Source organism: Dendropsophus ebraccatus, chromosome 9 (assembly GCF_027789765.1).
Source record: "Dendropsophus ebraccatus isolate aDenEbr1 chromosome 9, aDenEbr1.pat, whole genome shotgun sequence".
Classification (NCBI taxonomy): domain Eukaryota; kingdom Metazoa; phylum Chordata; class Amphibia; order Anura; family Hylidae; genus Dendropsophus; species Dendropsophus ebraccatus.
Genome location: NC_091462.1, coordinates 10,739,589 through 10,811,677, shown reverse-complemented (window position 1 = coordinate 10,811,677; position 72,089 = coordinate 10,739,589). Strand labels below are relative to the sequence as shown.

Here is a 72,089-nt window from a genome sequence, read left to right as displayed (position 1 = left end):
ACATGGGTCCCTACACTAAGTCCACACCGTGCCAGTCAGTGGCCACCAACCCCGCAGGCGTGCACAGCCAGGGAATGGGGGCCATGGGACGGCGCTGCGACCCCCATGCCACAGGACCAGACCCAAAAACACCACACCAGAACCCGGCCAGCACCGCCGGCGGAGAAGGTCGCCCCCAAGCAGCACAAGTCTGGATAAGATATTACACTCACCATAGCTGCAGCAAACAGAATGGGAAAAAACAGGAGGGATTGCAGGGCCGTTCCATGGCCTCCCTTCCCTGCATGTGCACGCTTTGCGGGGTTGGCGGTCGCTGACCGACACGGTGTGGAGTTAGCGTAGGGACCCGTGTGGACCAGAGGACCTGCGCGGTGGTACACGGGGCAATATGGCTTGATCAATTCATATACAGACACTCTGGTGTTGATTTTTAATATAGGCCTAGCGGCATTAGTATCAGCCATAGATGGGATGTGCAGCCGTTCCATTCTCTCCAGTTCGTGTTTCACAGTTCTCCCTCTCTGAACAGCTAGCACTCCTTTATAAGACCCACATGACCAAAATTAGCAGGATATGCCTGTGTTCACATGTCTGGACCCTATGTCTTCCCCATTCTGTGAGAGCAGCAATGGTAAGTGTAATACCATATCCATACTTGTGTCGTTTGGGGGCAGCCTTTCCTCGCCGGTGGTGCTGGCTGGGTTTTGGTGGGGCTTTTTGGGTCTGGTCCTGTGACATTGGGGTTGCAGGGCCGTTCCATGGCCTCCCTTCCCTGCATGTGCACGCTTTGCGGGGTTGGCGGTCGCTGACCGACACGGTGTGGAGTTAGCGTAGGGACCCGTGTGGACCAGAGGACCTGCGTGGTGGTACACGGGGCAATATGGCTTGATCAAATCATATACAGACACTCTGGTGTTGATTTTTAATATAGGCCTAGCGGCATTAGTATCAGCCATAGATGGGATGTGCAGCCGTTCCACTCTCTCCAGTTCGCATAACTACTATAATACTGCTCCTATATACAGGAATATAACTACTATAATACTGCTCCTATACACAGGAATATAACTACTATAATACTGCTCCTATATACAGGAATATAACTACTATAATACTGCTCCTATATACAGGAATATAACTACTATAATACTGCTCCTATATACAAGAATATAACTACTATAATACTGCTCCTATATACAAGAATATAACTACTATAATACTGCTCCTATATACAAGAATATAACTACTATAATACTGCTCCTATATACAAGAATATAACTACTATAATACTGCTCCTATATACAAGAATATAACTACTATAATACTGCTCCTATATACAGGAATATAACTACTATAATACTGCTCCTATATACAGGAATATAACTACTATAATACGGTTCAGGGAAGAAAAAGAGTGCTGCACCTCACACCTATGGCTGATACTAGTACCTCTCGGCTGCATAAAAAACATCAGAATTCTGTATGTGAATTGATCAAGCCACACTGCCCCATGTACCGCGTGCAGGTATTTGATACACATGGGTCCCTACACTAAGTCCACACTGTGCCAGTCAGTGACCACCACCCCCGCAGGCGTGCACAGTCAGGGAAGGGAGCCATGGAACGGCCCTGCAACCCCCATGCCACAGGACCAGACCCAAAAATGCCACACTGAAACCCAGCCAGCACCACCGGCGGAGGAAGCTGCCCCCAAACAGCACAAGTCTGGATAAGGTATTGCACTCGCCATAGCTATCAACGATAGAATGGGACAGACAGGAGGGATTAAAACCATGAGCACTCAGGTGTCTCCTGCTAATTGCGGTCATGTGGGTCTCACCAGGAGGAGTGCAAAACACGGAGAAAAGAGAGAAACAAAATACGGTTCAGGGAAGAAGAAGAGTGCTACACCTCACACCTATGGCTGATACTAGTGCCCCTAGGCTAAATAAAAACATCAGAATTCTGTTTGTGAATTGATCAAGCCACACTGCCCCATGTACCGCGTGCAGGTATCTGATACACATTGGTGTGGCATTTTTGGGTCTGGTCCTGTGGCATGGGGTTGCAGGGCCGTTCCATGGCCTCCCTTCCCTGACTGTGCACGCCTGCGGGGGTGGTGGTTGCTGACTGGCACAGTGTGGACTTAGTGTAGGGACCCATGTGTATCAGACACCTTCACGCGGTACATGGGGCAGTGTGGCTTGATCAATTCACATACAGAATTCTGATGTTTTTTATGCAGCCGAGAGGTACTAGTATCAGCCATAGGTGTGAGGTGCAGCACTCTGTTTCTTCCCTGAACCGTATAACTACTATAATACTGCTCCTATATACAGGAATATAACTACTATAATACTGCTCCTATATACAGGAATATAACTACTATAATACTGCTCATATATACAAGAATATAACTACTATAATACTGCCCACTATATACAAGAATATAACTACTATAATACTGCTCCTATATACAAGAATATAACTACTATTATGAACGAGGTACATGGGGCAGTGTGGCTTGATCAATTCACTTACAGAATTCTGATGTTTTTTATGCAGCCGAGAGGCACTAGTATCAGCCATAGATGTGAGGTGCAGCACTATTTTTCTTCCCTGAACCATAACTACTATAATACTGCCCCCTGTGTAGAAATATTTTCTGTTCTCTTGCTATGATGTGCCGGTATAATTGTTATGTGTTATATATATTTGCAGTCTTCAGTCTGTAGTGAAGTGTTTGCAGTTACAGTAAGTATAGTCATCAGTAGTTCGGGTGTATGGGGGCGCAGTCATGCCCTCCTTGGTGTGGCGGTAATGTGTAATATGTTATTATCTCCTGGTAGTTGATGCATTGTGTCTCGCCGCTGTAGACTGCTGATGGTTATAATTACCGAATATAAAATTACCATTCAGAACCGGAACCTCTCTTCTCCATGTAAACACCATTGTTCTGCTTGGCCTGTGCCCCCATTCTATGTAATCGCAGAGCCCCCCTGACTGTGGGTCACTGACCTATAGTATAATATTACAATATGGTGTATACTCAGCTCCAGTATAATGTATCTCCGCTTATAGTGGCCGTATAGTAATAGATAGCGCCACTACACAGGCTCTGCAGACCATACAAGTGATTACAGTGCAGTTACATTCAGTAACTACAGGGGGCGTATTTTCTGATGTTGTTTACTTAAAGGAGAAGTCTGGCAAAATGTTTATTTAAGTATTGTTTTGCCCCTCAAAAGTCATACAAATCCCCAATAAACACTTATTACAGGAAATGCCAATAAAGTGCTTTTTTTCCCCTGCACTTACTACTGCATCAAGGCTTTACTTCCTGGATAACATGGTGATGTCACTTCCTGGATAACATGGTGATGTCACTTCCTGGATAACATGGTGATGTCACTTCCTGGATAAACATGGTGATGTCACTTCCTGGATAAAATGGTGATGTCACAACACGACTCCCAGAGCTGTGCGGGCTGTGGCTGCTGGAGAGGATGATGGCAGGGGAATGCTCAGTTTCCCTCCAGTGCTCTGTGTCCCTCAGTGTCCCCCTGCCATCATCCTCTCCAGCAGCCACAGCCCGCACAGCTCTGGGAGTCTTGTTGTGACATCACCATTTTATCCCGGAAGTGACATCACCATGTTATCCAGGAAGTGACATCACCATGTTTATCCAGGAAGTGACATCACCATGTTAGCCAGGAAGTGACATCACGATGTTATCCAGGAAGTGACATCACGATGTTATCCAGGAAGTGACATCGCCATGTTGTCCAGGAAGTGACATCGCCATGTTATCCAGGAAGTGACATCACCATGCTATCCAGGAAGTGACATCACCATGTTGTCCAGGAAGTGACATCACCATGTTATCCAGGAAGTGACATCACCATGTTATCCAAGAAGTGAAGCCTTGATGCAGTAGTAAGTGCACAGCAAAAAAGCACTTTATAAGCATTTCCTATAATAAGTGTATACTGGGGATTTGTATAATTTTTTGGGGGCAATACAATAATTATATTTTAGCCAGACTTTTCCTTTAAAAAAAAGAACATGACTGCTTTCTTCCAGAAGCAGCAACACCCCTGTCTTTAGTTTGATTGGGGGTTTGCAGCTTCATAGAAGTGAATAAACTTGTAATACCACACACAACCTATATACAGGGGTGGCGCTGATTTTGCAGGAAAGTAGCTGTGCCTGGTTAATCCCTTTAACTACATTTGATGGATCTTCATTGCATGTTTTGTTTTAAAGAGGTATGTGAAGATGGTGCCAGCTGGTAAACTACATCTCCCAGCATGCCATGCGCCACCTTTATCTAAGTGTAAAGTCTATGGCCCTCCATTCTCGCAGTGGATTTTCCGTGCAGAATATAGTACTGTAACCTTAGAAAACCTCCATCCTGTGCTGCTGTGAAACCTTCCCCTACAGCTGCCTCCTGCTGCTGACTGTGTGAGTATCTGAGTGCAGATTAAAGTGATAGTGAGCAGTGCAGGCGACGGGGCCAGATTGTGCTGGGCAATGCAGGGACAAGATCAGGTTACTAATGAAGAAATCATACTTACCAGTCCATGCTCCCCCCAGTGGTGTCCCTGGGTGGAGACCCCAGCCGAGTTACGGCCCTCTCAGCCAATCACTGGCTGCTGCGGGACAGCTGAGTTCACACTTAAAGGGGTACTCAAGCAAAAAAAAAATCTTTCAAATCAACTGATCCCAGCAAGTGCCAGAGATTTGTAATTTTACTTCTATACTTATCAGCTGCTGTAAGTTGTGTATTCTTTCCAGTCTGACACAGTGCTCTCTGCTGCCACCTCTGTCCATGATTTGTTACTGCTCTGGACAGTTCCTGACATGGACAGAGATGTCAGCAGAGAGCACTGTGTCAGACTGGAAAGAATACACCACTTCCTGCAAGACATACAGCAGCTGATAAGTTCTGGAAGACTGGAGATTTTTAAACAGAAATAATTTACAAATCTGTATACCTTTCTGATGCCAGTTGATTTAAAATAAAACTATTTTTTGCTGGAGTACCCCTTTAAAGTTTCCTCTTGGTGTTCCTCTTTTATGCCTCTAGCTAGAAATTTCCTTTAAATCCATTACCTCTTGTGGTAATGGATTGGATCCCCCTCTATAACAGTAATGGCTAACCTTGTCTCTTCAGCTGTTGCAAAACTACAATTCCCATCATGCTTGAACAACCAAAGATATGGCTTTGGCTGTCCAGGCATGATGGGAGTTGTAGTTTTGCAACAGCTGGAGAGCCAAGGTTAGCCATCACTGCTGTATAATATGCCGATCATTCAGAAGAGCTGAAAGGGTTACACTTAGGGGGGCATTTATTATAAGGTACAAAGTGCTCTGCTCGCTCCAGAGAGACAGGTAGAGGGCGCCACCTCTGTGTGCGACACATTTATTATTTTCTGTGTGGAAAAAAGAGAGTGAAATCTAAGCCAGCTCTGAGCGCTTCTACATCAACCCTGCCTTTCCACCACTGGGGGGATTTTTAAGAACCGCTCCGGAGATGCCCCTCACCCCTTCTCACTATTACGTTTTTTTCTTTTGTACATCAGTTTGTGTCTATCAAATACTGTAGTTCTTGAATTACTTAAAGGGGTACTCCAGGAAAAACATATTTTCTCTCAAATTTTTGGTGTTAGAAAGTTATACAGATTTGTAATTTACTTCAGTTAAAATCTCCAGTCTTCTGGTACTTATCAGCTGCTGTATGTCCTGCAGGAAGTGGTGTATTCTTTTCAGTCAGACACTCTCTGCTGCCACCTCTGTCCATGTCAGGAACTGTCCAAAGCAGCAGCAAAACCCCATAGGAAACCTCTCCTACTCTGGGCAGTTCCTGAAATGGACAGAGGTGGCAGCAGAGAGCACTGTGTCAGACTGGAGAGAATACACCACTTCCTGCAGGACATACAGCCACTGAAAAGTACTGGAAGACTATAATTTGTAAGTAATCTAAAAATCTATATAACTTTCTGGTAACAGTTGATTTGAAACAAATTATTTTTCACCAGAGTTCCCCTTTAAGTCATTGGACTTTATGTACATAAGACTACATAACAACTTCTAATAGCAATCTCCTGTGATTTTCTCTCAGCAGAGGTTTCGTCACAGTGTGGTGATCACGTTTTTCATCCATAATCAGAAAAAGGAGGGCACACTAGAAGGTAAGTGTGTGCGAGTGCAAGTACAACCCAGAGAAGAGACAAGGATTATATAAAAGAGAACAAGCCTGGGCAGAAGCAGGGAGCATGCACGTCTCTCATACCTTAAAATAAAAAAAAAATCTTTATTAAAGACTAACACCAAAAAAAAAAAATAAAAAATCTGTTCAAAAAAAGAGGGGCACCCCTGATAAGGCCCCCCATAGGTCGGGATTTAAACCCTAGCATTGAGCATGCAATAACAATAATACATCCTATAATGTGCAGCATGCCAGGATAAAGTGCAGGAGATGGAGAAGAATAATCCTGCAGCCGCCCCCTGACCCTTTCCCCACTGCCTGTGTCCCCTCAGTGACTTCCTCAGGGGTGTCCATTTTTTTGTATATGATGACATTTTTGATCTTTCCGCCAGCAGTGTCTCCTCTCCACCAGCAGATGGAGCCATAGTGCACAGAGCTGCATTACACACAGTGGAGGGTCCGCACTGTGCTATTATCTGCCTGGAAAATTGTTACTGTAACACTGGCTCTCTGCTTAGCAGGTTAAGCAGGTACGACCACCGCTACAGCGACTGAGTATAGAGACCTAGCAATAAAGCGGGTTCTCGGGAAGGACCATAGAGGTTTATCAGAGAGCTGGCATCTGATGCCTGTATAGTATAACGGGAGAAAACATATTAGAGGGAGCGACTATTCTCCACACTCACTAACAGGAGTTCACAGTAGGGATTTTGTGTCGGTATTGTTCCCCCCCCCCCCCCTTTTTTTTTTTTTTTTAAAAAAGCAGAGATAGTTCCTATTCATTTCTGACTGCATGATATCATGCAGTGATGTCATACCTGTCCCTGTGATGTCATGCTATGATGTCATACCTGCCCCTGTGATGTCACAACTGTTCAACTGTTATGTGCTGTTCTATTCATCATCATCATGTGATGCCATTCTATGCTGCCACCTACTTATTCACCTGTCATGTGATGTCACTGTATGATGTCACACCTATTTACCTGCTATCATGTGATCCCATACCCGTTCAGATATGATCATATATTATGTTAGGATGTTAGGCCGCCTATTCCCAAATTCTCGTGTAATGTGCTGTAATGTCATATCTGTTAAACTCTCTTGTGATGTCACACCCGTTTACCTACCATCCTATGATGTCATAGCTTTCATCATATAATGTCATAGTATGTCACATCTGATCATCTGTAACCATGTGATGTGCTATGATGTCATGGTCACACATCCATATACTTATCACAGATCCCTCGATCAGTTTTTTCTCTGGAGAATTGTCTGCTATGATGTCACATCTGTTGAGCTGTCATGTGATGTCATGCTATGATGTCACATCTGTTCCGCTGTCATGTGATGTCATGCTACGAGGTCCCGCCCTTTTACCTAGGATTGCATGATGTCATACCTGTTCAGCCATCTTCATATAATGTCATGGTGTGTCACATCTGTTGATCTGTAACCATGTTATGTGCTATGATGTCACCTCTATTCACCCATCATGTGATATCACCCTATGATGTCACAACTGTGCACACCTGCCAATGCGTCATACACTTCACCCACACAAGGTGCACATCCATGAGGCTGTCATTCTGCCCCAGCCTCATCCGTGTAGCATAGAGCAGCCTTATTCCTGCCCCATGTGGCTGTAGATGATGTCAGGAGGCTGCAGGGATGTGGCAGTGCAGAGGTTAATCCCACAGCTTGGCTCCTGTGCTGTTAGCTGATTGTATACTGTGTGTGTATATAGCGCCGGATACAGTTGGGGTATTGTCAGCGATAACAGCTCTGATTTATTCCTGAGCTCCGAAGTGTAATAGTCAGGACTTCACCTGCCAACGTGTCTGCCAGGAGGTCAGAGGCCTCTCCCCGAACCACAGCGAGCCGGGAAACAGTCACTGTGAACATTACATACAGATCCTGTATTAAACTCCAGAGCAGCACTCACTATTCTGCTGGTGGGGTCACTGTGTACATACATTACATTACTGATCCTGAGTTCCATCCTGTATTACACTCCAGAACTGCACTCACTATTCCGCTGGTGGGGTCACTGTGTACATACATTACATTACTGATCCTGAGTTACATCCTGTATTATGCCTCCAGAGCTGCACTCACTATTCTGCTGGTGGGGTCACTGTGTATATACATTACTGATCCTGTACTGATCCTGAGTTACATCCTGTATTATATTCCAGAGCTGCACTCACTATTCTGCTGGTGGGGTCACTGTGTACATACATTACTGATCCTGAGATACATCCTGTATTATACCCCAGAGCTGCACTCACTATTCTGCTGGTGGGGTCACTGTGTACATACATTACATTACTGATCCTGAGTTACATCCTGTATTATACTCCGGAGCTGCACTCACTATTCTGCTGGTGGGGTCACTGTGTACATACATTACTGATCCTGAGTTACATCCTGTATTATACTCCAGAGCTGCACTCACTATTCTGCTGGTGCAGTCACTGTGTACATACATTACATTACTGATCCTGTACTGATCCTGAGTTCCATCCTGTATTATACTCCAGAGCTGCACTCACTCTTCAGTAGAGATGTTTCCCAGCATTCCCTGCTTGATGGGGGGGGGGGCAGCAGGGGACCCTCCTATGTGATAATGGGGTTGTATAAGAGCAGAGGGCAGCTCCAGGAGGGGACCCCCAGTTGGATCTTTGTTCTTGTACCCCATCACCTCTTTATGCGCCCTCAGGCATCTTTGTAGCAGTAAATAATCCTCAGACGAGTTTGTGATCCTGAAGCCTTTGATCCTCCTGTAATTTGCAGGATCCAGTATTGCTGGGCTATTGTCTGGCATCACGTGTGCAGCTGACGGCGGTGGCTGATGACAGTCACCACCAAGGACAATCAGCTTCTCCTAGTAATGGAAGGTTACAATGGCCATAAGTGCAGGTGTAAATGACGGTGCGTTCCTGTATCACCGGAGGAACCGGGAGAAGCAGAGGAGCAGTCACTGACTGATACCAGGCTGAGAGCCGCTATTATAGCTATAAAGGTGGTTTCTATGAGGCTGATGCTGCGGGCATCCTGCATACTATAAACGGGGGGTTTACTCAGCCATATCTGATAATGTATCCACTGCAGGTACTAGCTTACTAACAGGTGGAAAACACCTCACCGCCATAGATCTCACAGTACAGGGATAATACACAGAGTGATGTCACAGTACAGGGATAATACACAGTGATGTCACAGTACAGGGATAATACACAGTGATGTCACAGTACAGGGATAATACACACAGTGATGTCACAGTACAGGGATAATACACACAGTGATGTCACAGTACAGGGATAATACACACAGTGATGTCACAGTACAGGGATAATACACAGTGATGTCAGTGCAGGAGGGATAATACACACAGTGATGTCACAGTACAGGGATAATACACAGAGTGATGTCACAGTACAGGGATAATACACAGTGATGTCAGTGCAGGAGGGATAATACACACAGTGATGTCACAGTACAGTGATACTATACACAGTGATGTCACAGTACAGGGATAATACACACAGTGATGTCACAGTACAGGGATAATACACACAGTGATGTCACAGTACAGGGATAATACATACAGTGATGTCACAGTACAGGGATAATACACACAGTGATGTCACAGTACAGGGATAATACACACAGTGATGTCACAGTACAGGGGGGATAATACACACAGTGATGTCACAGTACAGGGATAATACACTCAGTGATGTCACAGTACAGGGGGGATAATACACACAGTGATGTCACAGTACAGGGATAATACACTCAGTGATGTCACAGTACAGGGGGGATAATACACACAGTGATGTCACAGTACAGAGATAATACACACAGTGATGTCACAGTACAGGGATAATACACACAGTGATGTCACAGTACAGGGATAATACACACAGTGATGTCACAGTACAGGGGGGATAATACACACAGTGATGTCACAGTACAGGGATAATACACTCAGTGATGTCACAGTACAGGAGGGATAATACACACAGTGATGTCACAGTACAGAGATAATACACACAGTGATGTCACAGTACAGGGATAATACACACAGTGATGTCACAGTACAGGGATAATACACACAGTGATGTCACAGTACAGGGATAATACACACAGTGATGTCACAGTACAGGGATAATACACACAGTGATGTCACAGTACAGGGATAATACACACAGTGATGTCACAGTACAGGGATAATACACACAGTGATGTCACAGTACAGGGATAATACACACAGTGATGTCACAGTACAGGGATAATACACACAGTGATGTCACAGTACAGGGATAATACACAGTGATGTCACAGTACAGGGATAATACACACAGTGATGTCACAGTACAGGGATAATACACAGAGTGATGTCACAGTACAGGGATAATACACACAGTGATGTCACAGTACAGGGATAATACACAGTGATGTCACAGTACAGGGATAATACACACAGTGATGTCACAGTACAGGGATAATACACACAGTGATGTCACAGTACAGGGATAATACACAGTGATGTCACAGTACAGGGATAATACACAGAGTGATGTCACAGTACAGGGATAATACACAGTGATGTCACAGTACAGGGATAATACACAGTGATGTCACAGTACAGGGATAATACACACAGTGATGTCACAGTACAGGGATAATACACACAGTGATGTCACAGTACAGGGATAATACACACAGTGATGTCACAGTACAGGGATAATACACACAGTGATGTCACAGTACAGGGGGGATAATACACACAGTGATGTCACAGTACAGGAGGGATAATACACAGTGATGTCACAGTACAGGGATAATACACAGTGATGTCACAGTACAGGGATAATACACACAGTGATGTCACAGTACAGGGATAATACACACAGTGATGTCACAGTACAGGGATAATACACAGTGATGTTACAGTACAGGGATAATACACACAGTGATGTCACAGTACAGGGATAATACACACAGTGATGTCACAGTACAGGGATAATACACACAGTGATGTCACAGTACAGGGATAATACACACAGTGATGTCACAGTACAGGGATAATACGCAGTGATGTCACAGTACAGGGATAATACGCAGTGATGTCACAGTACAGGGATAATACACAGTGATGTCACAGTACAGGGATAATACACAGTGATGTCACAGTACAGGGATAATACACAGTGATGTCACAGTACAGGGATAATACACAGTGATGTCACAGTACAGGGATAATACACAGTGATGTCACAGTACAGGGATAATACACAGAGTGATGTCACAGTACAGGGATAATACACAGAGTGATGTCACAGTACAGGGATAATACACACAGTGATGTCACAGTACAGGGATAATACACAGTGATGTCACAGTACAGGGATAATACACACAGTGATGTCACAGTACAGGGATAATACACACAGTGATGTCACAGTACAGGGATAATACACAGTGATGTCACAGTACAGGGATAATACACAGTGATGTCACAGTACAGGGATAATACGCAGTGATGTCACAGTACAGGGATAATACACAGTGATGTCACAGTACAGGGATAATACACACAGTGATGTCACAGTACAGGGATAATACACAGTGATGTCACAGTACAGGGATAATACACAGTGATGTCACAGTACAGGGATAATACACACAGTGATGTCACAGTACAGGGATAATACGCAGTGATGTCACAGTACAGGGATAATACGCAGTGATGTCACAGTACAGGGATAATACACACAGTGATGTCACAGTACAGGGATAATACACAGTGATGTCACAGTACAGGGATAATACACAGTGATGTCACAGTACAGGGATAATACACAGTGATGTCACAGTGTACTGTGCCATGGCATGAGATGTCTGCCTGCCCCGGTGTGCTGTATAGCACATACACCTGTTTTCCTGGGATTTCTGCTGTGCTGCTCCCATATCCCTTCTATCCAGATGAAGATGACCCCCCCCCCCCCCCCCCCCCCCCCAATAATCATTATTATTGTTTGTGGAAAGTCCCTGTGCCGGTCGCTGTGATCATCCGCCACTGTCAGCGGGAAAATCATCTGTTACCCCGCCAGCCTGTAATAACATGCCAGGCCCCAGAGCACTACAATTACAGACCGCACCGCCTCTTCCCTACTACTCCTTATTCATCTCCATCCTATAAACTTGCTGCCCCTCTAAGAAGTAGGTGGTCACCAGCGAGACCCCATAGTGATAGTACACAGGGTACATGGCGGAGGATGCTGCTCACTCTGATCAGTGACAGGGAACATGGCTATTTACATCCAGAAAACCTGCACAGACCTGATACGTCTCACTGCTGAGCGTTTCATTCAGTCGTATCCAGTGTAGACAATGCTCTGTGAGCTAAAAGCCTCAGAACCCCCCCATCCTGATAGACTGCAGCAATACATCTGCTGTAACATTTAATAATCTGGAGTCCACAGTGTTAAAGGGGCACTCTGCTAAATTTAGTTTTTTAATCATCTGTTGTCAGAAGTTATATAGATTTTTAATTACTTTGTTTTAAAAATCTCCAGTTTTCTGGTACTTATCAGCTGCTGTATGTTCTGCAGGAAGTGGTCTATGCTCTCCAGTCTGGCGCAGTCTGACACATTTGCTGCTGCTCTGGACAGTTCCTGACATGAACAGAGGTGGCAGCAGAGAGCACTGTGTCAGACTAGAAAGAGTACACCACTTCCTGCAGGATATACAGCAGCTGATAAGTACTGGAAGACTGGAAATTTTTAAATAGAAGTAAATTATAAATCTGTTTAACTTTCTGACACCAGCTGATTTGAAAGAATTTTTTTTTTTTGCCGGAATACCCCTTTAATGACAATTATTTATTTCAACTTAGCTGAGTCTGCTCTATATGCAGTGGGTCCTGGCTGTATCTTATAGCTGACACCTACAGAAAGTCTGATCCTAGCTGTGTAACCCTCTATAGTAGGGAGTACTGCATATAAAGAGTTAACATATACGTGCTGCACCTTCCAGGTGACACAAATGCCTTGAGTTACCTTAGTAGCTGACGGCCTCTGTGTCTGCCATGGTAGATCTGCCTGTACTGCCCGCCAAACAGAGCTCCAAATACACCGATCCATGCAACTACATAAGCAATGTCATGGCTGCAGATAAAAGTCCTCTAAGGAAACTTAAAAAATGTGTACAAAAAAAATAATAATAAAAAAATAATATATATATATATATATATATATATATATATAAATAAAACATTTTTAAAAGTATAAAGAAAGACCATGCCAAAAAGATACTAAAAATTCTATAAATTAGGCGCCGCTGTGATGGTAGTGACCTGCAGAATGAAGAGAACGGATGGAAGATATTCCAACCAGTGGTGTCCAACCTGCGGCCCTCCAACTGCTGCAGAACTACAACTCCCATCATGCCTGGCAGACAGTAGGAGGACACCCCTGGTCTGAATGTATCCACCTGTACAGACCGCTGGGGATTTAGTGGTAGGATGTCCTGCGCTGTGTGTGTACGGGCCCGTAAGGACTAAGGTGTTTATTTAAGGAGGAGGTGAGCTCATCGACAAGTTCTAACAGCTGGATGATTCCTTATATTAGGATCCGGCAGCAGGTACAGGAGGAGGATCTGACCTGGGACCTGTCCAAGATATACAACAAAACATGTTACATTACACTTAATAGGCATGTCTGACATAATACCGCCTGGGTAGGATTACTGTGTGTGCATAAAGCCTGACGTAGACTGACCGCCATATACTGTCCCATAGGCTCAGAGTGCAGCCCTGACCCAATGGCTTCAGCTCAGCTCCATTGTCTGTGTGTTAGGTCCTCCGCCATCCCCGTCCTGCTTCCCCAATGCTTTACACTGCAGCTCTTATGCTCAGCTCCATTGTCTGTGTGTTAGGTCCTCCGCCATCCCCGTCCTGCTTCCCCAATGCTTTACACTGCAGCTCTGATGCTCAGCTCCATTGTCTGTTGGGCTCATCAGGTTATCTGCCATCCCTGTCCTGTCTTTTAAAGGGGTACTCCGGTGAGTTTTGTTATACAGATTAGTAATTTTCTTGTTTAGTTTAGTAATCTCCAGTCTTCTAGTACTTACCGGCTGCTGTATGTCCTGCAGGAAGTGGTGTATTCTTTCCAGTCTGACACAGTGCTCTTTGCTGCCACCTCTGTCCATGTCAGGAACTGTCCAGAGCAGTAGCAAATCCCCATAGAAAACCTCTCCTGCTCTGGACAGTTCCTGACATGTACAGAGGTGGCAGCAGAGAGCACTGTGTCAGACTGGAAAGAATACACCACTTCCTGCAGGACATACAGCAGCTGATAAGTACTGGAAGACTGGAGATTTTAAAATACAAGTAAACTACAAATCTATATAACTTTTTGACACCAGTTGATTTGAAAGTATTTTTTGCCAGAGTACCCCCTTACACCATATACTGTCTGTGGAAAATCCTGACCTCCTTTTTGACTGTTTTCAAATTCTGCTTTATTAAGAGTGACTTCGGCTCAGCTCCCTTGTCCATTGGGATGTCAGTTAGTCTGCAGTCATGAGACTTTTGCTTTGTCCGCCATGTGACTGCCACTATCTGGGGGTCGGAGTGCCCCTGTTCTCAGGGCAGGTGATGGTCCCGACCTATCACTCATACATTGTATATCCTGTGGATTTGCCGTAAGTGTTTGGGATGGGAAAATCCCTTTCATACAAAGTGAAGTAATAGTGACCGTGCACTTCAGATCCCTCATTGGGAATTAATCTTTGTCAATGAGTGACGCTCCTTTGGATGTTGGGATGAAAGCTTCGCCTATACGTTGCCCGTAACACCCCAGGGAAGAAGCACAAAGTCTCCCATTGTGTGACTGATCAGAGATGCTTGAGTCAGAGCTCTCAGCAAACACTGACACACATGGCCTGTCCAGGGCCGTGTTCAGACAGGTGGCATTGCACACCACAGGTTTCTCTAACATCCCTGGGATGGGTTCGTCCTCCTCAGTGCAGCGCTGCCAAGACGCCAACAATGGAAGGGAAATCTGATCCGGAGTCTCCTGGCGGTGGTGGCCGGCGCTGTGCGTCCACATTGTACAACGTCTCCACATCACAGCGACACCTCATTGTTTGCCCAGTGGTTCTGTGTAAAGGCGTCTGCTCCCTATTATCTCCCTATTTATCCTGCAACCAAAGCTGACACAGTGAACTGGATACCTTGTGTAGAGAATAAAACCCATAATCTCCCAGTGTTACTGCACCTTTATTTATACTGGAGTTATTAACCGGATGATGGTAATGCCCAGAATGCCGAGGTCAGTAACCGGCAAGATCACAGCACACTCCTCATTACAGCATATATCCAGTGTGTATATATGTTATATATGTCTTACTGATCCTGTTTTATACTCCAGAGCTGCACTCACTATTCTACCGGTGGGGTCACTGTGTACATACATTACATTACTGATCCTGAGTTACATCCTGTATTATACTCCAGAGCTGCACTCACTATTCTGCTGGTGGGGTCACTGTGTATATACAATTTAAGTATATTTAGGATTTAGGTAGATTTAGGTTCTGTGGCCTGCAGAAGTATAAATGCAGCTCTGCAGCTCTCTCTGTGGTAATGAGTAGGTAGTACACAGTGGAGTCCCAATATTGTGATCAGCAGCTGATATCCAGAGGAAGGGCCTTAGTATACGGAACGATTATCGTTCGAAAAAATCGTTAGATTGTTTGGATTTGAACGATAATTGTTTATTGTAATAGCAGACAACGATTAAACGACCAACTTGAAATCGTTAGTTGTTTGCTAGAGTTTGGACCTGTTTTTATTGTTAATCGTTCGCATGGAATAAGACGTCATTCGGTTGTTCGCAGTAGCGGCGAACGCAATAGCGACGATAAGACAACCGCAAGAACGATCATAAGTAACGATAATCCTTCCGTGTAATTGGGCGAACGATTTCAGGTTGTTCGCAATAGTGGTCATTCGAGATCATTTATCGTTACAAAAACCACTTTGTGTAATAGTACCCTAACCACTACATTGAGCAGGGACAGCAGCTAGACAGACTTGTGTTCTTCCAGCAGTGGATGCAGGGTGTTACATGTTTCTCCATCCACAACCAACATCCCTCCTGTCTATGAAGCCGAAAACAAGAAGGCATGTTACTACTCAGAGGAGAAGACATGTTACTACTCAGAGGAGAAGACAACGTTACCAATCACAGGAGAAGACGACGTTACCAATTAGAGGAGAAGACGACGTTACCAATCAGAGGAGAAGACGACGTTACCAATTAGAGGAGAGGACGCCGTTACCAATCAGAGGAGAAGACGACGTTACCAATCAGAGAAGACGAGCCTTTACTAAACCAAATAAATAAAGACACAACAACCTTTTACAGTGGATAAACTTCATGAGGGTAACAGCATATAGTACTGAACAATATAAATAAATAAACCAACCACAAAATCATCATCCATAAACAGTAAATGTCCATCCCAGAATAAACTGGGTGATAACACTCCACTATGAAGTCCACAACATCATTGAATTTCCTAGCCCAAGGGTGGGATGGCGGGGGCTTCTTCCTCCAGGGGGATCAGCGCCGAAGGACACTTCCGGCACTGATAAAAAAAAAGAAAGAAAAAACTAAACTGAAGTGAAGTTGGTGTCTTCATTTTTTCTTCACTTCCTGGTTTGGGCTTTCCCATGATGCACATTGTCTCATATGATGTCATGAGTCTGTAGAACTGTTAGATGGATTACAGCTTGCTCTACCAATCAAAGCTGAGCAACCTGAGTCATCTGACAAAGGGAGGCTGGCCTAACAGGGCTTAGACCCGCCTCCATCTTGATGATGTCATTGTCACAAAATGGCTGCCATAGAGCAGCCTGGGGTCAACAGTCATTAGGTAAGAATGAGTTTACTTCACTTCCTGTGGGAGAAAAGATAGGGAAGGGGGCAGATGGGTGATTGAAGCATATTACAGAGTTATACAACTTTGTAATGTGTTTCAATTACTGGGAAAAAGCTTTTCACCAGAGTAGTTCTTTAAATTCAAAACCTTCTTCCTCCACTTTTTTCACTAGCCAATCAGCTGCTGAGCACATCTGGGCTCCGGTTCCTGCTCGACCATCAGACCAATCACTGGCTGGTGCCTGAGAAGCTTCTAGAAATGGACCGAACCACCTGTGAGGAGAGAAGAAGCCGGGGGGGGGGGGGTGACAACAGGTAAAGGGCCAGATCAAGTATGACCCAGTGCAACTGTACATGTAAAGGGGGGGCTGCAATTATGTGTCCCTCCCCATTAATTTGGGGAGGTCCCCGCAGATCAGCAATCCTGATACTGCCAGGTATACTGAAGCTTTTTTTACTGATACAACTTAGTTATCAGAGGATCAGTCACCGCCCGCTCACCCTAGAGCCCCATACACAGTAGGGATCACTGATCTGTTGTGCTATACACATCTGGTAGCGCCCTGGTTATTATGGCGGTGCGCTGATCCCCTGTAGAGTGTCATCCACCCTCACACACCTTCATAGCCGGCATTCACCCCTCACATCACTGGCACATGGTGCTCCGTAGTGTCCATGTCTCTTGGCGCCATCTGTCCCCTCACCATACACTGTCACCACAGCAGCACAGGACAGATCACACTGCACAGTGTCAGGAATACCAGCACCCGGGGCCCAACACCAATAATCATCCCTGTGTGCAACTCTGATAAACCTCCCCTATTACCTATGAGAGCAATGAGTGATATGTGTGCAGACTATCGCACCCCTTACATACCCTCCATACCGCTCCACACGGCCAATGCTGAGTAGGATGTGGTAATAGTAATGTGAGTATAATCCCCGCTCCTGGCTGAGGCCTCTGGGAAGTCAGGATCAGCTCCGACACTAAGTTGTATCATGGTCCCAGAATTCCCATCTAACTCAATCTTCATGACCAGTAATGGCGGTGACTGAGGTTATATGTCCCGAGGTCGCGCTGCGCACAGTGAATGGTCTGTGGGGAGAGGCCCTGACTCTAATCTAATTGCAGAAAAAAGTTGTGAGACAGTTTGTAGTCAGATCTCTGCAGAAACATAAGATCTGAGCGACTCCTTCATTTCTAGCAGTAGTTCTGTGTATGGAACAATCCTCCCAGAGAGTGGGGGAGACGGACAAAGAGAGGGCCACATTATTCCGCTTCTCCCGTCCAATGGGGAGAGCAGGATTAGCCGCTGCCGGACCCCTGGTTGTGACCTATGTCTGCAGCAACAAGTGGTTGACCTTCAGGATAGAATCGATATCTGAAAGAACCATAACCCCAAACCTGGCCTTGCCTTTACTGATCAGCAGAGCGGACAACCCTTTACTGACTAGCGGAGAAGACAACCCTTTACTGATCAACGAAGAAGAAGACATTCCTTTACTGATCAACGAAGAAGAAGACATCCCTTTAACGATCAGCAGAGAAGACAACCCTTTACTGATCAACGAAGAAGAAGAAGACAACCCTTTACTGATCAACGAAGAAGACAACCCTTTACTGATCAGCAGAGAAGACAACCCTTTACTGATCAACGAAGAAGAAGAAGACAACCCTTTACTGATCAACGAAGAAGACAACCCTTTACTGATCAGCAGAGAAGACAACCCTTTACTGATCAACGAAGAAGAAGACAACCCTTTACTGATCAGCAGAGAAGACAACCCTTTACTGATCAACGAAGAAGAAGAAGACAACCCTTTACTGATCAACGAAGAAGACAACCCTTTACTGATCAGCAGAGAAGACAACCCTTTACTGATCAACGAAGAAGACAACCCTTTACTGATCAGCAGAGAAGACAACCCTTTACTGATCAACAAAGAAGAAGACATCCCTTTACTGATCAACGAAGAAGAAGACAACCCTTTACTGATCAACGAAGAAGAAGAAGACAACCCTTTACTGATCAGCAGAGAAGACAAACCTTTACTGATCAGCGAAGAAGAAAACCCTTTACTGATCAGCAGAAAAGACAACCCTTTACTGATCAACGAAGAAGACAACCCTTTACTGATCAGCAGAAAAGACAACCCTTTACTGATCAACGAAGAAGACAACCCTTTACTGATCAGCAGAGAAGACAACCCTTTACTGATCAGCAGAGAAGACAACCCTTTACTGATCAGCGGGGAAGACAGCCCTTTACTGATCAGCGGAGAAGACAACCCTTTACTGATCAGCAGAGAAGACAACCCTTTACTGATAAGCCGAGAAGAAGACAACCCTTTACTGATCAGCCGAGAAGAATACAACCCTTTACTGATCAGCAGAGAAGACAACCCTTTACTGATCAGCAGAGAAGACAGCCCTTTACTGATCAGCGGAGAAGACAACCCTTTACTGATCAGCAGAGAAGACAACCCTTTACTGATAAGCCGAGAAGAAGACAACCCTTTACTGATCAGCCGAGAAGAAGACAACCCTTTACTGATCAGCGGAGAAGACAACCCTTTACTGATCAATGGAGAAGAAGACAACCCTTTACTGATCAGCGGAGAAGACAGCCCTTTACTGATCAGCAGAAAAGACAGCCCTTTACTGATCACAAGTTCTGTCCATTTTGCAGGGTCTGAGCCGACAAAAAATTCTGCACGCGGTAAGGGTGAGTTCATACTACGAAATTCTCGCGGATAATGTCAGCGGAATTCCGCAGTATGTCCGCGCGCCTTTCCGTCAGCTCCATAGACACCATTCTATGGGCCGGCGTATTCTGCTATCCACCGAAAGAAGTGACATGTCAGAATTCCGTAGTATGAACCCACCCTAATTGTGTATTTTCTCCATGGTTTTCACCTTTTCCAGCGTATATTTAGGCTCCGACCGTGGATATGGGTTTTCTTCCTGATTTTGTGTCACTGAATTAAAGACCATGAGACCACTGTTCCCACACTGTTAAGATCCCAAAATACGGCCGCACTTGTAATGTAATAATGGCTGGTACAGGTATTGAGTAGGGGTGTAAGATAATGAACATGCTCATTTACCACCTGCTTTTGCAAAATACAGCTGTTTTTTTTCACCTGTCACATATGGTTTTATTTTCAGTCAAAAATACAGCTTTTTGTTTTATTTTACTGAGTGAACATAGTCCAAGGGTGAACTCTGCTGTGACGCTGCAGTAATATCATCTGTGTTGCCATCAGTACCAGGGCCGGAGGCCTCCGCAGCCTCCACTGTGGCCTCCGGATTCCCTCTATATATGGATTCTGACCAATTTGTTCCAGTTCTCTCTCTATACAAAGAGAGTGGCGGGAGGAGCGGACGCATTTCCTTTCTTCTTCCTGAAGACAAGTAAAGTTTCATGTGATAAAAGATGTCGCTGGCGTCCCTCCCTGCCAGTGGTGCCCCGTTCTCACGCCGAGAGGATGGGTGGCACAGCAGCTTTACTAGGGGCGGCCGGGACAGTGACCCCACAGTGGCTACGTATATAGGAAAGAGGCTTCTAGAACAAGTTACAGGAGGAGGGGGACATGGGATCTGCGGGGGAGATCACGGTACAGCGCCACCCAGCAGAGAGACTAATTCCTTCTTCTAAGACGCCTTATGTCAGCAGAGGGGTCGCTCAGTAACTGCAGCATACAGGAGCTGACATGTCTACTCTGGCTGTCTTTTTCCAGAAACAGTGCCACGCTTGTTCACTGTTCATGCCTGGTATAAAGTTCAAGGGGTTCAACTGGTGCCAGAGACTTGTAATTTACTTATCAACTGCTGTATGTCCTGCAGGAAGTGGTGTATTCTCTCCAGTGTGACATAGTGCTCTCTGCTGCCACCTCTGTCCATGTCAGGAACTATCCAGAGCAGCAGCAAATCTCCATAGAAAACCTCTCCTGCTCTGGACAGTTCCTGACATGGACAGAGGTGGTGGCAGAGAGCACTGTGTCACACTGGAGAGAATACACCACTTTCTGCAGGACATAAAGCAGCTGATAAGTACTGGAAGACTGGGGGCACTTTCTAGCCTCAGTTGATTTGCAAGAATACAATTTTTGGTGAACAACCCCTGAGCTGCAGTACCACACACAACCTGTACACATGTATGGCGCTGTTGAGCTGTCTTAAAACAGGTGAAAAACTGATTAATTCTAACACAAAACACCTGAATTGCCCAACCTCCTGATACTCCGCGTCTTCAGAGGATTGGAGCAGAGATGCATCACCTTACAAGACAGGAGGGAAGACAGACAGCTAAATGAGCAGTGTGCACAGATCAATAGGCAGGTGCATGGAAGATGGAGGATCTGAGAGACCTGCCCGACCAGCGAGAGCGCCCTGTGAGCAAAACGCCAGGTGCTTGACTGTAAACAGCAGCTGATTATCATGGGGGAGAAGAAAGGCCCCTGGGTGGGGGGGTAATCACCGGCTTCTTTGAAGGAGTTAATTACTGTTTGATGTAGCAGAGTCCTGTGAAATTGCACCCACCCCTAATACAAGGGACGTGGTCCGAGCCGTCTCACCTGTATAGAGGTGAGAGAGAGACGCCGCCCTCCTCTTACTGAGTGTATCATGGCGGATACTTCTCACGACTGAGGGATCGCTACAGTTGTATCCAATCTGGACAATGCTCTGTGAGCTGAATCGTCCACACTTCACACTGATACATTATAAGAATTAAAGATGATAGAATCCATTAAAAATCTTAAGTCTTCCAGTACTTATCAGCTGCTGTATGTCCTGCAGGAAGTGGTGTACTCTTTCTAGTCTGCTGCCCCCTCTGTCCATGTCAGGAACTGTCCAGGGCAGCAGCAAATCCCCATAGAAAACCTCTCCTGCTCTGGACAGTTCCTGACATGGACAGAGGTGGCACCAGGGAGCACTGTGTCAGACTAGGGGGAATACACCACTTCCTGCAGGACATACAGCAGCTGATTAGTACTGGAATACTGGAGAATTTTTAAATACAAGCAATTTTAAAGGAAAAGATTTTCCTTCGGAGTACCCCTTTAAGCCCCCCCCCTCCTCAGCTATAAGAGGATACACCATGCTGCATGTGACGCCCATAACAAACCAGACACTGTTATCTGGATACATAGAAGAAATTAAGCAGAAATTGACAGATATATAACACAATGGGCAGTAGTTCAGAGGAACTACATTACAGTCATGTGATGGCGGGCGAGCGTTTAACAAGCAGATAATCTGACCAGTGTTAGACTTGGCTGTTACATCATCATGACCATAGACCATACTAGATGTGACATATCCTTATGTGTATTGGCAGACATAAATGCTGGCTGTGCTATTACCAGGGGTACAGGCCCGGCCACAATAGTGAACTTTGTGACCCTTATTGCCGTCATCTCATATGGTACATGTAATATAAAGATGAGACTGCTGCACGGCAGGGGTGATGGATGGCTCTGGGGATGGATAATAAGACAAATCTCAATGTGCATAAGAGAGACCAGCGATCCAGCACTTTGCGAGGAGAAATAGCCTTTATTTTCAAAATGCAGTTCTTACAAGTGAAACACCATAGTGCAGGGACCCCACAGATCAGACGCGTTTCGAGCGCATGCGCACTCTTGTTCTTCTTCAGTGAACAAGAGTGCGCATGCGCTCGAAACGCGTCTGATCTGTGGGGTCCCTGCACTATGGTGTTTCACTTGTAAGAACTGCATTTTGAAAATAAAGGCTATTTCTCCTCGCAAAGTGCTGGATCGCTGGTCTCTCTTATGCATAATTCTGCGCACACCAAGCCAGGTGTGGATCCGTGACACTGAGGATTGCCGACATTTGGTGAGCTGAAACTTTTTCACAAATCCCAATGTGCCCCTGGGCACATGTGTAGTGTAGTAAATCGCCTAATACTCAGACTAGGGCACATGTGTAGTGTAGTAAATCGCCTAATACCCAGAGTGGGGCACATGTGTAGTGTAGTAAATCTGCCTAATACTCAGACTAGGGCACATGTGTAGTGTAGTAAATCTGCCTAATACCCAGAATGGGGCACATGTGTAGTGTAGTACATCCGCCTAATACCCAGAGTGGGGCACATGTGTAGTGTAGTACATCCGCCTAATACCCAGAGTGGGGCACATGTGTAGTGTAGTACATCCGCCTAATACCCAGAGTGGGGCACATGTGTAGTGTAGTGTAGTAAATCTGCCTAATACCCAGAGTGGGGCACATGTGTAGTGTAGTGTAGTAAATCTGCCTAATACCCAGAGTGGGGCACATGTGTAGTCTAGTAAATCCGCCTAATACTCAGACTAGGGCACACGTGTAGTGTAGTAAATCTGCCTGATACCCAGATTGAGGCACACGTGTAGTATAGTAAATCCGCCTAATACTCAGACTGAGGCACATGTGTAGTGTAGTAAATCTGCCTGATACCCAGATTGAGGCACACGTGTAGTGTAGTAAATCTGCCTGATACCCAGATTGAGGCACACGTGTAGTATAGTAAATCCGCCTAATACTCAGACTGAGGCACATGTGTAGTGTAGTAAATCTGCCTAATACCCAGAGTGGGGCACATGTGTAGTGTAGTAAATCTGCATAATACTCAGACTGGGATACATGTGTAGTGTAGTAAATCTGCCTAATACCCAGAGTGTGGCACATGTGTAGTGTAGTAAATCTGCCTAATACCCAGAGTGGGGCACATGTGTAGTGTAGTAAATCTGCCTAATACCCAGAGTGGGGCACATGTGTAGTGTAGTAAATCTGCCTAATACCCAGAGTGGGGCACATGTGTAGTGTAGTAAATCTGCCTAATACCCAGAGTGGGGCACATGTGTAGTGTAGTAAATCTGCCTAATACCCAGAGTGGGGCACATGTGTAGTGTAGAACATCCGCCTAATACCCAGAGTGGGGCACATGTGTAGTGTAGTACATCCGCCTAATACCCAGAGTGGGGCACATGTGTAGTGTAGTACATCCGCCTAATACCCAGAGTGGGGCACATGTGTAGTGTAGTACATCCGCCTAATACCCAGAGTGGGGCACATGTGTAGTGTAGTAAATCTGCCTAATACCCAGAGTGGGGCACATGTGTAGTGTAGTACATCCGCCTAATACCCAGAGTGGGGCACATGTGTAGTGTAGTACATCCGCCTAATACCCAGAGTGGGGCACATGTGTAGTGTAGTAAATCTGCCTAATATCCAAAGTGGGGCACATGTGTAGTGTAGTACATCCGCCTAATACCCAGAGTGGGGCACATGTGTAGTGTAGTACATCTGCCTAATACCCAGAGAGGGGCACATGTGTAGTGTAGTACATCCGCCTAATACCCAGAGTGGGGCACATGTGTAGTGTAGTGTAGTAAATCTGCCTAATACCCAGAGTGGGGCACATGTGTAGTGTAGTGTAGTAAATCTGCCTAATACCCAGAGTGGGGCACATGTGTAGTCTAGTAAATCCGCCTAATACTCAAACTAGGGCACATGTGTAGTGTAGTAAATCTGCCTGATACCCAGATTGAGGCACACGTGTAGTGTAGTAAATCTGCCTAATACCCAGAGTGGGGCACATGTGTAGTGTAGTAAATCTGCATAATACTCAGACTGGGATACATGTGTAGTGTAGTAAATCTGCCTAATACCCAGAGTGTGGCACATGTGTAGTGTAGTAAATCTGCCTAATACCCAGAGTGGGGCACATGTGTAGTGTAGAACATCCGCCTAATACCCTGAGTGGGGCACATGTGTAGTGTAGTACATCCGCCTAATACCCAGAGTGTGGCACATGTGTAGTGTAGTAAATCTGCCTAATACCCAGAGTGGGGCACATGTGTAGTGTAGAACATCCGCCTAATACCCAGAGTGGGGCACATGTGTAGTGTAGTAAATCTGCCTAATACCCAGAGTGGGGCACATGTGTAGTGTAGTACATCCGCCTAATACCCAGAGTGGGGCACATGTGTAGTGTAGTAAATCTGCCTAATACCCAGAGTGGGGCACATGTGTAGTGTAGTACATCCGCCTAATACCCAGAGTGGGGCACATGTGTAGTGTAGTACATCCGCCTAATACCCAGAGTGGGGCACATGTGTAGTGTAGTAAATCTGCCTAATACCCAGAGTGGGGCACATGTGTAGTGTAGAACATCCGCCTAATACCCTGAGTGGGGCACATGTGTAGTGTAGTACATCCGCCTAATACCCAGAGTGTGGCACATGTGTAGTGTAGTAAATCTGCCTAATACCCAGAGTGGGGCACATGTGTAGTGTAGAACATCCGCCTAATACCCAGAGTGGGGCACATGTGTAGTGTAGTAAATCTGCCTAATACCCAGAGTGGGGCACATGTGTAGTGTAGTACATCCGCCTAATACCCAGAGTGGGGCACATGTGTAGTGTAGTAAATCTGCCTAATACCCAGAGTGGGGCACATGTGTAGTGTAGTACATCCGCCTAATACCCAGAGTGGGGCACATGTGTAGTGTAGTACATCCGCCTAATACCCAGAGTGGGGCACATGTGTAGTGTAGTACATCCGCCTAATACCCAGAGTGGGGCACATGTGTAGTGTAGTACATCCGCCTAATACTCAGACTGCGGCACATGTGTAGTGTAGTACATCCGCCTAATACCCAGAGTGGGGCACTTGTGTATTGTAGTAAATCTGTGTAGATTCTATATCCTTCTGACATTGCTGCCTCCTGTGTAAGAAAGGGCGACCAGACTGATCTGACATTTCCAAACCAAAGTTTATTTTTTCAACTTTTCACAAGAAAATAACTTACAATATAATAGTATAATATATCTACAAACAGCACAGTCAGGGTATATACAAGGTGTCTTGTCCTGTCGTGTATAGATGACTCCTGTTATGAATGTCTGGTGGTGATTATAACCTATTACAGGCCTATGGCTGGTAGGTACTATATACAGGAAGGTGTCGGGGACCTCAGATGGCGGAGTTCTCCTGCTCTGCTCAGTGGACTCAGTAGATCTTCACTTTCTTAGAAGATGAAATATTCATTATTGTTTACCTCTGGTTTACTGGGACATGAAGGATTGTGCATTGTGCTGCGTGCTGTGCTAACGTCCGTGGCCCCCGGGACTTCAGTGACACCGATTGTTCTTTACTTCCAGATCATCACCGTTGGCTTATTGGAATAGATTGTTCATCTGCCTTAAAGGGACACATATTTTCTAACCTAACTCCATTGTTCTCTGTTATCAGCCAAGAGAAGAGGCTGCATTGTCTGATTGGCGGCTGGAGAGGGTGGATGCACCCCTAGGGCTGCCAGGAAGACATGGATATGGTCTATGGCTGTATACATAGGACTCCTTAGAGTGCATCCACCTTCTCCATCTTTCAGGAGTCAGATGCCAAGCGTTCGAGTGCTGAACCCGAACAATACGTCAAGTTCGCTAAACACCAATTATGAACAATCCCTTTAAGTAAAAATGCTTTACTTTTTCAGCCATAAGGGGCAGACTATTGCTTTAGATCACTCTTCTCCAACCTTTGCCCTCACCAATCTATGCAATCCACAGTGGCGAGAATTGATTTACATATCATCTGACTCCGTTGCTTTCAGCTGGGACCCCTTCACACAGTTCCATGGCTCGGCTCTCATACCTGCACAGACCACTGCCAGGGGCCGGGCAAGTCATGACTTTCCAGCTTGGACTACAAGTCTCAGCATGCCTGTAGCTGAACAACAGCTGGGAAGTCACATGCTATCCGGTAGAATAAATAAAACCGTCACCTATAGACAAACATTACTCTGAGGAACTATTCGTGGTATGCGGCACAGACGATGTGTCATCCCGTCCTTCAGGAGGATCCTGCGGAGGATACAGGAGTCCTCGGGGGATTCTAGCAGGTGTGAAATTTTTTATTTAATCTCAGGTTTACATGTAATGAGCTGGAAGTATCCAAAGAAGGTTCTAGCTGTCAGTCTGTCAGGGTGTACGTGCCAGGTGATAGCGCCAGACTCCGCACTTAACCCTTTGTTATACAGCACGCTACAGGCCGGCCTCATATATACGCAACAGGGTCACAATTTACGGAGGTTAGGGATATAGTAAGATTCCCTTTTGTTGCCCACAGCAGCCAATCACAGCTCAGCTTTCACTTTTCAAGAGCAGAATGTGAAATAAAAGCTGCAATCTGATTGGTTGCTAAGGACAACAAAAAGAGTTTCTATTTACATCTTTTGCCCATAGCAGCCAATCACAGCCCAGCTTTATTTCCTCTTACAAACCAATCACAGCTCAGCTTTTAATGCTCATAGCAACTAATTACAGCTCAGCTTTCATTTCTTATAGCAACCAATCACAGCTCAGCTTTTATTTCTCATATTAGGGCCTGTTCACACTGAGTAAACACAGCGTAATTCCGTTCTTTGAGCGGAGAGCGGCGGCAGCGGACAAGCGCGCCCCCTCTCATTCACTCAAAGCAGCCCACTGAGCGCGGCGGAATTACGCAGTGTTTACTCAGTGTGAACTGGCCCTTACTATAGTAAAATGAAAGCTGTAAAGTTATAATTGGTTACTATGAGAAAGAGAATCTTACTATAAGAGCTTAAAAGGGAACTATCAGCAGGTTAGATGAATGTAAGCTGCTAATAGCGCCCGAGACACTGAGGAGGAAGGTATCTGTGTTACGTTTCTTCACAGTGCCTGCCCTGCGCTGTTAGTCAGAGTATTCTTTGCTCTGGTACACTGTTAGGCCCCGTTCACACAGAGCAAGAACGGTGGAATTCTGCAGCGGAATTGTCCGCCAGCCTCCGTTATTCCTCCCGGAACTTTATAAATAAATGACCACATGGGTGTTACTATTTCTCCACACAGTCTGACACTCAGCACTGATTGGACAGTGGAGGACACACACTGTAGGGAATGGTAACACCCAGGTGTCAATTTATTCATACATTTCCCAGAGGAATAAATGAGGAAAAGCATCAAACTGAGTATTTCCTGAAACAGACGGGTCAGAAGAGCTGATGAGGTTCCCTCCATGTCTGTGGTTGGATATAAGGTTCATACGTCCTGTAAGGGCTAGAGATGAGCGAACCTCAAGCCTGCGGCATTTGATTACCGATGGCTGCAGAAGTTGGATGGAAAACATGGATAGAGCCATAGGCCATAGACTGTATCCATGTGACTGCATCCATCTTCTTTAGCCAGCGATATTTAAATGCCACATGCTCAAGGTTCCCTCATCTCGAATATGGACGTCTTATGGTTCTGTACCATCTCCATAGCTATAGACCTGATGCGCCATCTTCGTCCATATGGACCCGACAGGGAATAAATGGTGGTACAGGAAGGTATATGACAGATGGATAGCATGGCTTCTTTAGGACAAGGACCGACCATATGGCGATACGTATTATGGACATGTGCCGCCATATAGCTGTCATAAGGCCATGTGCTTAAAGCAATTGGACAGATTAGACAGGGAATCTGTCATTACTGTCATGCTGCTTGAAATTCAAGTCTTCTGGGCGGTCCCTGGTAGCTTTTGCCCGCCCCTCCAGCTTTGATTGATAGATTTATACTTTGTTTAGGTATAAGAAGAAATCTATCGATCAAGGCTGGTGGGGCGGGAAAAGACGATGACTCCTGGTTCAGGCAGCATGATGGCACAAGATGTGTCCGCAGTAGAAAACATGGCGGCTTCCTTTACATTATTATTGCATTTCACTTATGATCTCAGTCTGTGCAGTAAATCCCATGGCGGGCTGTGTACCAGCTCTGTGTCCTGTGGGGGTGGGGGGGGGGGGTGTGGACAGTGGCGTTGTTGGGCGGCATGTTTCCTCTGCGGGTTGCAGGCACACAATGGCGGTGTGTTCACTTGCACACGCTCACCCACTCTGTGATCTGGCACTCCTCACACACCACATAGCAGCACCAGTGGAATTTGCAGTTGCAGCGCTCGCTCCGCGTCTGTCTCAGGATGTTGTGGCCGCGGCCGCAGCACAGGCTCTCGCAGTTGTCCATTCCTGGGCTGGTCTTGTTGCAGATCCGCCCCTGCGTTCCTGCTGAGTCTAAATGGAGCTCCTGCTCACAGAAATCCGGCGACTTCTCGAAAAAGACCAAGTCTGTGATCCCGGCTCGTCTCCTGTATGGAGCGTGAGTCTGGTCCAGCTGACCCAGCTGTCCGTTATTACGGTTATGGGGCCGGATCATGGTGGCCACCGCAAACCTCTCCTTCAGGAGCGAACCAATCAGCCGAAACTCTGGCGTCACCTGCCAACAGGTCTTCAGCTGGCAGCTGCCCGACGTGCCGTGACACTTACACTTCCTCTTCATGTTCTCCATCACAACCTGAGGAAGGAGCACAAGAAATCCATTACATCAGTCTTCTATAGCCTGGTGCTCTGCTGTAGGGTCCTGATGCTGTGCTTTAGGGTGCTGCAGTGTTGTAGGGTCATTCTGCTGTGCTATAGGGTGCTGATGCTGTGCTATAGGGTGATGCTGCTGTGCTATAGGGTCATGATGCTGTGCTATGTGGTCATGCTGCTGTGCAATGGGGTCATGCTGCTGTGCAATTGGGTCCTGATGCTGTGCTATAGGGTCCTACTGCTGTGCCATAGGGTGATTCTGCTGTGCTAAAGGGTGATGCTGATTTGCTATAGGGTTCTCATGCTGTGCTATAGGGTGATGCTGCTGTGTTATACGGTCCTGATGCTGTGCTATAGGATCCTGCTGCAGTGTTATAGGGTCATTCTGCTGTGCTATAGGATCCTGATGCTGTGCTATAGGGTCTTGATGCTGTGCTATAGGGTGTTGTTGCTGATTTGCTATAGGGTCCTGCTAATGTGCTATGGGGTCATTCTGCTGTGCTATAGGGTCTTGATGCTGTGCTATAGGGTGTTGTTGCTGATTTGCTATAGGGTCCTGCTAATGTGCTATGGGGTCATTTTGCTGTGCTATAGGGTCCTGCTGCTGTGCTATAAGGGTCATTTTGCTGTGCTATAGGGTCCTGCTGCTGTGCTATAGGGTCCTGCTGCTGTGCTATAGATTAATTTGGCTGTGTTTAATCTCGCATGGCCCTCCAGCTGTTTCAGAACTACATTTCCCATTATGCCTGGATTGCTATAGCTTTAGCTTTGGCTGTCCAGGTAAGATGGGAATTGTAGTACTGAAACAGCTGGAGGGCTGCTAGTTTGACACCACTAAACACTAAAATTCTACAAAGACCTGAGGGTTTGTTGCAGTTGTATCCAGTCTAGACACTTTCATCTATGAGCAGTAGCACCAGTCTCTTGTCCTGACCAACTTATCATAGCTGCAGCTATGTGTGAGCACATTGTATCTGGAGCGTCAGTATATATGTAAACCCTTCAGTACTAAAAATACTTGGATACCACAAGGAAACCATCAGCAAGCTGCTGTTTACAGATCTGTATACTATGACCTTCTTATTGTGATACATTAGCCCGAGTCACTAATAGGATCAGTAAAAAATCCCATCCACCACCACCATTACCCAACCTGTGGCTCACTAGTTTATGAGACTACAACTCCCATTATTCTCTGATAGCTGTGTAGCTGTTATAAAGTCACAACTCCCAGCATGCCTTGACAACTGCTGCAAAACTACAACTCCCTACCAAATCTTAAATTGATAGGAGTTGTAGTTTTGCAACAGTTGGAAAACTGATCCAAAGCAATGGTCTCTAATCCTCTGCTTTCTGAGGGACTGTCAGGGCGTGATGGGAGTTGTAGTTTTGCGACATCTGGAGAGCAGAGGGTGGAGAACTCTGGTTTAAAACAATAGTGTCCAACCCAGGGATAGGGAACCTGCAGCCCCCTAGCTGTTGCAGAACTACAACTCCGATTATGCCCGGACAACCAAAGTTTTGTGTGTCCATGCATGATGGGAATTGTAGTTGTGCAATAACTAGACTCGTAGGAGCGGGGAACCTACAGCCCTCCAGCTGTTAAAAACAGCAGGTCATGGTGGCTTCTTTACACTGACAGTGGGTAATGGACGTTTCTATACACTGACAGTGGGTAATGGACGTTTCTATACACTGACAGTGGGTAATGGACGTTTCTATACACTGACAGCAGCTCATGGGCGTTTCTATACACTGACAGCAGCTCATGGACGTTTCTATACACTGACAGCAGCTCATAGACGTTTCTATACACTGACAGCTGCTCATGGACGTTTCTGTACACTGACAGCAGGTAATGTACGCTTCTATACACTGACAGCAGCTCATGGATGTTTCTATACACTGACAGTAGCTCATGGACGCTTCTGTACACTGACAGCAGCTCATGGATGTTTCTATACACTGACAGTAGCTCATGGACGCTTCTGTACACTGACAGCAGCTCATGGAAGTTTCTATACACTGACAGCAGCTCATAGACGTTTATATACACTGACAGCTGCTCATGGACGTTTCTGTACACTGACAGCAGGTAATGTACGCTTCTATACACTGACAGCAGCTCATGGATGTTTCTATACACTGACAGTAGCTCATGGACGCTTCTGTACACTGACAGCAGGTCATGGACGTTTCTATACACTGACAGCAGGCCACGGACGTTTCTGTACACTGACAGCGGGTCATTGATATTTCTGTACACTGACAGCAGTTCATGGACGTTTCTATACACTGACAGAAGGTCATGAACGTTTCTGTACACTGACAGCAAGCAAAGAATGAAAACACAAGTATGTTAGGAAGTCGTACAACTTTTCATTGCGCTGTATTTACATATCAACCAGACAACTCCTTGAAGCAGGATTTTGGGCCTCGAGGGGTTAATAATAATTTTTAATTTTTTTTTTTTGCTATGACTGTCAATATGAGGCTCGGTGAATAAAAGGAAGGCTTAAAGATTTATGGAAACAAGCCCGGAGCAAATTGGTATGAAAGCTGAAAGCTCTCCTGACAAGTTGTTTTCTGAAAAGCCGTGCGCGCCCCGCAGGTGACGGTGGAGGTCACGGGTAGGTCAAGTAGGAGAAGGGTTAAAGGTCGCACCTGAGTCGCTAGCTCTAGGGCATGGCGAGCGCCTTGCGTCATTGATGCCCATTAAACATACATGTATCATGACAATAAGTAATGCTGGCCACCATTTTTACCTTTTTTTTTTTTTTTTGTATTTTTTGTTCTCTATTATGGGGGCGGCCATCTTGTTTGAGCAGTCAACATAAGTTAGGGATTTGCTTTAGAGCAGCCACATTACTGTTTTGTAATATCTTACTTCTGGGCAGAGACCTGAATGAATGAAGTTACAGGCCCTAAGCCTGAGGCTGCACTACTGAGGCATGCTGCTGATCACATGTCCCCTACTGATCATGGAGAACAAATATATTGATGTCTACACAAATACATCCAGACAGCGAGGACAGCACAATGTCTCAGTGGTGCAGCCCCAAGCTTTGGGCCTGTAACTTCAAGTAATCCAATCTCTGCCTGGAAGTAAGAATTAGAATGTGTTTTTTCAGATTCCATTCAGGTCTTCTTAATGATATATAATGGGACAGTTATTAATATTTCAGGACTGCCTAGGACCGCACCCAGAGACTTCCCAGGACCACCCCCAGAGACTGCCCAGGACCACCCCCAGAGACTGCCCAGGACCACCCCCAGAGACTGCCCAGGACCACCCCCAGACTGCCCAGGACCACCCCCAGAGACTGCCCAGGACCACCCCCAGAGACTGCCCAGTACCACCCCCAGACTGCCCAGGACCAACCCCAGACTGCCCAGGACCACCCCCAGAGACTGCCCAGGACCACCCCCAGAGACTGCCCAGGACCACCCCCAGACTGCCCAGGACCACCCCCAGACTGCCCAGGACTGGCCCTTTGGGTAAGCTTACATAAACCCCTCCCTCTTTGCAGCTTGGTATAATAAGCATTGTCCCCCTGGATATTATCTGCTGATTATCTTGTATAAACAACAATTATAATCGCACACAGCACCCGGCATCATGTGTCTGTAGAGTATTATACATGCTATAGAGGCTATGGTATCCCTATCAATGTTACCACTTCACCATAGTGCTATCATGGTAACCTTGTCGTCATATATACATGTATTACACAGATTACTTACACCTGGCGCCACATCACCGACTTCATTGAAACATTAAGACTTGGCACCAAAAATACATATCACCAGGTTAGTAACCAAATCCCTTTCACGTTGTGCCAAGTGTTGCCGTATTATCTTTGGCACCTGAGATGTCATAGTCCCCAATAGCTGGGAGTGGAATTAGAACCAGGTCGCTGGCCGTGGTCACCAGATTATAGAACATTTAAGGGGAACTAGATTTGTCTAACCTGCTGATATGTCCTTATTGCGCAGAAGATCCTGGGAGGTAGGTATGTCTCTTAGCTTCATCCTTGGAGCCGTTCCCATGTACTTAGTAAATTTTTCCAGTAAGGGTACTATTACATATAACGATAAGCGCTCCATGTAATAAAGACAACGATCAGCCGATGATCGTTGTCATCGGCTGATCGTTGATATTGGTTAGAACCTATAATTGTCGGGCGCCGACCGCGCACCGCTACGTGTAATAGACGACTGACGATCTACATTACCTATCCACGCTCCAGGGCTGCTGCTGCGGTCTTCTTCTCCCTGGGTCCCGAGCGCTCTAGCTTCAGAGCGGCCTGTCAGCTGACAGGCCACTCAGCCAATCACTGGCCGGGACCGCCGCGGCCTGTCAGCTGACAGGCCGCTCTGACGTTAGAGCGCGTGGGACCGAGGGAGAAGAAGACCGCAGCAGCAGCCCTGGAGCGTGGATAGGTAATGTATACCATCTAAGCAAGGGCTGCAAGGACATCGATAACATTGTCCTTGAAGCCCTTGTTAAACGATTATCGGGCCGTGTAATAGGCCCAGTAAACGACCGCCGATCTAGCAGATCGGCGTTCGTTTACAGTTGTTATCGGGCCCCTATTGGCCCGTCTAATAGTACCCTTTGACCGTAAGGAGCAATGCGTGCCCCCATAGCACTGATCCAACCCGGCCCATCCTTTGGGCCCTATTCCACAGGAACGATAATCGGCCCGATTCGGCCGATTATCGCTCGGTGGAATAAAGAGAACGATCAGCCGATGATCGTGTCATCGGCTGATCGTTCATTTAGGGCCAGACCTAAAATCATCGTTCCCCCACTGCGCATCGCTACGGTTGAATAGCGGTGCACGGCAGGCGACCGACGATTTGAGAAGCACAGCATACATTACCTGCAGGGCTTCTCCTCCGCTCTGTCTTCCTCCCCGGGTCCCACGCGCTCTAGCTTCAGAGTCGCCTGTCAGCTGACGAGCGCTCAGCCAATCACAGGCCGGGACAGGCCATTCTGAAGCTAGAGTGCGCGGGACCCGGGGAGGAAGACAGAGCGGAGAAGACCTGCAGGTAATGTATGCTGCAAGGGCTGCAAGGACATTGGTAACTATGTCCCTGCAGCCCTCGCTCAACGATCATCGGACCGTGAAATAGGCCCGGTAAACGAATCTAGGCGCTCGTTTACATCATTGATCGGGCCCTGCTCGGCCCATGGAATAGGACCCTTTCTAATCAATGGAGCAGGTCGGCTGGATTGTCGCTAAGGGGCGGGCAGTGCTCCTAACAGTCTTAACGGGCTGAGGAGTAAACGACTAAGCGCATGGGAGCGGCGCTGGGGGTGATAGTAAGAGACATGCCTGATAGTTCCCCTTTAAACTCAGTACTGAGTCCTACCAATGGCCAGTCCAAAGATTATTTTTTTAAAAAATGGTGCGTTGTCGATTATAAATATGGACACCAATCATTTAGATCAGTGCTTCTCAAACTATCTGTTGGCGAGGCACAACTGGGGAGTTACTATAAGTTGCACAGTCCTTTCCCTGACTGCAGCAGTCTTGTGCTGATATGGTTCCCTGCAGCACAGTATAGATCTACTGTGCAGCTCGCAGATCATACCGGCCGCAGCTGCAGCAGGAGCTTTAATAAGGGGAAAAAGAAGTGTTATTATGCTGTGCGAGGCCGGTAGAGGAGTGGCAACTAGTCATCTGGGGGGTGGGGGGAGCCATCTTCGACTAGTCACGGCTCTCTGACTGCTTTGGCTGTCCAGGCATGATAGGAATTGTAGTTTTGCAACAGCTGGAGGGCCTAAGTTTCCCCATTCTGGCTGTAAACCCTCTGTACACGTATGTCAGTACAGTCTCCTCTTTCTCTGCACAAACTTCCACTTCCTGCGGATCCGTCCTGAACGCGACAGCCGCTCATTGTTCTCAGTGTTTACACAACACTGGATGCGCCTGTCATGTCATGGAGCCTATTAGGAGATCAAAGTGCGTTCTGTATCGTGATGGGACGTCACTATCTTGGAAAAGTCAGGAAGGGATTTTGTCACTGACTTTTCTGGGTGATGGAGAAGGAACTAGATGTATGTAACGCTTAGTATAGCGTTAAAGGACATGTTCACCTTCACAACCAATTTCTCAAGTGCATCTAGAATGAAAAATGGAGAAACCATGCAAATAGTCATTATTAGAAGTGTTCTACTGTTTTGGGTCTACAGGTCATATGCAAATCTATGTGTCGCCATGGCAACAGACTACAGCTATATACCCTACGTAGTCTGATCCTGCAGTCATACTTCTTCTTGCAAGGCTACAGCTGTAATGGCCACCAAACACATCAGCGCGGTGCTTCTGTGGTGTGATACTTTATTAGAATAAAGTGCCACCGACTGTTAGCACAGGAGCGGAGGGAGGCACCAGGCAGGTGTGAGGGTCGCAGTACCATGATGTATTGCCGCCACATCTGACCTACATCCACACTAATGTACATTATCAAGAAGCAGGGGACAAATATAAAGAAATAGGGCCGCAGGTTCATTTGCAGTCTGTAACCATGGAAACACATGAGAGCTGTATACACAAAGGGGGGGAGTTATCATCATGGGGCCCTGGCTGTGCTGCCTCTTAGTGAATCCGGCCGGGGAAAAGGGGCGGGGCTTATTTAGGATGAGTACGCCAGTTTTGATAGATGTCCCCTAAAGTCTATAGTTAATCTGTTCCTGACATCTGGCATACCTGTACATCAAGATGCTTGAGCTCAGCTCCCTCCATACCGAATGGGCTGGCTGCCAAATCAGACCCACTTGAACCTCGAGAAATCCGCTCACCTTGGTGGCCTGCATAGTGACCTAGCTCTGTCCAGCTTGATTACATCCTCATCTTGATTACACCTCCATGCGCTGGCGGTCTTAGGCTGGGTTCACACTACGTATATTTCAGTCAGTATTGTGGTTCTCATATTGCAACCAAAACCAGGAGTGGATTAAAAATACAAAAAGGATCTGTTCACACAATGTTGAAATTGAGTGGATGGCCGCCATATAACAGTAAATAACTTCCATTATTTCAATATAACAGCCGTTGTTCTAAAATAACAGCAAACATTTGCCATAAATGGCAGCCATCCACTCAATTTCAACATTGAAATTGAGTGTTTTCAATCCACTCCTGGTTTTGGTTGCAATGTGAGGACCACAATACTGACTGAAATATACGTAGTGTGAACCCAGCCGTACAGTGACAGTAATGCCCTAGGACTATGCTGCTGGGTGCACCTGTGTGACTCCATTGGGGACACCTGTACACCCCCAAACTCCTCGGACCACCCCTACTGTGCATTGCAGGGTATTGCAGGGATCACATCTTGTACAGGTAATTGAGATAATTACAGAAGATGAGCCCCAACATCAAACGCCACAGAGAAGAACATAGGACGATGCTACTGACACCGCCAAGATCACAGGAGACCATCCCCACCCAGGACCACTAGACAGAAGAGAAGCGACGGCTGAGCCTCAGACTAAACAAAGCACAGCTACACATACACATACAGGCAGAACCGTGCGCCCCTAATACAAGGGGTCAGAGGAGGCCACTGGTAGAAGAAACAACCGAACCATAAACCTGAACAACCTGCACACTACAACCTACAACATCACCCAACCACCAGACATGACCATACTTCAATTATGTTTTGCTTTATATTTAGAACACTACAAACCTCAACATCACCAGATCATAGTATATTATACTCTATATCTAGGGCGTCAAACTCAGGTCTTCCAGCTTTTGCAAAACTACAAAGCTTAAGGGCCCTATTCCACTGGACGATTATCGTTCAGATTATCGTTAAATTGTTCGAAACTAAATGATAATCGTTCGGTTGAAATGCAGTTAACGATTAACGACCGAACAAGAAATCGTTGATCGCTTTATAAGACCTGGACCTATTTTTATCGTTGCTCGTTCGCAAATCGTTCGCATTAAATAAGACATTGTTTGGTCGTTTGCAATAGATACGAAGGCAATAGCGAATAAATAGCAAAGAAAAACAATTGCAATTACGATCATAAGTAACGATTATCGTTCCATGGAAATGAGTGAACGTTTTCAGGTCTTTCGCAATAGCGGACGTTTGAGATCATTAATCGTTAACAATTATGCAAACTTTTACACGGTGCGATAATTCGCCCGATCGCACGATTAACGATTTTGAATGAACAATTTTTTTTATATATAACGATCAGCGTTTAGACGGAACGATACATCGTACGGAAAATTTGCTATGCGATCGTTTTGCGATCGTTTAAGCCTATCTCACACATAGGTGAAATCGCTGAAAGAATGTTTACATGGAACGATCTGCGAATTTTTTGCGAACGATCAACGATGATTTGAGAACATGTTGAAAGATCAAAATGAATGATTTTTTGCTCGTCGTTTGATCGTTCGCTGCGTTTACACGTACGATTATCGTTTGAATTTGACCGTTATCGTGCAAAAACGAACGATCAATCGTCCCGTGTAAAAGGACCATAAGCTTTGGGTGTCCAATTGTAGTTTTGCAACAGCTGGAGGGCCTGAGTTTGACACCTGTGCTCCATATGTAGAACACTACAACTCTCAGCATCACCAGACATAATCATAATATATTATTCTCTATATGTAGAACACTACAACTCTCAGCATCACCAGACATAATCATAATATATTATTCTCTATATGTAAAACACTACAACCCTCCACTGCACATGACTATAATATAACCTCCCACACAACTGTGAAAACAAATCTACCGACTTGAAGCACTTATGTACTGGAATATACCTAATGGGATCACCTATCTACCTGGTGGAGGAATCTACCTACTGGGAGCACCTATCTACCTACTGGGAGCACTTATCTACCTGCTGGGGGAATATACCTACAGGGAGCACCTATCTACCTACTGTGACTACGTTTCTACCTGCTGGTGGAATATACCTACTAGGAGCGACTATCTACGTGGTGGGGGAATCTACCTGCTGGGATCACCTATCTACCTGCAGGGGGAATCTACCTGCTGGGAGCACCTATCTAGCTACTGGGAGCACCTATTTACCTGCTATGGGAATATACCTACTGGGAGCACCTATCTACCTGCTGGGGGAATATACTTATTGGGGAGACCTATCTACCTACTACTGGTCCCAGCCCTGATAAAGATTGTACAATATGGGGAGCAGAACAGCAGGAATGGCTTCTCTGCTCCATGTGTAGACACAGAATTTGTCGCTTTTAGGCTTTGGGCAACCTGACTTTTTTTAGCTGCAAAATTTGCCATAATTTCCATAAAAATCCCTGCAGAAATGTGTAGATTTTACACAGCTTTGGAGCGGTCTCCACTTTTGTTTTAATTTGGGAAGAATTTGTGTGAGATCCGAATAACGAAATATTAAATCTTAATGCAGAACACCAGGTGTGCACAAGGTCACAGATCTCCCATTAAAATAATTGGGGTGAGGATTTCACATAGATTTCAATACACAATATGCGCACAAGACAGAGACCAGTCATCAGGAGCAACCAGTGACATGACAGGCGCTAGAAGGATTTCCAGAGGACATAGATAACAAGGAAACTATCGGAAGCAGAAAAAGAGCAGAAGGAAGTGGCAGGAAGTCCTGGGGCCTCCGCAGAAATGGACACAATTTATTCATTCCAGTAATAGAAGAGCGGCATGTGCCCAGTATAGAGAGCGCGATATTATCAGGCTCCAGGCCGCAAAATCACAGGATCCACTGTCCACTAGGTCTCTGCAGAATACATGTATGACATCCATATCCATAAACTCTACAACTCCCAACATGACCACTGGACATGACCAAAAAACAATTCTCATACCTGAGCAAAACTATGGAGTTCTATTCATCACTAAATCCCCACCACAGTCAACCTGATCCCACTGGGTGCTCCTGACTATCAGGACCTGATCCCACTAGGTGAACAGCACTATCAGGAGCTGACCACTAGGGGAACATCACAATCAGGACCTGATCCCACTAGGGGATCATCACTATCAGGACCCGATCCTACTAGGTAGACATCACTATTAGGACCTGATCCTACTAGGTAGACATCACTATCAGGACCTGATCCTACTAGGTAGACATCACTATCAGGACCTGATCCCACTAAGTAGACATCACTATCAGCACCTGATCTTACTAGGTAGACATCACTATTAGGACCTGATCCCCCTGGGTGGACATCACTATCAGGACCCGATCCCACTAGGTGGACATCACTATCAGGACCTGATCCCACTAGGTGGACATCACTATCAGGACCTGATCCTACTAGGTAGACATCACTATAAGGACCTGATCCTACTAGGTAGACATCACTAATAGGACCTGATCCCACTAAGTAGACATCACTATCAGGACCTGATCCTACTAGGTAGACATCACTAATAGGACCTAATCCCACTAAGTAGACATCACTATCAGGACCTGATTCCCCTGGGTGGACATCACTATCAGCACCTGATCTTACTAGGTAGACATCACTATTAGGACCTGATCCCCCTGGGTGGACATCACTATCAGGACCTGATCCTACTAGGTAGACATCACTATCAGGACCTGATCCTACTAGGTAGACATCACTAATAGGACCTGATCCCACTAAGTAGACATCACTATCAGCACCTGATCTTACTAGGTAGACATCACTATTAGGACCTGATTCCCCTGGGTGGACATCACTATTAGGACCTGATTCCCCTGGGTGGACATCACTATCAGGACTTGATCCCACTAGGTGGACATCACTATTAGGACCGGATCCTGCTAAGTAGACATCACTATCAGCACCCGATCCCACTAGGTGGACATCACTATCAGGACCTGATTCCCCTGGGTGGACATCACTATCAGGACCTGATCCCACTAGGTGGACATCACTATCAGGACCTGATTCCCCTGGGTGGACATCACTATCAGGACCTGATCCCACTAGGTGGACATCACTATCAGGACCTGATCCCACTAGGTGGACATCACTATCAGCACCCGATCCCACTAGGTGGACATCACTATCAGGACCTGATTCCCCTGGGTGGACATCACTATCAGGACCTGATCCCACTAGGTGGACATCACTATCAGGACCTGATCCCCCTGGGTGCCCATCACTATTAGGGCAGTATGACACAGGGCAGTGCTCTGGTTGGTATCATGGAAGCAGTGAGAACAACACACATACACTCACCTGCCGGCCCACCCTGTTGTTGTGCAGCCTCATACGGGCATGAATGTCCCTGTACAGTTCCCGAGAATCCAAAAAGTCCCTGGAAAATCGTTCTCCATACTCCACATCTGGACTGCATCCTCCCCACTCCCAAGAGTCCTGGGGCCCGGGGGCCTCGGCTGGCATGTGCTCCATTACCCCATGTACCATGCCCTTCCCTCGGTTCATGGCCTCCATTTGCAGTCTGTGTAATTTGGCTCTGAAGGCTTCTTCGTCTCCTCTCCTCTTCTCATCACAGCTGCAGGATTTTAATTTACCCATTGAACAAGCGTTGGAGACGGCGTGCACCACTCCGGCAGCAGCGATGGCGTAAGCGTAGGCACTTTCTCTAAAGCCTGGAGAAGAAAGGGAGAAAGATCAGTGGAATGGATACAAATGTAGCAAACACTCACCTGTGAGAAGTACCAGATCTCTTAACACTGTCCCCTATTTTCCCCTCTGCAGACTCCATCTCTAATGTAGGAGCTAATGGGTATAGACTAGCTGCTATGATGTCTCCCATACGCTGCACACACAGTAGAGGTGTGAGAGGTTCCTGCTCTCCTATATCTTTATAGAACTTTATCAGAAGCACTGGCATTGTAGAGCAGTACTGAGCAGTGTAAGCTGTAAATCCAGCACTGGGGGATCATATAACACTTGCTAGAACTTTCAGCTGCTTCTCTGCCTCTGTGTCACTTTTCAGCTAACTCACCCCCCCCCCCTTCCCTCTCCATTGACTTGTATGGGCAGTTGAGCTGATCTGTCTTGATACTGACAGTGAATGATGGGAGGAGGGGGAAAGGAGCCTGATAAGTGAAGAAAAAGGCATTTAAATAATATAGTATATACTATGCGTATATCATACACGGCGCTGTACTAAGTAGGCAATTAGTGTGCTGCTTTTGATGCACAGTAGGGATACCCGTAGTTTCCCGTGTGATTATGAATAAAAAGATAAATAAAAAGATTTGCATCTAGCGCCACTAAATAAAACTCATGAGAAGATCATTACTCACAATATCTTTTTCGTCTGCTTACTCCTGGTGGTGAGGTGTTTAAAATCCTTCCAATTTGGAATTCCAACAGGGTGAGTATAGTCCACGCTGGGAGTACGCCCCGGCCGGTGGCGTATTCTCGACCAGCTAGCTAGTGTTCCGGTAAGGGGCGTACTCCCAGCGTGGACTATACTCACCCTGTTGGAATTCCAAATTGGAAGGATTTTAAACACCTCACCACCAGGAGTAAGCAGACGAAAAAGATATTGTGAGTAATGATCTTCTCATGACATTTAAATAATACATATTACAGAGTTTCTTATATCCGCTTGTACCACTCATTTATGTAAAGTTTATTGAAGCAACAGCGACTATTTTCATCTCATCTTCCTCTAATACTATGATTCGTGGCCAAAAGAGAAGTGGAGGATGTCAGGAACCATTCAGGTGATTAGTGGAGCACAGTCAAGGAAACTGGGGCTGAGTATAATGCTGGTGTCCGAATAATGTCTGAATCCACAGCTAACCATCCTTCTGAGCATGGATAGGCTGTAGCGTCAGAAGACCAGCTAGCGGGTGGCAGATTACAACCTCTCCTAAGGGCAAAGGAGTAAAAATCACTGAGCAGAGGAGAAACATGGCCGGCCAGATGGATCCAGATCTTTATGAAGAAACATGGCCGGCCACATGGATCCAGATCTTTATGGAGAGACATAGCCAGCCAGATGGATCCAGATCTCTGTGGAGAGACCTGGACGGCTAGATAGATCCAGATCTCTGTGGAGAAACATGGTCGGCCAGATGGATCCAGATCTTTATGGAGAGACATGGCCGGTTAGAAGGATCCAGATCTTTATGGAGAGACATAGCCAGCCAGATGGATCCAGATCTCTGTGGAGAGACCTGGCCGGCTAGATGGATCTAGATCTCTGTGGAGAAACATGGTCAGCCAGATGGATCCAGATCTCTGTGGAGAAACATGGCCGGTCAGATGGATCCAGATCTTTATGGAGAGACATAGCCAGCCAGATGGATCCAGATCTCTGTGGAGAGACCTGGCCAGCTAGATGGATCCAGATCTCTGTGGAGAAACATGGTTGGCCAGATGGATCCAGATCTCTGTGGAGAAACATGGTCGGCCAGATGGATCCAGATCTCTGTGGAGAAACATGGTCGGCCAGATGGATCCAGATCTCTGTGGAGAAACATGGTCGGCCAGATGGATCCAGATCTCTGTGGAGAAACATGGTCGGCCAGATGGATCCAGATCTCTGTGGGGAAACATGGTCGGCCAGATGGATTCAGATCTCTGTGGAGAAACATGGTCGGCCAGATGGATCCAGATCTCTATGGAGAACCATAGGGAGCCTCAAGCATGCTCTGGTCCGTCTGAAATTGAACTCTCTGCATTTGATTACCAGTGGCTGAAGAAGTTGGATGCAGCCCGAGGGAGACCAGTAAAACATGGATACAGCCTATGGTCTATGGCTGTATTAATATTTTTCAGGACATCTTTGGGTTTGAGGTTCCCTCATCTCTAGTCCAGATCTCTATAGCAATACATGGCCGCTCAGATGGATCCAGATCCCTGTCGAGAAACATGATCAGGTCTGATGGATCTAGATCTCTATGGAGAAACATGGCCGATCAGATGCATCCAGATCTCTGTAGCGCCATGCTAATAGAAGGATCAGAATTTGGCACAACCAGCATTTATTGATGATCCCTTCCAGTTCTGGTTTGAAGGGAAGGTCTAATAGTGGGGGAATGCTTTTTTTGGTGTACCCTGACTCCTCTCATACCTGTCCATTAACATTTGGACAGTAGGGATTATCTAAGCCTTGTGGTGACCAGGTGCATCCCTCCATGGCGGCTGTTTGCCCTATAGCAGCAGTAGGACAGTTGTTAGAAGGACAATGCACCATCTATAGCAGGGATGGGGAACCTTTGGCTGTCCAGGCATGATGGGGATTGTAGTTTTGCAACAACTGGAGAGCCAAAGGTTCCCCAACCCTGATCTATAGTTATAGATTGGCTCTTAGAACATGACAGTGAGTTTTTCTCCAAGTCTTTAGGTGTTATCCCAATAGACATCTCCGGGGCGAGGTTGACCAGGGCTGTTGACCGCCATCTAATGCACCGTCACTGTGAGGGTCGACCCTGTCCATATGGGCCAATTCTCTTGCAGAACAGTTCCATCGTCTTGTGGACTCTACACAATAATGAACATCTGAAGGGGGTCCAATGCTGTCACCTTTATCCAGGAGCGGGGATGATGGATATTACAGGCCGGGTGCTAATAACGGAGCCTGTACACAGTTCACCAGTGGATGTGCCTGGGGTGTTAATAACTTTACATGTGAATTCCTTCCCGTGACATTATATTAACAGCTGTCAGGACGAGCACGCTTCCCTCAGATCCGCAGCTGCAGGCCGACTCTTAGATTTTATCAGCCGAGGCTCATGTTGGAGCAGATCGTCCCCATGCTGCTTGTGTGCGATCTTTATACTCTTATAATGATATTGGAGCGTAATAGACCCTGGTGGTCGCTCCTTGTCTCGCGCGGCAGAATGTGTTGTTTTTTTCTTCTTCAGGTTTTGGCAGCTCCTTACAATACATTCTTTACATTAATCCTCTTTATCGACTCTTCTGTTTACCAACCTTCCTGCGCAAAGTTATTGGAGAAGGAGCCAGGGCCGTCCCTTCTCGTGCTTCCCCAGGCGGCCGGCCCGAACATGTCTCCCCTATCCAACCAACACATATCCCCCCCCCCCATCCAAACTCCACCTAAACTGAGGGTGAACCTGCCTCGGCTGAAAACCAACCGCATATCCCAACTTGTCGCAATTCATCCAAACACCTTCTGTCTCTGTATGTGATGGGGGGAAAGAAAAGAGGGAGATTGTGGAATCTGTGCACATCCATGTGTGAGCTGATGGAGGGTCTCCTAGGGGGGGGACCTCATGACCACCATTTCATTTAATTGACACCTGCAGCCTAAACAGTTGTCACCCAGCTTTTCCAGAATATGAAAGGTTTTTGACGGCCCCTGACTATGGTGGGAATATTGCTTTGGGAACTAGTGTAGGGGTGCATGTAGACGTCTCCCATCTAAGGGCAGTGTATGACAGTGTTAGCTCTCCAGGTGTTGCAAAACTACAACTCCCATGATGCTTTGACAGCCTTCTGGCCTTCAATGGTTAAGAGCAGGGATGGAGAACCTTCGGTCCTCCAGCTGTTGCAAAACTACAATTCCCATCATGCCTGGACAGTCAAAGCGAAGCTGGTTACGAGCAGGTATGGGAAACCTTCAGCCCTCCAGCTGTTGCAAAACTACAATTCCCATCATTACTGGACAGCCAAAGCGAAGCTTTGGCTGTCCAGGCATGATAAGAGTTGTAGTTTTGCAACAGCTGGAGGGCTGAAGGTTCCTCATCCCTGGTTTAGAGACAACTGCTTTACGTTAGTGTCCTCTGACCTCAGGTTCTCCAAACTACAACTCCCATCATGCCCTGACATCCTTCTGGTGATCAATGGGATGAGTCTATTGGTTTAGATCAGTGTTCTACCACCTGTGGCTCTCCAGCTGCTGCAACTACAACTCCCATCATACTGATCTAAACCAATCTTCTCCAACCAATTATGGTGCGTTTACACAGAAAGATTTATCTGACAGATTTTGGAAGCCAAAGCCAGGAATGGATTTGAAAAGAGGATAGATCCCAGTCTTTCCTTTATGACCTGATTCCTGTTTAAAGTCTGTTCCTGGTTTTGGCTTCAAAGATCTGTCAGATAAATCTGTCTGTGTAAACGCACCCTTAGACTCCAGCATGTTGCCAGGGAATGTTGGGAGTTGTAGTATGGTAACAGCTGGAGAGCCACAGGTTAGGAAACAGTGATGATCTACAGTTTTGTAATATACCTGTGTTTTCTTCTGTCATTATAGTTTGCTACAATGTATTTATGAAAGTAAGATGTATCATTCTGGATTGTTCTGGCCGGATACAAGTGGAACAAACACTGTGTATCTGTGATTTTCAGCTTTCAGTGGATTTAACCTAGAATGTTCTAATTCACTGAAGAAGCAGAAATCTTTCAGTACTTATCAGCTGCTGTATGCCCTGCAGAAAGTGTATTCTTTCCAGTCTGACACAGTGCTCTCTGCTGCCACCTCTGTCCATGTCATAAACTGTCCAGAGCAGCAGCAAATCCCCATAGAAAACCTCTCCTGCTCTGGATAGTTCCTGCAGGACATACAGCAGCTGATAAGTACTGAAAGACTGGAGATTTGTAAATAGGAGTAAATTACAAATCTGTATAACTTTCTGACACCATTTTATCTGAAATAAAAAAAAAAATCACTGGAGTACCCCTTTAAAAATGGCTTGGAATTAATAGACGAAGTCTATTAGAAAGCTGTGAAACAGTGATTAATGGTTATGTAGCTAAAAGTGGGAATCTTCCCTAATGTGGTGGAGGTCCAGTGAGTTGTATGTAATGGCGGGAGGCTGCCATTACATGTGGTCAGGGAGCTGTGTGTCCCCCTCTCATACGCAGAAGGTGGAGGAATCACTCTCTTCTGTGTGTATAAATATCTGAGCCACAAATTATTCAGCAGCGCGGAGCACGCACCAATGGGCTGATGCTGAGGAAGTGGGAAAAAGGATTAAATATAGATGAGAGCTGTCACTTCTGATCTGGGCGGATGAGCTCACCGGCACATTCTGTACAAAAAGCACGGTCCCCGGAGGAGCGCGGAGCCATTACCCAGGACAAGCCAGCAGCCGTGTGACGCTAAGTGTGAGCAGGCGGCTGAAGCCAAAGCATGTCTCTGTTCACACCTCTGTGCCTCTCCTCCGCTGACCCCTCACCAGCCATAAAGGATAGACATCCTGCCATCCTGATCACCCAGAAGAAGCCCGAGCACCTCCAAATCCCTGAATCTGGGACCCCAATCACCTGGGCAGATGCTTCTAGGGACAAGACTCCCTCATTGTGCTGATCAGCAGGGGTCTCGCAGGTGTTATGGGTAGACCTCCAGCAGCACAGAGTATTTCAGTATTACAGTTATAGGGTAGACCTCCAGCAGTGCAGAGTATTTTAGCATTACAGTTATGGGGTAGACCTCCAGCAGTGCAGAGTATTTCAGCATTACAGTTATGGGTAGGCCTTTAACAGTGCAGAGTATTTCAGTATTACAGTAATGGGGTAGGTCTCCAGCAGTGCAGAGTATTTCAGTATTACAGTTATGTGTAGACCTCCAGCAGCACAGAGTATTTCAGTATTACAGTTATGGGTAGACCTCCAGCAGCACAGAGTATTTCAGTATTACAGTTATGGGTAGACCTCCAGCAGCACAGAGTATTTCAGTATTACAGTTATGGGTAGACCTCCAGCAGCACAGAGTATTTCAGTATTACAGTTATGGGTAGACCTCCAGCAGCACAGAGTATTTCAGTTTTACAGTTATAGGGTAGGCCTCCACAGTGCAGAGTATTTCAGCATTACAGTTATGGGTAGGCCTCCACAGTGCAGAGTATTTCAGTATTACAGTTATGGGTAGACCTCCAGCAGCACAGAGTATTTCAGTATTACAGTTATGGGTAGACCTCCAGCAGCACAGAGTATTTCAGTATTACAGTTATGGGTAGACCACCAGCAGGACTCTATGGAATGTGTTTCCTATGATTACACCAGACAGTATAGGGGTTCTTGCCTCCGGCCCCCCGAGCAGCCTTCTATCACTCATCGTCCCCTCGTGTCGCCTCCCCGTCACCCCAGCACCCACCTTTATTTATAAACCAACCTTTATGGATTTGGCTAAAGGGTAAAACTTTCCATTGTGTTTCACCTTGTAAACTGGAGGCGGCTGATTTACAGGAGCTACAAAATAGATTTGTTAGGAAACCAACAATTTGACAGGAAACCGAGACACCAAAGACTAACATCCAGAGAGTGCACGGAAGAAGCCATAAAACCCGAGAGGTGACACCTCCAGAGCTGCGCTCTCATTATACAAATCACTTCCCCGGGAAGGACATGAGGAAGCTCCGTGTGGTCTGTATCTGGGGGCTGACATCTAGGTGAAGGGAACTACAACAAACTTATAGAGACTGAGCACAGTGGATACACTATGGGCTTGGGGTACAGGATAGTGACACTTGGGGTACAGGATAGTGACACTTGGGGTACAGGATAGTGACACTTGGGGTACAGGAGAATGACACACTGACACTTGGGGTACAGGATAGTGACACTTGGGGTACAGGATAGTGACACTTGGGGTACAGGAGAATGACACACTGACACTTGGGGTACAGGATAATGACATGCTGACACTTGGGGTACAGGATAGTGACACTGACACTTGGGGTACAGGATAATGACACGCTGACACTTGGGGTACAGGATAGTGACACGCTGACACTTGGGGTACAGGATAATGACACTGACACTTGGGGTACAGGATAATGACACGCTGACACTTGGGGTACAGAATAGTGACATGCTGACACTTGGGGTGCAGAATAGTGACACGCTGACACTTGGGGTACAGGATAGTGACACGTTGACATTTGAGGTACAGGATAATGACACGCTGACACTTGGGGTACAGGATAGTGACACGCTGACACTTGAGGTACAGGATAGTGACACGCTGACACTTGGGGTACAGGATAGTTAAACGCTGACACTTGGGGTACAGGATAGTGTCACGTTGACACTTGGGGTACAGGATAGTGACACGCTGACACTTGGGGTACAGGATAATGACACACTGAAACTTGGGGTACAGGATAGTGTCACGCTGACACTTGGGGTACAGGATAGTGACATGCTAACACTTGGGGTACAGGATAGTGACACTGACACTTTGGGTACAGGATAGTGACACTGACACTTGGGGTACAGGATAGTGACACGCTGACACTTGGCGTACAGGATAGTGACACGCTGACTCTTGGGGTACAGGATAGTGACACACTGACACTTGGGGTACAGGATAATGACACACTGAAACTTGGGGTTACAGGATAGTGTCACGCTGACACTTGGGGTACAGGATAGTGACATGCTAACACTTGGGGTACAGGATAGTGACACTGACACTTTGGGTACAGGATAGTGACACTGACACTTGGGGTACAGGATAGTGACACGCTGACACTTGGCGTACAGGATAGTGACACGCTGACTCTTGGGGTACAGGATAGTGACACGCTGACTCTTGGGGTACAGGATAGTGACACACTGACACTTGGGGTACAGGATAGTGACACATTGGCATTTGGGGTACAGAATAGTGACACGCTGACACTTGGGGTACAGGAGAATGACATGCTGACACTTGGGGTACAGGATAGTGACACGCTGACACTTGGGGTACAGGAGAATGACATGCTGACACTTGGGGTACAGGATAGTGACACGCCGACACCTGGGGTACAGGGCACTTTATTAGTGCGTCAGCTCCTGGGGCCCCCCTTACCCTCAGCTCTGTCCTGTCTGGCCCGGCTCATGTGATCATCATGTCAGAGTAACCTGGAGCTCCTCTAATAGACAGAGAACTATGCTGCACTAGTGAGGGAGGGGGTGAAGGTCATGCTGGGGGTTACACAGGACATGAGGGAACGACATGTGGTCTTTATCTGGGGGCAGACATCTTTGTTTTCCTCCATAGAGTTGTGAGCAGAGATGAGATTAGAAGACAAGAATGGTCCCTTCAGACGCTGGAGACACAGATGTGCTGTCATCCAGGAATGGGGAGCCGCAGGTCATTCCCATAAGTGTGAGGTGTGTCTGCCGCCCAGGAATGTGCAGAACATCAACGTCCGCTGTCCGTCCATCTGTAATGGGGCCCCCCACCATCTGCCCTGTATAATACTGGGCTGCCCAGGGTCCAGCTGCAACTCCTCCACCCCTATAGCTGCTTCCTACATCTTCCATAGAAGCCACCACTCAGCTTTCCTAGAATCCTGAATAGCAGATCAGCCTAGACACGTAGTGATATTCCAGTAAGGAAAGAAAGATGGCTGCCCATCTAAGATTCATTGCCGATCAGGATTTTTGTAAAGTTTAGTAAATAATAATCTGGTGGACGGAGCTTGTTGATACATATATACTGATATATCCCTCATCTCTATACACATATACCATCAGACATCCGAGGCCTTCTCCCTCTTTGTTAGAAGATCAGCGGGGAGAACCAGATCCTAGCAGCGCCATCAGCATTTTGCAGGTGTTTGTCCTGGAGTGACTCTGTCTTCCACTGAGCTACAATCTGCATGCAACCGTGGAGAGTTGCGTCATCCTGCAACATTTACTTTCATAAAGCCACTACACGTGCGGGATGTATTTTATGTCATCCATGTAAATAGTTGGGATTTGTTCAGTCTCCGGCCCAGGGCGCAGTTATGGTGCAGCCATCGCTTGTATATATATATATATATATATTTATATATATATACATGTTCATTAACTGCAGTTCTGGCAGTGTGGCGTGGTGATTGTGGGGAAAAGAACACACATATAAGCCCTCAGTCACCCACCATGTATCCCCAACAATATATGTCGGTGAAGCGGCTCCTCAGGATATGTTTACATATACATACAGGACTGCTACCGCTGTGATAGGGCTCCATGCTGAAAGACGGGAACAACAGAATCATCCAGTGTTACATACATTGGGTCTCAATCAAAATGGTGTTTGTTGCCCATAGCAACCAGTCTCAGCACATAGCAACCAATCACAGCCCATAGCTTAAGTCTCGGTTTCTGCTGTGGTAAAAGGAGAGCTGTGTTGTAATTGGTTGCTATCTGCTGAGATGCTTGCTATGGGCTATAATTGGTTGCTAGGTGCTGTCATGGTTGCTATGGGCTATGATTAGTTGCCATGTGCTGTCATGGTTGCTATGTCCTGTGATGGTTGCCATGGCCTGTGATAGTTGCTGTGTCCTGTGATGGTTGCTAGGTGCTGTCATGGTTGCTATGGGCTATGATTGGTTGCTATGTGCTGTCATGGTTGCTATGTCCTGTGATGGTTGCCATGGCCTGTGATAGTTGCTGTGTCCTGTGATGGTTGCTAGGTGCTGTCATGGTTGCTATGGGCTATGATTGGTTGTCATGTGCTGTCATGGTTGCTATGTCCTGTGATGGTTGCCATGGCCTGTGATAGTTGCTGTGTCCTGTGATGGTTGCTAGATGCAGTCATGGTTGCTATGGGCTTTGATTGGTTACTATGTGCTGTCATGGTTGCTATGTCCTGTGATGGTTGCCATGGCCTGTGGTGGTTGCTAGGTGCTGTCATGGTTGCTATGGGCCGCAGTGTACAGAACCGGAAAGCAGAAACTGCCGTCTACCAACCCACCATTGATCGTAACCAAAAAGTGCACCTGTGTGTAACCATTAAGTGTTAGTGCTTCCTAAGCTACAAATTACATGCGTGTCTACTGCTTGTGTTTGCTGCACCATTGTCTGCGCGGTGCCATTTGTGTGGACGAGCAATACATCCCCATCCCGACTCAACCCTCATAGATGATAGTTCATCCATAGGCAGGTATACGGCAGCCGACCCTGATATGTTTTGTATAGGAAAGCATAGCAGACTGGTGTTTTCTATACAGTAAGCCACAAGTGCATAAACAGTACGGTATATGTTCGTAGTTGCATTGTGGCCAGTGGCCAGTCTGTGCCGCTCTATGGCCGTGTGTCTGAATTATACTTTAAAAGTATACAAAAAGGAATACTCCTGACATATACCTTCAACATACTGAATACACACAGTGTGAATATAGCTTTAAATGGTCATTGCAGCTTCAACAAACTTTAAATACATCAATAGTACAGGTGGATATAAGAAACAGTGTAATGTATCTTATCAGAGAAAAAGTCTTCTCTTTCCTTTGCTAGGTTCACCAAGCTTTCCCCCACACGAATCAGACATCATTCACCTTGAACAATTGAAGTCAGTCTAGGCTGACAAAAATGGACTAGCAACTCACTGAGGGATTTGATTACAAGCTGTCCATTGCAGTCTATGAAGGGAGCAGAAAAAGAGAAAGATAGGAGAAGTGGCTGGGTAAAAAACAGAGAGACAGTAAAGGAGAGTGCAGGAGACTATTATTTCTCACTTCAGTGCTGCATTCACAACTTAGACTACTTAGCACTGCTTTATAATGTCATCCATGCTGCTACTTCTGAGGATTTGCTATAGAGATATAGGAGAGCAGGGTGTGTGCAGTGTATTGGAGACATCATAGCAGACAGTCTATACCTACAAGCTCAGAGAAAACTGGAATCTAATGTATATATTGAGCACATATTGTGCTACCCCTCATATACACACACATTGAAGTCAATGGAAGCCAGCCTGCTGCCATAGTTCCAGGTGTTGCGCTCACCTCTGCTGAACACGGCGCTCTCATACGGGATCTTATTCTTGGTCTCCAGGCTGGAACAATTCCATCTGTGATCCCGAAACTGATGCTGACATTCATGGATAGCGATCTGTATCCCCTGTATGGCCGACGCCGCCACATCTGGATGCCGCATACAGACATCCATCTGACGACGAGTCAGGCCCGGTAAGGTCAGGCACACCGTGTTGGCATTCAGTACCGGCTCCGGTGGGATCTTCAGGCCCAGAATCTCATTGGTCAGTGATCTGAAAAATGGAGAAGTGGGGGTTAGGGTTAGAACAGTGGCCATAGTTTATTTAGCTGTGATTGACTGACAGGCTGTGGCGGTAAGCATGCCCGTAAGAATGGCGCCATTGTGTACAGGTCACTATTGATGGCTGAACAAATGAGGAGATAAAGGGACGTGAATGAGGTCCCGTGAAACGCGTCGTCTCTTTGTGCCCCTGATCTTAGCTCCTACTTACCTGGAATGTTTAGTAAATGTCCTATCAGTCCTGCTGCTTTACCTGTCCCTGCCTGACACTGTGCAGACATCTCTGGCTTTTATCTACACCAGCCCCAAGGTGCGTTCTGCTCTGCGCCATTAAAGTAATTACCTCTCCTTCAGACGGGATTCTGCCCTTGAAGGATGGTCGACATGTTATGGGGAAGCGGTGCAGGTGCTGGGGCAGACGGCGGAGATCTGCCCCCCGGACAATCGCCACTAATAACCCAATATACCAAATACTTTTCAGGTTATCAGTGACAGATCTGTGACTCCTGAAAGCTGTGTGATACTGATCCAGTGTATCTAAGCCCATATATGGGATATTTGTATATCTAAACTAATAATGTGTGATACTATGTACTCTGATATCATATATAAGCGTTTCATGTGTGATACTGTCTGTTGAGATGGTGTATCTAAGTATGTCATGTGTGATATTGGCTGCTGGGTCTCTGATGTATGACCCTTTGCTGAGATAGCGTATCTAAGCTGATTATGGGTGATACTGGTCGATAAGTCTCTTATATGAGATGGGTGTCTGTGGGGTGCAGTGTGTCTAGGTCTATTATGTGTGATACTCTCTGATCAGTTGGTGTATCTAGGTCTATTATGTGTGATACTCTCTGATCAGTCGGTGTATCTAGCTCTATTATGTGTGATACTCTGTGATCACCTGGTGTATCTAGGTCTATTATGTGTGATACTCTCTGATCAGTTGGTGTATCTAGGTCTACTATTTGTGGTACACTCTGATCGACTGGTGTAGCTAGGTCTATTATGTGTGATACTCTGTGATCACCTGGTGTATCTAGGTCTATTATGTGTGATACTCTGTGATCAACTGGTGTATCTAGGTCTTGTATGTGTGATACTCTGTGATCACCTGGTGTATCTAGGTCTATTATGTGTGATACTCTGTTATCACCTTGTGTATCTAGGTCTATTATGTGTGATACTTTCTGATCACCTGGTATATCTAGCTCTATTATGTGTGATACTCTGTGATCACCTGGTGTATCTAGGTCTATTATGTGTGATACTCTCTGATCAGCTTGTGTATCTAGGTCTATTATGTGTGATACTCTCTGATCAGCTGGTGTATCTAGGTCTATTATGTGTGATACTGTGTGCTGAGATACCATATGCATCATGTGTAATTATGTCTATTGATCCAGTTTATCTGATCCTCTCATATGGGACATTATCTGGTGAGGCAGTGTATCTAAGCCCATCATATGTGATACTGTGTGCTATGATATCATATCTAAGCCTATCACGTATCACACTGTATATTTATCCATTGTATCTAACGAACGATTATCGCTTAGTTTCGAACGATTTAACGATAATCTGAACGATAATCGTCCCGTGGAATAGGGCCCTAAGTCTCTTATGTGTGATATTTTCTCTTGATACTGCATCTAAGTCTATTATATATGATACTGTAACAGATGTATCTAAGCCTACCATGTATGATATTACTTGATCAGTCATGGTATCTAAGCCTTTCATATGAGATACTGTCTACTGATCTAGTGTAGCTAAGCCTCTCATGTAATTCTATTTATTAAGATTATATATGTGTAATACTCCGGTGTATCTAAGCCTATCATAACAGATACTTCTATATGTGATACTTAGCTGGTGTATATAATGATTTGTATGTATCTGAGGACAGGATCAGGGATCTGCGGCCCATTGGCTGCACAGGAATCGCACTTGACCTGATATAGCCTTCACACCTGATTTGCCCCCAGAGCAGCGCTCTCACATTACAGGGGTACAGGGGATACGTATACCGGCAAGCTGGTTTATTGTATTCATGGCCCTTAGATCAAAGTGAAGCCATGAAACAAGAATCCAGCCAAAAATAGCCAGTGATCCTCCACGTCCTGTGTTCCCCTGATCAAAGGGACGGCCTCTGATACATTTCCCCTCAGCAATTTACTGGTGACATATTTTATTTACGCCCGGTCGTGCCCTCGCCCCTCACAACAGGCCACCAGCTCCATTGTGATCCCCCAGCCCGTGCGGCGAGGGGGGCCCTGTGGTCTGATGAAAGGAGGGGCAGCCTTGTGGTTCATGAGCCGGGCTTTGATGTGGCCGGTGTGTGAGAGTCCTACACGTTCCAGCACAACCTTCTCCAAAACCAGTTTTCATTGCTTGACCCCCCCATTTAACCTTTTTACTGCCAGAGGGATAGACGGGGTTAATTAGAACTGAGGGAAGGGGGGGCAGAGATGGAAGAACATCAAATGTCCTGAAGATAGAAGAACTAGAACATGGACGGGGCAGCTGAGGCCCTCCCGCTGTGCAGAACTGCAATTCCCATCATGCAGTTGTAGCTAAAGCTTTGGCTGTCCAGGCATGATGGGAATTGTAGTCCTGCAACAGCTGGAGGGCTGAAGGTTCCCCATCCATGAACTAGAACTTGGACCTCAATGCAAAATGCTGCATCAGGACCCCCATACACTATGGGGGAGATTTATCATGGTGTAAAGTGAAGCTGGCTCAGTTGCCCCTAGCAACCAATCATTTTCCAAAGAGTCTGTGGGGACTGCAAAGTAGAATCGGATTGGTTGCTAGGGGCAACTGAGCCAGTTTCACACCATGTTTGATAAATGTGCTATTCATATGTAGGCCTGGGAGCCCCCTCTATTCTATAGAACCCGCCAGCTTCTCCTATCAGAGTATATTGTATACTGTCCTAACTGTCCCTATGTCCTGTCTACAGGATCGGGGGTAAGAAGCCGGTCAGTAGGGATCTGACTGCTGGGACCGATCACAAGAACAAGGGGAAAGGTGAATGAACATCGTGCATGCCCAGCCAGCTCTCCATTCATTCTCTATATTGGTATTGCCATGTGCTGAGCTTCACAACGCCCAGAACCCCCATAGAGAATGAACTGATGGTGCGTTTACACGAAACGATAATTGGCCCAATCGTACGATTAATGATGTCGGAGTAACGATTTTTTTTCATAACGATCAGCGTTTATACGGTACGATATATCGTACGGAAAATTCGTTTTGCTATCCTTAAGCCTATCTCACACATTGGTTAAATCGGCGAACGACTGTTCACACGGAACGATCTGCGAATTTTTTGCGAGCGACGATTTGATAACATTTTGAAAGATCAAAATGAACGATTTCTCATTCGTCGTTTGATCGTTCACTGCGCTTACACGTACGATTATCGTTCGAATTTGATCGTTATCGTGCAAATTCGCACGATAATCGTTACGTGTAAACGCACCATGAGCGCTGGCCGTACAGGACACAGCATTCATTCCAGGTGCTGGATCAGTAAACACACACACACACACTCACAAACACATGCACCACACACACATGCACACACACACACATACACACACACATACTCACACAAGCACACACACATACACACACACACACACATACACACACACACACACATACTCAACCACACATGCTCGCACACATATGCACACACACACATATAACACCCCACACCAGACACTCCGGCATTTTTGGGTGGGAATGTGAATGAATGTGTCTGAATTCTTTACATAACTTGGTGATTTCTGTTTCCAGGAAAGTTGGGTGACTACAGAGGTGGCGACCGTTAACGTTCCTGAGAGAAGCAGCAGCTGCTCCTCCATGTAAGTATCCTATGAAACCATAGGAACTGCCGCGCACCAACCAATAGTCTGACAGCCACAAGACAAGTGCTGGATTATAGGGTAATAGGCATCAGAAGAGCACTGACTCCCAGAATGAAGCAGAAATAGTGCACGGCAATGTACTGGAACACATTAATCACTATGTGATCACTATATAATGGAAGTATATGTTCTTTATATGGTGCTAATATGTGGGCACTGTATGAAAGAACTATTTATGTGGGCACTATATGGAGGAACTATTATGTGGGCACTATATGGAGGAACTATTATGTGGGCACTATATGGAGAAACTATTATGTGGGCGCTATATGGAGGAACTATTATGTGGGCACTATATGGAGGAACTATTATGTGGGCACTATATGCAGGAACTATTATGTGGGCACTATATGGAGGAACTATTATGTGGGCACTATATGGAGGAACTATTATGTGGGCACTATATGGAGAAACTATTATGTGGGCGCTATATGGAGGAACTATTATGTGGGCACTATATGGAGGAACTATTATGTGGGCACTATATGCAGGAACTATTATGTGGGCACTATATGCAGGAACTATTATGTGGGCCCTATATGGAGGAACTATTATGTGGGCCCTATATGGAGGAACTATTATGTGGGCACTATATGCAGGAACTATTATGTGGGCCCTATATGGAGGAACTATTATGTGGGCCCTATATGGAGGAACTATTATGTGGACACTATGTGGAGGAACAATTATGTGGGCACTATATGCAGGAACTATTATGTGGGCCCTATATGGAGGAACTATTATGTGGACACTATGTGGAGGAACAATTATGTGGGCACTATATGAAAGAACTATTATGTGGGCCCTATATGGAGGAACAATTATGTGGGCCCTATATGGAGGAACAATTATGTGGGCACTATACGGAGGAACTATTATGTGGGCACTATACGGAGGAACTATTATGTGGGCACTATATAGAGAAACTGTTATGTAGGCAATATATGGATTCAGTATTGGGTGTTCTCTATATGGTGCTATGTGCTATATAGGGCGATTATTTGTCTGCATCATGGTACTACAATGTGATGCTATATATTGAGTACTGTATTGCACTATTATGCGTTCACTTTATGGTTCTGTTACGTGGTGTCATGTGGACACTATGCAGCACTATGTATGTAGGCACTATATGGGGCTATTTGGTATTTGCTTTATGGTGCTATTATGTGATGTTATGGTGTAAGTACTGCGTCACATTATTATGTGCTCACTTTATGGTGCTATTATGTGGACACTACAAGGTTATTATGTGGACACTATACAAGGCTATTTTTCAGGCACTGTATAGGACTAATAACTGCACTTTATGGCACCATTATGTGCTCTTTTGTCAGAAAAGTATTGTACTATTATGTGTCTACTTTATAGTGTTAAGTGGTGTTATATGGACCCTATATAACACTATTATATGAGCAGTGTATACCCCTATTAAGTGTTCACTTTATGGTCCTGATATGTGAGCACTATATAGTGCTTCAATCTATTCACTTTGCGGCACTACTATGTGGCTCTATGTCACTATTTGATGCTTATTGTATTGTTGTTTTATGTGGCTATTTTATGGCACTAATATGTGAGCGCCATATGGTGTTATTATTTGTTGCAGCAGGTGTCATAGCTACAGCTGCATACACATGGCCTCCTCTACCTCTCTGGGGGTCAGTATATCGGATGCCCACCTGTGCTGATACCTGACCTCACCACCCGTCTCCCATGTCGCCCTTCTCTTCATTGATTCAAAACAGGATAAAAAGCGTCTGCCTCTCCCCCTCCATAGACACCAGCCATGGTCGGGGTCCCGGACGCTTCTGTCTGCTGTCCATGCGTCAGACAAAATATTTTGTTTAGTGAAAATCGTCCATTGATTTTCAAGGGATTTCATAAGTCTAACTGCCCTCATGTGCCTTAAAGAGTCTGCGTGGGGGGGGGGGGGGGGGGTTGTTAGGTTTCACTTTCATTACAGATGATATATCATTACACTGCCATATAGTGCACAGACTTCATACAGTGTCTGGATAATAGCACCATGCAGAGAGCATATAATAATGCTAATAATGCCTATATAGTGCCATATATAATGCCTAATATAGTGCCCATATAATACTACTACACAGTGCTTGCAAGATAGTACAGAATGAACACATAAGAGTGCCTGTATATACTTCCATGGAACGTCGAGCATTCTCCAACCTGTGGCTATCCAGCTGCTGCAAAACTACAACTCCAAGCATGCCCAGACAGCCGAAGGCAAAGAACACATAGAATTGTCTATACATTACCAATATAACACCACCATAGAGTGCCTGCAGAATAGTGCCCATATTATACTACTGTACAGAGCTCACCAGATAGTACACAGTGAACACATTAGAGCGTAATACAATGCCATAGAGTGTCTGCATATTGGCACCATACGGCCTACACCATAACACATAATAGTGCCTATAATATACAAACCCAATAGTACCTACAGTATGGTGCCACATGGTGCCCAAATCATACTACCACACCACGCTCACTCAGTATCTAGATAATAGCGCCAGACAGCGAACACATAAAAGTGCCTATACCAATAAAACACTACTACTAGGATGCTTAAAAAATATACTACTACTGTACAGTGTCATTTAGTGCCTAGACAGAACTACATAGAGTGTCTATATAATAGTGCCTATAATGTACAAACACAATAGTATCGACAATATGGTGCCCGTATCATACTACTACTACACAATGCTCACATAAAATTCAATATAGTATCTAGGTAACAGTACCATGCAGCAAACTCATAATATACAAACCTAAGTGACACTACCATAGACGGCTTAAAAAGTGGTGCCCATATAATACTACAGTACAGTAGCACACAGTGGACACATACCAGTGTCATACAATACATACACAGAACTCCACAGAGTGTCTATATAATAGTGCCATACAGAGAACACATAATAGTGCCTATACTGATAAAATGCTGCCATAAGATGCCTACAAAATATAATACTACTATACAGTGATCACATAATAGCACACAGTGAATACATAATAGTGTCATACAGTACCTAGACAGAACTCCATAGAGTGTCTTTATAACAGTACCATGCAGACAACACATAGTATAAAAACTACTGTAAAGGGCTCACAAAGTGGTGCCCATACAATACTACTGTACAGTGGTCACCTAATAGCACACAGTGAACACATAAGAGTGTCATACAGTACCTACACAGAACTCTATCTTGTGTCTATACAATAGTATTATGCAGCGTACACATAATAGTGCCTATAATGTAGAAACATAATAGTACTGACAAAATTCTGCCATGTGGTGCCCAAATCATACTACCACACAATGCTCACACAGTATTTAGATGACAGCGCCAAGCAAAGAACACCTAATAGTGCATGATAATGCCATGTGGTGCCCGCTAACAGTAAAATTCTATGTTGCTTATAGTGCCTATATTATATTACAGTACAGTAGTACACTGAACACACAGCAGAGCCATACAGTGGAGTGTCTACAATACAATACCATATAGTGAGCACATGATAGTGCCTATAGTATAGACAGGTGTCATATAGTGGCTACAGTAAGGTGCCATATGGTTCCCATTATAGGGATTAGTCCCATATAGTACCTAGTAGCATTAAGTGCTCACATAGTACTATCAGTGTGATGGCTGCACCACTATGTAATATACAGGACTGTGCTGTCGTATATAGATCACGCTTCTGCCTAAACTTGATACAACTGTAACAAATCCTCAGCTGTGAGTCACATTAGGGTTGTCAGTGATTATTCTGTGGGTCTCGTGAGTGGCAGTACAGCGCATTGTATCAGGATCTTCCCAGAAACCGGTTGTGTCTGGCAGCTCGGGCCGTATATTACTGGATGACAGTTTTATAACCCGCAGTCAGTGACTTGGTACCCGGTGCGACCAGATCTTCCACATTACCAAGAACACATTGCCTGGAACCTCTAGGGTTAATGTTGTTGGTTTCGCTGGACTGAGGGCAAATACAACAACTGGAGGGGGCCAGATATACACAGCCATGGAGGGGCCCCACTATACAAAGCCATGGAGGGGCCCCACTGCACACAGCCATGGAGGAGCCACACTATACACAGCCATGGAGGGGCCCCACTATACAAAGCCATGGAGGAGCCCCACTATACACAGCCATGGAGGAGCCCCACTGTACACAGCCATGGAGGAGCCCTACTATACACAGCCATGGAGGAGCCCCACTATACACAGCCATGGAGGAGCCCCACTGTACACAGCCATGGAGGAGCCCCACTATACACAGCCATGGAGGAGCCCCACTGTACACAGCCATGGAGGAGCCCCACTGTACACAGCCATGGAGGGGTCCCGCTATACACAGCCATGGAGGGGCCCCAGTATACACAGCCATGGAGGGGCCCCACTATACACAGCCATGGAGGGGCCCCACTATACACAGCCATGGAGGGGCCCCACTATACACAGCCATGGAGGGGTCCCGCTATACACAGCCATGGAGGGGTCCCACTATACACAGCCATGGAGGGGCCCCACTATACACAGCCATGGAGGGGCCCCACTATACACAGCCATGGGGTGGCCCCACCATACACAGCCATGAAAGGGGCCCCACTATACACAGCCATGGAGGGGTCCCACTATACACAGCCATGGAGGGGTCCCACTATACACAGCCATGGAGGGGCCCCACTATACACAGCCATGGAGGGGCCCCACTATACACAGCCATGGAGAGGTACCACTATACACAGCCATGGAGGGGCCCCACTATACACAGCCATGGAGGAGCCCCACTATACACAGCCATGGAGAGGTACCACTATACACAACCATGGATGGGCCCCAGTATACACAGCCATGGAGGAGCCCCACTATACACAGCCATGGAGAGGTACCACTATACACAGCCATGGAGGGGTACCACTATACACAGCCATGGAGGAGCCCCACTATACACAGCCATGGAGGGGCCCCACTGCACACAGCCATGGAGGAGCCCCACTATACAAAGCCATTGAGAGGTACCACTATACACAGCCATGGAGGGGCCCCACTATACACAGCCATTGAGAGGTACCACTATACACAGCCATGGAGGGGCCCCAGTATACACAGCCATGGAGGAGCCCCAGTATACACAGCCATGGAGGAGCCCCAGTATACACAGCCATGGAGGAGCCCACTGTACACAGCCATGGAGGGGTCCCACTATACACAGCCATGGAGGGGTCCCATCTACACAGCCATGGAGGGGCCCCACTATACACAGCCATGGAGGGGTCCCACTATACAGAGCCATGGAGGGGCCCCACTGCACACAGCCATGGAGGAGCCCTACTATTCACAGCCATGGAGGAGCCCCACTATACACAGCCATGGAGGAGCCCCACTGTACACAGCCATGGAGGAGCCCCACTATACACAGCCATGGAGGAGCCCCACTGTACACAGCCATGGAGGAGCCCCACTGTACACAGCCATGGAGGGGTCCCGCTATACACAGCCATGGAGGGGCCCCAGTATACACAGCCATGGAGGGGCCCCACTATACACAGCCATGGAGGGGCCCCACTATACACAGCCATGGAGGGGCCCCACTATACACAGCCATGGAGGGGTCCCGCTATACACAGCCATGGAGGGGTCCCACTATACACAGCCATGGAGGGGCCCCACTATACACAGCCATGGAGGGGCCCCACTATACACAGCCATGGGGTGGCCCCACCATACACAGCCATGAAAGGGGCCCCACTATACACAGCCATGGAGGGGTCCCACTATACACAGCCATGGAGGGGTCCCACTATACACAGCCATGGAGGGGCCCCACTATACACAGCCATGGAGGGGCCCCACTATACACAGCCATGGAGAGGTACCACTATACACAGCCATGGAGGGGCCCCACTATACACAGCCATGGAGGAGCCCCACTATACACAGCCATGGAGAGGTACCACTATACACAACCATGGATGGGCCCCAGTATACACAGCCATGGAGGAGCCCCACTATACACAGCCATGGAGAGGTGCCACTATACACAGCCATGGAGGGGTACCACTATACACAGCCATGGAGGAGCCCCACTATACAAAGCCATGGAGGGGCCCCACTGCACACAGCCATGGAGGAGCCCCACTATACAAAGCCATTGAGAGGTACCACTATACACAGCCATTGAGAGGTACCACTATACACAGCCATGGAGGGGCCCCAGTATACACAGCCATGGAGGAGCCCCAGTATACACAGCCATGGAGGAGCCCCAGTATACACAGCCATGGAGGAGCCCACTGTACACAGCCATGGAGGGGTCCCACTATACACAGCCATGGAGGGGTCCCACTATACACAGCCATGGAGGGGTCCCATCTACACAGCCATGGAGGGGCCCCACTATACACAGCCATGGAGGGGTCCCACTATACAGAGCCATGGAGGAGCCCCACTGTACACAGCCATGGAGGGGTCCCACTATACACAGCCATGGAGGGGCCCCACTATACACAGCCATGGATGGGCCCCACTATACACAGCCATGGAGAGGTACCACTATACACAGCCATGGAGGGGTACCACTATACACAGCCATGGAGGAGCCCCACTATACACAGCCATGGAGAGGCCCCAGTATACACAGCCATGGAGGGGCCCCACTATACACAGCCATGGAGGGGCCCCAGTATACACAGCCATGGAGGGGCCCCAGTATACACAGCCATGGAGAGGCCCCAGTATACACAGCCATGGAGGGGCCCCACTATACACAGCCATGGAGGGGCCCCAGTATACACAGCCATGGAGGGGTACCACTATACACAGCCATGGAGGGGCCCCAGTATACACAGCCATGGAGGGGCCCCAGTATACACAGCCATGGAGAGGCCCCAGTATACACAGCCATGGAGGGGCCCCACTATACACAGCCATGGAGGGGCCCCAGTATACACAGCCATGGAGGGGTACCACTATACACAGCCATGGAGGGGTACCACTTTACACAGCCATGGAGGAGCCCCACTGTACACAGCCATGGGGTGGCCCCAGTATACACAGCCATGGAGGGGCCCCACTATACACAGCCATGGAGGGGCCCCAGTATACACAGCCATGGAGGGGCCCCAGTATACACAGCCATGGAGGGGCCCCACTATACACAGCCATGGAGGAGCCCCACTGTACACAGCCATGGAGGAGCCCCACTATACACAGCCATGAAGGGGCACCACTATACACAGCCATGGAGAGGTACCACTATACACAGCCATGGGGTGGCCCCACTATACACAGCTATGGAGAAGCCCCACTATACACAGCCATGGGGTGGCCCCACCATACACAGCCATGGAGGGGCCCCACTATACACAGCCATGGAGGAGCCCCACTATACACAGCCATGGAGGGGTACCACTATACACAGCCATGGAGGAGCCCCACTGTACACAGCCATGGAGGGGCCCCACTATACACAGCCATGGAGGAGCCCCACTATACACAGCCATGGAGGGGCCTGTACAGTTAAAGGGGAACTTCAGTAAAAAAAATAAAATCTTTAGATCAACTGGTGTCAGAAAATTAAACAGATTTGTAATTTACTTTACTTCTATTTAAAAAAAGACTCCAGTCTTGAAGTACTTATCAGCTGCTGTATGTCCTGCAGGAAGTAATGTATTCTCTCCAGTCTGAAACAGTGCTCTCTGCTGCCACCTCTGTCTATGTCAGGAACTGTCCAGAGCAGGAGAGGTTTTCTATGGGGATTTGCTGCTGCTCTGGACAGTTCCTGACATGGACAGAGGTGGCAGCAGAGAGCACTGTGTCAGACTGGAAAGAATACACCAATTCCTGCAGGACATACAGCAGCTGGTAAGTACTGGAAGACTATACATATTTAAAGTGTAGCCTATATCACTGAATAACTAGACAGATGCAGGAAAGCTGGATTGTAAACGATATAGATAACATTATATCACCCACAAGTGTCGTCACCCAGATGCCTAGTAATGGAGTCATATGGGAGTGTAGACTATATCACTGCATTACTGGACAGCTCTCTCAGTTTCCTGCAGTCATATAGAAGTGGGGAATGTGATGCTGTATAGCTAGACATATAAAGATGGGTGACAGCTCATGGGGCTGCCGTTACATCCCCCTCAGAGGTTGTCACCCAGCTTTCTCAATCTCCTGAATGGTGACTCTGCTGTACAGTAGTGTTACTAGACAGGTCACCCCAGCATTGCTGTCACCCTGTGTCACTATGTGTCATATGAGAATTATCTCATACATGGCTGTATAGACTCCTTACACAGCAGGAAAGCTGGGTGTCTGATATTATGGCCGCCATTACAGCTTCTCCACCTAACTTTCCCAGGTTGTGAATGGAAACTCAGCCCTATGACAATTCATGCGCTTTTCAGTATAACTTATACTATGGGGACGAGAGGGGATTGGTTGTCACCCAGCTTTCCCAGGAACAGATATAACAACTTTTATAACTGATAATGTGAGGCGCGGCTGGCGAGGAAGCGGTTAATGCTGGAAATCCCACGGGAGAGGCGTCTGATTCCTCCCTCGCCCCATGGCTTTAATGTGATTCAATCACTTGACTTTCCTGTACTTGTTCTAATGCAATTACAAAGTGGCGCGCGGTCACATCGCGTCCCCTGGCCCCCACCCTGCTGTACCCCAACCACACAGGGGTCTTTCATCTCTTTCCCCGGGGTCAGATCCCCTCTAGGGGGCGATAATATAATGAATCTTATTAGATTGGAACTGAACTTTATTGATACATTTACAATCTGTCTGTAGAATCCGACTAAAATTGCGCAGAAGGTAAAAAAAAAAGTCCAACCAGTCATCAATAGAAAAATAATCATCAAGAGAAAAAAAACGAATGAAGCCATATTACATAGTATAGATGGCGATAGGAGCGAACCATTCGGACGTGTGGACGATTAGTGGTTCGGATCCCGCCAGGCTTTAAAGTCGCCGACGAATCTACTCGATAGAGATGAGGAAAGCGACCGATTCTATATGGGATCAAAAAGGGAATAATCGACACCCGTCATCTATATCTGCAACTTGTGGTCACATGACCATCGGTCAGATAAACGCTTCAATATAGATTATTTTTTTGTAGATTTTGCCGGATATTGATAGGATCCTGTTGTATCCGATAACAGCGCGGCCGGCGGAGCCGATATGGACTCGCCTAGTGATCCTTCCATCCAACATGGTACCGAGTATAAATATAGACTGCGCAATTTCTACCCCCAGATCATCTGTTTCCCTTATTTCTAATTTTAAACGCTATTCGGTAATCACCAGAATAGTAACATCCGCCGAGGACGCCGTTCACACCACGATTGGCGCACTGGGATTACAGGCGAAACCTAATGTAAAGGTAACAGATGGGTCAGATATAGGTCACAGGGTCGGCCATATTGGAAAATGAATGTGATACCTAATCGATCTGTGACCCCAGTTGTATCGTCCCCCTAGAGCTCATCCACCCCTGCAGGTGTCAGCTTCACTCCTCTCTACATCTTTACTATCTGCTAATATGCTTGCACTAAGCATTGATGACAAATGTAGCAGAGCTGAGTGTGTTTTATATGAACCTGTAGCTCAGGAATAGGGAACATTTGCCCTCCAGCTGATGCAAAACTACAACTCCCATCATTCCTGGACAGCCAAAGCGAAGCTGGAGGGTCTTAAGTCCCCATCCGTGCTGTAGAACAATAATTAACAAACTCACAATATCTAAATTTCTGTCCCTTCGCATGAGCAGATGAGGCAGAGCTGAGCGACAATGTCACATTTTGCATAGGACTGCAGGTAAACCTATTGATTATCATTACTCAGAGAGTCATCATCGTGCACAACAAATGCAGCCCCATCTTGGGGTCTTGGCAGAGCTAAGGGGCTCACATTGACTTTTATATTGTGCTCCTGGCAATTTTTCATGGGACTGCAGGTAAATCTTCTGCCTTATCTTAACTTACATGATATAAGTAATGCACTGGCAAAAACCTTAAAGGATTAGAAAAACACAGCGCCTCTCTTGTCCTAATTTTGTGTGCAGTATAACCATGGAGGTGAATGAGGCAACAGGCTGTAATACTGCACTCAACCTGAGGATAGGGGTGGTGCTCTTTTTGAAAGAAAGCAGCTGTGGTTTTGTAATCCTTGATAACCCCTTCAAGTGACAAGCTGGTGAGGTCATTTAGCAGAGCTGACCAGTTTATAATAATATAGTGCGCTATAGTTAGTTTTACACAGGACTCAATGATGGTCGCAATCAGCAAATGACAAACTCAGCTCTGCTACCTCTGTGCCATTTAGTGGGGCTCAGATGAAGCAGAGCTGAAGCTGTCTTCTGTTTCACATGGGACTGCAGGTAAGCTTACTGCATATCTCAAACAGTGCAGCCCCAAAGCGATAAATGACAAACTCGGCTCTGCTACCTCTGTGTCACTTAGTGGGGCCCAGATGAAGCAGAGCTGGCGCTCTCACAGTGTGCTCTCTTCTATTTTACATGGGACTGCAGGTAAGCTTACTGGACATCTCAAACAGAGCAGCCCCAAAGCTTTAAATGACAAACTCGTCTCTTCTAGCTGTGTGTCCCCTATAGCAGATTAGAGAGCAGGCGTTACCTCTGCATGGAGAGCAGCAGTCCCACCAGGATAGTGACAATGCCAGGAAGGTGCCAGGGGGCCATGGTGCCGCTGTGTCCAGAGTCTGGGATGCGCCCGTCACCCTTTACCCCTCTCTTCCCTGCTTCCTAATTTCATTGATGTCCCCGGGGTTCATCCTTCTGGCTGAGAAGCTGTGTGGCTGGAGAAGAGCTCCTGGGGATCAGTAGGGATCAGTGGTCCCCCCGGCTTCCTGTGTCCCCTATAATTCCTGCTATTCCTCAGGTGGAGTCCTCCATCCGCTGTCCTCCTCGTCTCCTTGCACCCAGTCCACACTTCTTCTTGTCTGTAAGTTTAGGGTTCCTGGCGGCGGGGGAGCTGTCACACACTCAGCTCTGCGCTCTCCTGCTGTGCGCCCGTCTGATGCTGCCTCATTGCTCTTCCCCTGTGACTCTCCACCTCTTTAAATTCCCCTCTCTGCACTGACAGTCACACACTCCCCCTGCCCCGTCCGCCCTCCCTCCCCTGCTATCATCTGGTGACAGGAGCGACTCTTCCACCGGCCACACAAGTTATCCTGCTTATTACTGAGAGCCACCACTTACCGGAGGCCATGAAGGAGCAATTCCCTCCAGTAATACAGGTCCCGGACTCTTATTCTCCCCTCCTGTCCAGGCTGACAACCATTACCACTCTCACAGGGGTTGTCAGGCAGCTTTCCCAGACTCCTGGCTACAAATCTTCTTGGATAGACAGTAAAATAGTAAAGCAGGATCCGCTATTCGATCAATAGTAACATTTGCCATTCAGGAGTCAGGGAAAGTTGGCTGACAACTAACATTCCCACCATTACCAGTCTCATATAGGTTGTCAACCAACTTTCCCAGACTACTGGCTACAAATCTTCTTGGATAGACAGTAAAATAGTAAAGCAGGATATGCTATTCCATATATAGTATGATTAGCTATTCAGGAGTCTGGGAAAGCTGTCTGACAACCATTATTTCTACATGTGGAATGCCGCCAAGGTTGTCAGACTTTTATAGGCACCTTGTTGACAGATGTTCTTGATTAGTCAATACAATAAATCTGCTGCTCCACACATAATACGGTGAGTTATATATAGTAAGATTTGCCATTCAGGAGTCGGGGAAAGCTGTCTGACAACTAACATTCCCACCATTGCCAGTCTTAAAGAGGTTGTCAGCCCGCTTTCCTAGACTCCTAGTTACGAATCTTCTTTTATACACAATAAAATAGTATATAGTAAGATTTGCCATTCAGAAGTCTGGGAAAGCTGTCTGAAAACCAGTCTTCCCGCTATTCCATTGGTTGTCAGACATCTCTCCCTATTGGCAGGTCTGCTTTGTACAATCATATCATGTACTTTGCTATATATATATAGTAACATTTGCCATTTAGGATGATGGAACAGCTGACAACCAATGTTCCCAGCACTGCAGCTCCTCCGGTTGTCACCCAGATTAAGGTGTTATTGCATCACCCTTCAGGAGTCTGGAGAACATCCTCCGCGGGGGCCGCAATCTCAGAAATGTCGGTTGTCATTCCGATATGACTGAGAAAAAACTTCTAAAAAGTTGACAGAAAGTGGTGACTCAAGAACTTATGGCGACTGGTGACGTTTTAAGGTAGAAATGGCCTCATTTTTTTTACTGCTGCCTAAGGGTGAGGGGGATGAGCTGCCATAAAAGCCGCATAGCTGCCGAAGCCTTGAAGGTGTGAAGATGCAGCGGCCCCCGTGGCCCCCGTGGTGTCAGTGCCAGCTCAATAATTCATCACAAACCTTTCAGACCCCTTAATGGATCTAGTAACCATTTAGGGGCCAGGATAGGCTGCGGGGGGAGGTGGGGGTCCGCCAATTTAGACGCTGCCAGGGGGAAAGTGCTGGTCCGCCATCTTACACGCTGCCAGGGAGGAGGTGGGAGTCCGCCAATGTACATGCTGCGAGAGAGGAAGTGGTGGTCCGCCATTGCACACGCTGCCAGGGAGGTGGGGGTCCGCCATCATACACGCTGCCAAGGGGAGGTGGGAGTCCGCCAATGTACACACTTCCAGGGAGGGGGTGGTGGTCTGCCATTGCACACGCTGCCAGGGAGGTGGGGGTCCGCCATCGTACACGCTGCTTGGGGGGAGGTGGGAGTCCGCCAATGTACATGCTGCCAGGGGGGAGGTGGTGGTCCGCCAATGTACACACTTCCCGGCGGGAGGTGGGGGTCCGTCATTGTACACACTGCCAGGAGGAAGGTGGTGGTCCGCCATCGTACATGCTGCCAGGGAGGAGGTGGTGGTCCGCCATTGTATACACTTCCAGGGAGGAGGGGGTGGTCCGCCATTGTACATGCTGCCAGAGAGGAAGTGGGGGTCTGCCACTCTACACATTGCCAGGGGGGAGGTGGTGGTCTGTCATTGCACACGCTGTCAGGGAGGAGGTGGGGGTCCGCCATCGTACACGCTTCCAGGGAGGAGATAGGGGTTAAGGTCTACAGTGGCCTCTGCTCAGTATCCATAGTTGTATCTTTTGTAGAAGCTGGATTTCCCCTTTAAATAGCAGTAAACACCGACAAGCCTTTATTTAAACACCGCGCTGTTATTTAATGCCGTGACGGAAATATTCAATGTAGCCAGTTCCGCTTTACCTATGAATCACCTGAAAGAGAATGTAGCACAATGATGAGAACGGCCCGCTGGCAGAACGGCCGAAAACACAAAGGGCCAAAGAGAGTAAAGTCAGCGCACTATCTGTCATCACATTCAGTATCTGCCGGTTATTCCATATCCTGACCTGCAGGATATGTGTGAATGTTCACGAACCTTCTCAGCCGCCCAGAAGTCCATCTAGTGTAAAACAGTCACTATAAGATGGGGAAACGGGGCGTACACGTGCTATTCCTGCCTGCAAGATCTCAGTACATGAGACCCTCCTCACCCACCCAGAAAACCTACTAGTGTAAAACAGTGAATAAGAGATAGAGAGGAGGGATGTGCAGCTGCAGCTTCTCTTTCACTGCCTACATCTATAAATGTTCACTAACCACCTGTGTAGAGATGAGCGAACCTGGAGCATGCTGGAGTCCATCCGAACCCGAACTTTCGGCATTTGATTAGCGGTGGCTGCTGAAGTTGGATAAAGCCCTAAGGCTATGTTGAAAACATGGATATAGTCATTGGCTGTATCCATGTTTTCCAGACAACCTTAGAGCTTTATCCAAGTTCAGCAGCCCCAGCTAATCAAATACCGAACGTTCGAGTTCGGATCGACTCGAACCCGAACCCGGTTCGCTCATCTCTATTCACAAAATTCTTCTTCCACCTAAGCTTAAATGTAATGCTTAAAGGGGTACCCCAGCAAAAAAGTCTTCCAGTACTTATTAGCTGCTGTATGTACTGCAGGAAGTGGTGTATTCTTTCCAGTCTGACACAGTGCTCTCTGTTGCCACCTCTGTCTATGTCAGGAACTGTCCAGAGAAGCAGCAAATCCCCATAGAAAACCTGTCCTGTCCAGGCTGGAAAGAATACACCACTTCCTGCAGGACATACAGCAGCTAATAAGTACTGGAAGGTTTGAGATTTCTTTTTATTGAAGTAAATTACAAATCTCTGGCACTAGTTGATTTAAACGATTTTTTTTTATTTATTTTTTGCTGGAGTACCTCTTTAAGAACCTCCTCAGCCACCAAGAAACCCTTCCAATGTAAAACAGCAAAAAGAGGAGGTGTGTGGCTGTAGCTTCCCATTATCTGCCAGCAGGGTCTCACTAAATGTTCCAGAACCTTCTCAGCCACCCCAAAATCCTTTTAATGTAAACGGCAAATAGAAGAGTGTGAGGAGGGGGATGAAGCTGCAGCTTCTTTATCTTCACCTATGAAGCTATATACTGAGAGAACATGGAAGAGGGAGAAGAGGCAATCATCTGATTGGCTGGGAGCACACAGCACAGCTCTGACATCACAACAGGATGAGCTCACCCACCTGTGGCCCCCCAAATGTTGCAAAACTGCAACTCCCATCATGCCTGGACAATTAAAGGCCAAGTACAAAAAAACGAGTAGCATTCCCCTTTACTGACAACAAGCAGAGGTCTTAAAAGCAGCACTAAGTATGGAGCTGCTGGAAATGAAGGGGTTAGTGCCAGGACCGGCGGCTGGATGTGACAGGGAGGGTCCGGGCTCAGGAGGAGAAAGTCTCAGGATGGGTTCTGCATGTTTGTCATGGACAATTTCCTAAGAATTCACAGCTAGACTTGTATGGATGCAGGATTCCTGTTAACCTGTGCACTGCTGGGCGGATTATTACCCAGAAGTCTGTGCGGGGGGACAACCAGAGATGGTTTATGAATCCCCTAACATCAGCCGGATCATGTGCATCCGACCAGGAGGAATAAACACCACATCATAGGTGTCAGCCTCAGGTCCCCCAGCCCTGCACTACACTGAGATGCTATACTGGAGTATAATATATAAGAGATGCTATACTGGAGTATAATATATAAGAGATGTATACTGGAGTATAATATATATAAGAGATACTATACTGGGGTATAATATATAAGAGATGCTATACTGGGGTATAATATAAGAGATGCTATACTGGGGTATAATATAAGAGATGCTATACTGGGGTATAATATAAGAGATGCTATACTGGAGTATAATATATAAGAGATGTATACTGGAGTATAATATATAAGAGATGTATACTGGAGTATAATATATAAGAGATGCTATACTGGGTATAATATATAAGAGATGCTATACTGGAGTATAATATATAAGAGATGCTATACTGGAGTATAATATATAAGAGATGTATACTGGAGTATAATATATATAAGAGATACTATACTGGGGTATAATATATAAGAGATGCTATACTGGGGTATAATATAAGAGATGCTATACTGGGGTATAATATAAGAGATGCTATACTGGAGTATAATATATAAGAGATGCTATACTGGGGTATAATATATAAGAGATGCTATACT

General features: G+C 46.5%; 1 protein-coding gene across 1 annotated transcript; it reads right to left on the bottom strand.

The window, feature by feature from the left end:
* Positions 1-26,012: 26,012 nt before the first annotated feature.
* On the bottom strand, positions 26,013-67,458 carry WNT10A (Wnt family member 10A). Its single transcript, XM_069982514.1, has 4 exons — positions 67,106-67,458; positions 52,198-52,460; positions 40,781-41,154; positions 26,013-29,526 (listed from the first exon to the last, which is right to left on the bottom strand). The coding sequence occupies exons 1-4, from the start codon at positions 67,168-67,170 to the stop codon at positions 29,050-29,052; spliced, it is 1,179 nt and encodes a 392-aa protein (XP_069838615.1). The 5' UTR covers positions 67,171-67,458; the 3' UTR covers positions 26,013-29,049.
* Between the last annotated feature and the right edge of the window lie 4,631 nt (positions 67,459-72,089).

Excerpts from the sequence above, each read along its gene's own strand:
- WNT10A (XM_069982514.1), bottom strand. The coding sequence starts at position 67,170 with ATGGCCCCCTGGCACCTTCCTGGCATTGTCACTATCCTGGTGGGACTG. Across the intron at positions 41,155-52,197 it reads GAGCGCCGTGTTCAGCAGAG|GCTTTAGAGAAAGTGCCTAC; the intron begins GTGAGCGCAACA and ends TTTCTTCTCCAG. Across the intron at positions 29,527-40,780 it reads ACAACAGGGTGGGCCGGCAG|GTTGTGATGGAGAACATGAA; the intron begins GTGAGTGTATGT and ends CTCCTTCCTCAG.